This window comes from Hakea prostrata, chromosome 6 (assembly GCF_041222555.1).
Source record: "Hakea prostrata isolate BN-2017 chromosome 6, UWA_Hpros_2, whole genome shotgun sequence".
NCBI classification, from domain to species: Eukaryota; Viridiplantae; Streptophyta; class Magnoliopsida; order Proteales; family Proteaceae; genus Hakea; species Hakea prostrata.
Window position 1 is genome coordinate 15188421 of NC_142605.1, and position 72089 is coordinate 15260509.

The 72089-nt window shown below is 41.9% G+C and overlaps 2 protein-coding genes across 2 annotated transcripts; both read left to right on the top strand.

Annotated features, from left to right (window-relative positions):
* The first annotated feature begins 30167 nt into the window (after nucleotides 1-30167).
* LOC149012333 (uncharacterized) lies at nucleotides 30168-30734 on the top strand. Its single transcript, XM_089157578.1, has one exon. It carries the CDS (start codon nucleotides 30168-30170, stop codon nucleotides 30732-30734), a length of 567 nt encoding a protein of 188 aa, XP_089013704.1.
* Nucleotides 30735-40044: 9310 nt separating this feature from the next.
* Nucleotides 40045-41517, top strand: LOC149012334 (uncharacterized). Its single transcript, XM_089157579.1, has one exon. It carries the CDS (start codon nucleotides 40045-40047, stop codon nucleotides 41515-41517), a length of 1473 nt encoding a protein of 490 aa, XP_089013705.1.
* The last annotated feature ends 30572 nt before the right edge of the window (nucleotides 41518-72089 follow it).

The window sequence follows — 72089 nt, forward strand, 5'->3', positions numbered from 1 at the left end:
GAGGACATAAATTGCATTACGGTTACCCGAAAGGGGCCATGTATTGGTAGGGTTGCAAATGGCTAGACTTGGGCTCACGGGCACTCAAGACCAGTGAAATGATCCGTGAAAGGGACATGAGAGCTTCCCGTTTACCATTTGTGGATGACCAATAGGGTTGATGAGTCCGGTGAGTAATATCCGTGACTCTAGTGTGAAGGATACCGGAAAGGATCCCGAGAGGGGAGGAATGGACGTATCTGGAATTGACATGATATGATTAAGTAGATGACTTGCATTGGGCTAGGCTATACCTTGACATGCGCCAATACTTAGACCAAACGGTGATGTGAGAGAGTGGTGACCGAAACCCCCAACCATGGATTTGTCCGAGAGGGATGCAAGACCCAATTTCCCCCGGTGATGAGTGACTGAGACTACCTAAAGAAGTATGGTGCTATGACTTAAAGCATGTCTACCATAGATGACCAGCATACTTAGAATAAAATCATATTGCATTATATGCTTCATATCATCTGCATCATGTTATGATTATCTTGTGGTTTATGTGTGATGGAATAACTTCCTTGCTGAGTTCTTTTGAACTCATTCCTTTTCTGTTGCAATATTTTGTTAGGCTATTCTTTAGGTGATTACTCTGATGGCACCCTCCCTGAGGCAGAGCTGGATACCTCATACTACTATCAGGAGGCTAGCTATATTGAAGACTTCGGTGACCATACCGAAGAAGATCACCCGGCGTACGAGGGTTAGCCCTGGAGTTGTATGGGAGCAGTCATGTTGGATCTCCATGGTCCTCACCTTTGAAGAGGACATATCCATTTTGGAGGAGACTTATGAGTAGTTACCCCTTCTTTTTGTGACAGTTAAACTTAGAAGAATTGTAATAACTTTAACTTATCTTCATAACTTGAGACTTGTACTTAACTAGATTTTTGACCTCACTTCCGCATGGTGAAGGAGTGGATTCCGCCCACTGCCTTCTTAAATTATCTGATTTGATATTTATTTTCGCGTTCACTCCTGAGATGCTTAGGTCCCGAAGGATCGAGAACTGCCTTGGCAGATGTTCATGAAGGGATTTGTGGGGCACACATGGGCAAGCGGGCCCTAGCTCACAAAATCCTCAGGCTTAGGCTATATTGGCCAAAGTTACAAGAAGCTGCAATAGATTATGTTCGCGCTTGCAACAATTTTGAAATTCATGCAACAATATCGAAGAGGCTAGCAGAAACCCTAACGTCAATTCTTGATCCTATTCCATTTGAAATGTGGGGAATTGACATTATGGGAAAATTCACCAAGGCCTCTAGCGGACGGGAATATCTTATCGTGGCAATTGATTATTTTACAAAGTGGGTAGAGGCAAGCGCTCTGGCAATAATCACTGAGAAGAAGGTAGAAAAGTTCGTTCTGGAATCTATAATCTATAGATTCAGGATGCCAAAAGTTATTGTTACCGATCACGGAACGCAATTTGACAGTCCCCAATTCGAGCAATTTTGCAACACCTATCAGATCGAGCACCGAATGTCGTCGGTGGCATACCCACAGAGCAACGGTCAGGTGGAAGTCACGAACCGAACATTGCTAGACGGAATAAAGAAAAGACTCGAGTCGGACAAAGCTTTGTGGGTCAAAGAGCTACAAAATGTTCTTTGGGCATATCGAACCACGGTTCAAACCCCAACCGGAGAAACTCCATTCAAACTGGCATACGGATCTGAAGCACTAACACCGGTGGAGGTCATGGTAGAAACACTACGGGAAAGAGAGTTCGAGGAAAAAGAAAATGAACAATGTCTACTAGACAGTCTCGACTTATTGGATGAAGTTCGAACAAAAGCAGTCGCCCGAACTCAGCAATACCAGCGAAGAATAACATCGCACTATAACTCTCGAGTTCAACGTCACCAATACCGATCAGGAGATTTAGTTCTAAGGAACACGTTGGCTTCAGATCCTTGTAATCAAAAGAAGTTGGATCCCTCTTGGGAAGGGTCATACATGATAGTCAAGCCGCTCGGTTTAGGAGCATACAAGCTAAAGAATATTCCCACAAGAACTGGACCGATCGTGGAATGCAAGGCACTTGAAGAAGTACTATCCTTATGGATTCACCATGTTCGTTTCTGATGTAGTCTTTCACTCATTCAATGCAATTTCAAGTTTCAAACAACAAATCTTTTGATTGGGGGCTGCTACATATCAATACTTGAACGATGATGATGATGAATGAAGAGGCATTGGTTTAAAACCTGAGTGGGTCCTCCGAACACTTAGTGGAATTCTTAGGAATCCCTAAGTAAAGGCATCGGTTTAAAACCCGAGTGGACCTTTGAAAGCTTAGAAGAATTTTCAGGATTCTCTAAGTAGAGGCATCGGTTTAAAATCCGAGTGGCACCTCTGAATGCTTAGTGGAATTCTTAGGAATCCCTAAGTAAAGGCATTGGCTTACAACCCGAGTGGGACCTTCGAAAGCTTAGAAGAATTTTTAGGATTCTCTAAGTAGAGGCTTCGGTTTAAAAACTCGAGTGGAACCTCCGAACGCTTAGTGGAATTCTTAGGAATCCTTAAGTAAAGGCATCGGCTTACAACCCGAGTGGGACCTTAGAAAGCTTAGAAGAATTTTCAGGATTCTCTAAGTAAACGCATCGGTTTAAAAACCCGAGTGGGACCTCCGAACGCTTAGTGGAATTCTTAGGAATCCCTAAGTAAAGGCATCGGCTTACAACCCGACTAAGACCTTCCAAAGAAAAGGCTTCGGTTCCAACCGACTAAGACCTTCTAAAAGCAGAGGCTTCGGTTTCGACCAACTAAGAAAAATTCTAAAGAAAGCTTCGATGAGAAACTTGAACGGGAGCATAAGGATAAAGTTAATTCTTTATTTCTTTAATGACCAGAAGGGGTCAACCTTTACAACAACAAAAGACATCCTTAGAAAGGATACATATGAGACAATAGTTGTCAAGGTCAAATTCTTCATTCGGCTGAAAATCGACAAATTCCAAATATCATCATCGGTGATTGCGAAGAGTTCTGTAAGCTTCCATTTGTCGAAGAAGGATCGGGAAGAGAAACCGTAGTAGCTTCCTCTTGTCAACACAGATTCAAGAAGAAAATTTGAAGAAGCTCTCATGCGCCAAAATAGAGTCGGGAAGACATACCCAAGCAAAGCCCCTCACCCTCGGCGATTGCGAAGAGTTTTGTAAGCTCCCATCTACAAAAGCTTGAGGAAAACTCCACAAATCCATACCCTTCATTTAGCTTTTCCAGGGATGATTGCGAAGAATTCCGTAAGCTTCCTCCAAATAAAAGCAAGAGGAGCGAAGAACGGGAAGAACGACGAACTCTAGGCTTCTCCCTCTTTGCCCTTTTCGACCAATACCGAAGCTTGATCGGTGGCAGGGTTGACGTTCGGGGCAACTTCTCCATACACCACATCCCTAAAAGGAGTCAAAGGAGGAGAATCATCAAGATATAACAATATATCCAGATTTGTAGTAGGCAGATCCTATAAATCCTCAACCCAATCAAGAAGCGGGAGTCGCAGTTCTTCAAATACTTCGGGATTGCAATGCATCTGGTAAGGATCCATGTCAAAGCTCAGATCCCTCTTCAGGATCGACTTCCAGACTTCATTTTGCCCTTCTCGGTAAGCCTGCAGATGATAGATATCCAATAGATCATCAAAAGGCTTAATATGCAAGTATTTGAAGATACAGGCTCTCCGGACTTCATCAGGGACATTTTTGGGTTTAGAAGGGGATGCCTGCCTTTGGAGTTTGGTAACTTTCTCTCCCGATTCCTTCAGTGCTCCCAAGAGCCTTTCAACTTCTTGCTCTAATATGCGGATGCTCTCGTTAGCAACGTCCAGGGAAGAGGAAAGCTGCCCAATCTTGGTGTTCTTCACTCGGGCTACCTCCCAAAGCCTGTCCCGAAGGCGTTCATTCTCAGCGTTTTTGGATTTGACTTCCTCACGAAGCTTAAAAAGATCGGACTGCAGTCACCCGATCCGGCAAGCCGACTCCACTTGTTTGTGGAAGTTATCAGCAGTACTCCTACAACAATATCAGAGTTATTCAGAGACTAAAAAGACTCCAAAAAGAAGATAGGAGGAAAAGCAATACTCACATTACTAATGAGTTTAAGAAGGCCTCATCAGGAACAATATTGAAGGCTCTGCTCTCGGCGGGCATCTGGGCGAAGGTGCACCATTCCAACACCTTGTCAAAATTTCCCGTCACAAAGTCAGACCTCTTCAATGACCAGGCTATATATTTCATCATCAGAACGAGGACGCTTTTTCTTAGATGCAATGCCCTCGGCTTCCTCAAAAACAACCCGATCCTCCACCATCAAGGTAGGGACCTCCATGCCCATGGGAGCCTTGGAGGAAGATGCCAACGAGGCAATAGCTGTGATCTACGGGATCAGGACGACTGGCGATGGAACTTTCCTCCTCAGACTGAATGGCCATTTTCTCTGAGGAAGATGCTAACGAGGTGAAGGCTGGTTCCTTCGGAATCCGAACTTCAGAGGAAGGGGTAGCTTCTACCTTTTCAGACTTGACAACATTTTTCTCTACTGAGGTAGTCTTTTTAGCAGCCCTTGCCTGAACGACATTCAGATTAAACCTTGGAGGCACTGCAAAGAATGAACAAGCACACCTGTCAGAATGCAGGGCCTAAAACCCTAGAAGTATCCAGGGCGAACAAGAGGGAAACCTAGACCAAAGTGATTGGTCTTTCTCCCAAATATGATCGAGAATACTTTTTGACGTCAAAGACAAAGATTCCAATGCAGATGACTCTGAAGCAACGGTCCAAAGTGTTTACTCCGAAGTTCATCAGGGAGAAAAGAACAGAAAACCAGAAAGAAAAGGACGAGCGAAGGAAGAACTGACTCGTTCAAAGCCTTGCTACAAATCTTCAGACGACGAATCTTCGGACAAGAGGAACGAGTGTTATGAGCGTAAGGAAGAAGTTTGCACGGTTCTAGTGTTACAACATTCGTAAAGGACGCAAATAAGGTGTTGAAGCACATCGAAGGGGTTTAAATAGCCCATTGAGATGATGCGAAGAGAAAAATCAAGGGCCAAAAAAGAGTGACGGTTCGAGTACCGATTGCCGGATCCCAGATCAACGACTACAAACTAATGACCTTTTGCATTTGAAATAAATGAGGCAGAGTTGTCGCAAGCTTCCACGTGGCCAGATAAACATCAGTTATGAAGGAGTGCAGCTCGAGAAACAAACCGTCACTCATTTGCAATAAATGCGACGAAACGGAAATAATTTCTTGGGAAGGTAAACCCAGAAATAATTACGAGAAAAACGTTTGGTAAGGAATGTGCCGAATGCAGCATTCACAATTGACAAAGGATAGGAATTGATTGTGATAGTGAGGAAAACTTCAAGTTTTCTACAGCAAGGCCTCGGGAGACCGAATGATACCCTCGAACGAAGCATCGGTTCTACACCGAGTGAGACTCCCAAATGACGAGGCCAAAGCTTATCCAGAATGTGGCTAGTCGTCGAGTGTAACAAGGCTCTCGAGGGAGGCGCGAACTATATCCGATGGAGATGGGTCATCATATTCTGGACATTTCCAAAAGGGAAATCCCACAAATCAATCATGGTAGTAAGTACAAAATTCTTACGACAAACAATTATGGTCAATTCATATATTTATGAAATGGCCATAGGGGGCCAACCCTTACATTACAAAAAAAAAAAAAGAGAGAGAGATTTCTCATTCTAGTGCTGGTTGATGAACCGGAGTGGTTGAAGGATCTGCAGCTGAGGTCTGCTCTTGAGGGTCCTGATTCTCGCCAACTGCCTCAATTTCGAGAAGGGGTAGAGAGTCACTAAGGTAGGCATCAAGAACAGGATCGGACGGATAGGGATCATCATCTTCTTGGGCCCACTAGGGAAGAGGTATCTTCAGCCTATCAAAAATTTCAGAGTGACAAACTTTCCTGAAAGAAGAAGTGTCAAACGAAGGATCAGCCGAAAGAATGGCCTCCCACACATCATTTTGTCCCTCCCAGTAGGCCTGAGTGTTGTAGGGGAGCATCAGTTTGCTGAAGGGAACATTGTTCAAGTATTTACGAATACATGCCTTCCAAAGATCATGGGAAAGGTGTTCGGGCTTGGAGGGAAGAACCATTTGCTAAAGATCTTCTTTTTCCTTTGTCAGGGTTTCGACCCTCCTGCCAAGATCAGCAACAATCCCTTCAATTTCTTTGACTCACGAGTTAAGGCTCCAATGCGACTGTTGGCCAGATCGAGATCTTTCTTAAGACGCCCGATCGAGGAGTTTTCTTCTTCAAGTGCGGCCACTTCTTTCTTCAATCGGGCAAAATCTGAGTCCGCCAACCTCATCTGCTCCTCATAATATTGAAGTCGGGAGAAGATGTGGCCTATTTGGTTCAAGGCCTCAATTTGTTGATAGAAGTTCTCCACAGCAGTCCTGATAAGATGGAGAATTGTCAAAAAACTCTGAAGGATACTGTAACGAAGAAGTCAGCAAACCAGAAAAGACAGTTACCTGGTAGAAGTACTAACAAAGGCATCGTCACTAAGAGACTTGAAGGCTTGACGGTCGGCGGGCATCAGACAAAGTGAACTCCACTCGGAGGCTTTCTCAGGATCTATCGTAACCCGATCGGACGCACTCAAAGTCCATTGGGGAACAAAGACCTCCTTCGATCCCTGAGTCTTCTTTTGCTTCTTCGGGACAGTGGTGTCAATAGGGCCATGCCTGCTCTTGGTTCGGACAAGAGGAGGGACGACCTCATCCTCCTCAGCAGGTTTCTTTCCTTTCCCCGAGCCTTCACCCACGGGTCTTGGAATCCTTAAGCTCCGAGTGGGCTGCTTCGGGGTGGGGGAGGCAGTTTTCTCAGCAACAGCTCTCTGAGCCTTTGTTACTATACGAGAAGACCTTTTCTCTACGGCCTCAACTCCCTTAGCCACATTGGCCAGGATGGCGTCTGGGTTAACTCTGGGAGGCACTACAAAAAAGATGGAGTTAGAGATCTCAAGGAAATGATATAATGATAGGGAAAAACATGAAGATCAGAAAGTTCACACTTATCCAGCCCCCAGTACTAAAGGACAGCTGTGTATTCCATCTCCAAACCATGAATCTCTTGGAACCATGGAATTGACTTGATTTTTTTGGCAGCAACTTGTTTGGCGTCGTTCAACGGAAGAACGCGATTAGCCTCGGTGTAGGAATCAAGCCGTTTCCAACCGATCGGGAAGTTCAAATCTTTTTGGGGCACTCGGCTGAAAAAGTACTGATGGTGCCACCCTTTATGGTTAGAGGACAAGTGCCCTTGGCTAAGATACTGCCCGACCATCCAAGCTGAATCTTGTTATGCTTGGACAGAAAAACCCAACCTGGAGGGTGGGATGGAGAAACAGCATAGAAATGTACTAAAAGAGCAAGGGAGGGTTTAATGCTAAGTTCGAAGCACAAACCAAGGAAGCCGACAATATGATGCCATCTATTGGGGAGAAACATTCCTGGACAAATCTCCCAATGATTCAAAATGGTAGAAAACAAAGGATTGAAAAAGGGAAACTGGACTCCACTCTCTGGAGTGTCCAGATACAACAAAAATTTCTCAAAAAGATTCGAGTTGGCTCTCTCATCAGGATTGGGGAGTCGAAGAAAATTCAAAATGTTGAAATGTCAAAGTGAACTCGGCATCGGTATATTAGAGACATAAGAACTTGGATCTTCTTTGGATCTCTTAGATTGCCGAGGGGCCTTGGCAAGCGCCTTCGAAGGTTTAGAGGTCTTGGAATAGAGAGGAAGGGTCGGAACCTCAATCTCTTTCCTTTGGCTTACTTCATCAAACTCGCACCAAACCTTAGTTAGTCTCTGTTCTTCATTATATGATTGTTCGCCGAAGCCAGAAACATTGGTCTCGCCACCGGAATCGCCCCGATCGACATAACGTTCAGGGGAGCCCTTGTCAAAGGTTTTACCGCTTCCCATTGCAAAGAGAAGTCTGACTGTGGTTTTTAAATCAGAAAAGAAACAAATGCGAAAGTAAAATGAGTAACTAAAGCAAGCAAAGAGAGCAAGAAAGTTAATAAACTTACTTGTTTGCTGGAGTAAGAGGCTTGGAGCAGAAAGGCAGTTAGGGCACAGAGAAGATGACGACGAGTTTTCAAGTTGCAAACGAGAATGAAATTTAAAAAGTAACAGGCAGTTTTAAATAAGCCAGTCAGCGGACACGACACGTGTATGATCAAGATCAATCCAGATTGATGATCGCGATTGGGCGACGATTCGAAAAGGCAAAAGTGAATCGAATCGAAGTTGACATTTTGAGGAACCGTCGTTTGGAGTTAAAAGCAATGATGGTTTTGGCTGTGGCAGACACGTGGCAAATCCCGCATAAAAGCTGAAGATGTTCACGTAACTCGAGGAGAGTGATGACACAACAGCATTAAATGCGACTTGACATTTATGAGGACAAGCAATCGTTCAGGTTCCTTGTTCGGTTTTCACATTCGGTATAATCATACCAAGCCCTCGGCGTTCCCGAATGCTTGGTCTGCGGGGCTCGTGATAAGTGAAAAATATCGCTGAACCAGGTCCGTCCTTGGTATAGCCATCAACCTCGGTGGGAGACGAACCAACCGAGTTAGGTTCGGGCGAACTGGGTTCGAAGATGGTGTTTTTCAGGAAGAAACCAAGTATGGTCAACAAGCAAGCACGACTCCGAAATTCTCAAGATGAATAACCCGTCAAAGAGACGGTTATCAACACTCGCGGGAGTGGACGATCGTGCCAACTCGGATAGCCACCATGCCCTAATTTCAAAATCGTGCAACCAGGGGAGGTTATCCATTATCCCACTCACTAACGGACATAACCGTCAAGATCTTACGGTCATTAAAAGAAAGCACGTACGAGTTCAACGGAAACCCACGTGCAAAGAAGGTATCTGAATCTTATTCTCAATTATCGTATTATTACTTTAGCTCTGCAATTAGTCAGAGCCTTTGTGATCAGTTCATTAACTGATTTAGCCATCGGAGGTTGACTCCCGACCCCCACGGTCGGGCCACATCTAACGATTGTTTTACAGGTCATTATCAGGTGATCTAAGGGCTAAGCAGATTTTGGACGCATCAATATGAAAAGGAAAATTCTTTCTAGACAGTGGATACCATTACTAGATAAGGTGTTTTTTTTTCTTAATTTTTTAAAGCAATTGGTTATTTATTATCTTCCAAAAATAGAAGGAATGAAATATGAACAATGAATAAGAAAACGCACTTCAAAGTTTAGGATTTAGACAATCCGGTAGGCCCCTTAGGCTATTACCTTTGCAATCATTCAATTTCATTCCTAATATCAAAAAAGAACATCAATGTGGATCCCATACGGAACCTTCTTTCCAACAGTAATCGGGATGGGTTTTTTTTTTTTTTTTTTTTTTTTTTTTTTGTCGAAATCAGCATAGGTATAAATTCAATAGTATAGCTTCTTACAGATAGGCAGAGATACATCATTAAGCAGCATTAATAAATAGAGAGCTAGTTTCGGCTTTTTCGGGAAATACTAATAGTGTCACTGTTGTGTCATGTGTGAATACAGAATTAGGGAAACTGAATCTATAATCTAAATTATAAAATTCAAGCATCTCTAAACAGAGGCGGAGCAAGAATTTAACATTTGGAATGCCTGAATAATAATTATAAAATTTCTACCATTAATATTGTTGCTCCAAAATCCTGCTCAGCAACGCAAGTGAACTAACTTGCATAAACGTGCTCGACCGGCTTGGTCAAGTATCGCCTCCAACAATCAAGTTAGTGAAGCATATAGCTTTAGAGGAAGAAATAAAATTGTAGATCTCGATTCTAGTGGGAATAACTCAAGAATACATACCTTTTAATGGTGAAAGTATAGATATTTATTAATTAAGAACGACTACCATGACCTGGGCGGTGATGGAGTTTGACTTGAACACTATGATTGTTCTTAACACCCCCCAAATACGGATTCACATCCTCTGTAATTCCTTTCCCTACAATTCCCTGTAATTCCCTCATAAGATTGTGCCATGTGGCATTCAAGTAATCCAACGGTTATCTAATTTAAAATAAATTTGAATTTTATTTAAACCCACCCATAAATTTGAATTTTATTTAAACTCTAGTTTATTGGGTAACCTTTGGATTACTTAAATGCCACATGGCACAATCCTATGAGGGAATTGCAGGGAATTGTAGGGAAGGGAATTACAGAGGATGTGAATCCCCCAAATACAGCCAAACTATCATCCACTGAGAGAGTATTACTTGTACTTTTGTGGTGGAGTCTGATCCAGGCTCTAATTCGTTTGTGGTCAGACCAAGGTTCTGATCAATCTGGTTCACCATAGTTCCACCCGAACTGGTCTATTATGAATCACCCATATCATAAGCCCCCAGCCATTTGGTACCAGCTTGATGCTCAACCAAAAGACTAGTTGAACTCGCTCTACTTTGGTCGAATAGGACTTGTACTGGTTCTGCTCGATCAACATTGTGGATTGCACAGGCAGCACATTGAAGAGCGACATGACCATTCGTAGAGCACGTTCTTTAAGAGCCCTTCCTCTATGGCCACATGGCCATGTCCCTGATCACGTCATTATGACAGTTTTAAAATCAAATAGTCATTAAATCCCTATCGTTCAAGTGTGCCCTACTATTGCCATTGATTGAGAATCTGATGGAATGTCAAGGTCGATCATCACCGAATTAGTTCCATAGGATCATAATCTTTTTTGAGAGAATTTCAACCGTTGGATTGAATCCTTTTTTGAATTGCATGATGGGGATATCCTAGAATTTATAAAGGCATTAGATCTTAGTTGTTAGATCTAATTTTTCTTATGCCCTAGGATTGGAATATTGTTAACGGTATAAAAAACCTCAAATGCTTTCGTTTTTGTTGGGAAATGTCATGTCAACATTGCCACATCAGCCTCCATTAATTTTGATGATAACAAACACAAATTACTATTGTCTGCATTAAGTTGTGATTGTCCAATACTATAATTTCTATCCATTAGGAGATTGAGCTAAGCAATTGAGTGCCATATTTATAAGCCCAACTACCCCCATTTGAGAGGCTCTATCTTGCCTATTGAGTATTTACTATCTCACAACTCTCAAAACTCTCAAATTGGTGAATAAGCCTTGATCATTTGGCTTCTAACTTCACCTAACTTTGAAGGACATTCCAAAGTTGCCAAACAAGCTTATTGGAGTAAAGCTTGGAGTGATTGAAGGTTATTGGCACTCCATTAGTTCTGTATCTCTTCCATTGAGCATTTATTTCATTGTATCATACTCACAAGGGATAAAGTGTCACACCCCTTATTAGGTAATATCTTCTAATTCTTCAACTTGTATTGTTGTTCAATTTTAGTCTAGGTTGATTAGAATTGATAGAGGATGCTCTTGCCTTATTGAACATAGATTGTAAAGGGTTTGATCTCTACCCATTATATTGAAAGAGAACCACTAGTGAAATACTCTCTTGAGGCCAAGAGACGAGTGGACGTACACTTACAAAGTCAAACCACTATAAAATACTTGTCTTGTGGATTGACTGCATAACTTTATTATCATTAAAATTTACAATTTACTTTGTGATACGGGAAAAAATATCGTTGAACCCGGTCCGTCCTTGGTTCAACTCTCAACCCCGATCGGAGGCGAACCAACTAATTCTGGTTCGAGCGAACCGGGTTTGGAGATGGCGTGTTAAGGAAGAAACCTTACACGATCAACAGACAAACAGGAGTTCGAGATTCTCAAGATGAATAACCTGTCAAAGAGACGATTATCAACACTCACGTGAGCGGACGATCATGCCAACTCGGATAACTACCACACCCTAGCATCAAGGGAAGTTGTCCATTACCCCACTAACGCGTCTAACCGTCAAGATCCGACGGTCACCAGAAGAAGGCACGTACGAGTTCAACGGACAGGATAAAGAGGTAAACTCTATATAAGAAAGAACATACATACAAAGAAGGTATCTGAATCGTATTCCAAGTTATCGTATTCATACTTTAGCTCTGCAACTAGTCAGAGACTTTGTGATCAGTTCATTAACTGACTTAGCCATCGGAGGTGGACTCCCGACCCCCACGGTCGGGCCACATCTAACGATTGTTTTGCAGGTCATTCTCAAGTGATCTAAAGGCTGAGTAGATTCTGGACGCATCATTTGGCGCCGTCTGTGGGAAACACTTCAGAAAGTCATGGTTATCAGGTCAGCAGCAACAGCAATAGCTGCGGCGGCTCAGTGAGAGACTGACATTCAATTTCCTGGTGGGAACGATCCAGAAGATATCCCAGAAGGATGTCGTGCTTGTGAAGTACGAGAAGACGGAGGACAAGGGGGTAATGATCAATTAAACCCTCCGAATCCTCTCCAACAATAGTTGGATCAAATGCAACTCTAGTTCTTGGAGATGAACCAGACGCTTCGTACGTTGGTCAGACAGTTGGTGGCTCCCCAGGCTCCTAACCATCAAGAGACTAGAAGGCGTGCAAGAGAAGCAGAGATGTTTGTACCACCGTTGCGAGGGCATTCCCCATAAGGGGATAGGCAACCGACGGGTGGCCAGAATTTTGGTCCAAACCTACAAGGGAATTCCCTAGAGCAAGATAGAGAACGAAGAACCGGAGAACTACCCAGAAGGAACGGTCGACATGAACTGTAACAACCCCCATATTTCTAACCCGAGATCCGTATTCCAGGTCCGAGAACCCGAAGGTCTAGTCGGGTGAACTTGTGGAGTATCCGGATTGAAGCCCATGATCCATACCCAGGACCCATGGATCTGGATCCTTTATCTGAAGAGCCTGCCTTGGCTGGAGCCGGGAATTCTGGAAGTCAAGTGTTGTTCAGATTTGTCCGGAATGAAGGTAAGATCTCCCCTATCTCTTATTTAGGGCTAGGTTGGCCTTGGGTATCAAGCCCCTAGTAAAAGCACCCTTGTATGGCAAATTACATGGGATCGGTTACTAGTGGTGGTCGCTTAACCTAAGCGACCGGCCCAAGCAACCGCCCGGTCTGTTTTTGGGGATTTTGCCCTATTTTGCCCACTGACTTCTATAAAAGGTAACCTCTGTCTAATTAACGAATACTTTATTCGTGGTTGCTTATTTGGGAGGTTAGACGGCTGCGGGGAAGATCCGAAAGAGTCTCTAGAGTACTGACAGTGACTTGGAAGATCAGTTCTTTCCTTCTTTGACTCACTGGCGTGAGGTATTGAACTAACCCTTCGTTCTTTACTCTCTTTGTCCGTTAAATTAGTATTACCTTTTTCCCTCGTCTTTGTGACTACCCCCTTGGATATTTTAACTCTCTTTTTAATCTACTTGAGATGGAATAACCATTAACGGAACCCTGTTTCCGTGAGATGGTTAATCCAATCAAGGGGAGGGTTATGGGCAATCTATTGATGGTAATGGTTAATTTTCTCTCACCCTTTTGTCTTAGGGAGTGTTTAATTCGAGACTTAGGTCAAGATTACTCGAAATCCGGATTGAAATTGAGTAATCAGAATCCTGAGTTTCGGATTGAAACTCATTGTTTTTGGGGCGGTCACTAGTGGCGGTCGCTTAACCTAAGCGACCGGCACAAGCGACCGGCTGGTAAATAGTGACCAATTGGATTTTGGTTATGATTCAAATTGATTCATGTGACTTATATATTCTAATAACCCTGTGTTTAGGTGATTACTGTTTAAAAGAAAAGTCTACTAATAGTTATTGGATTCCATTTTACGGACGTTTCAATTATATGCAAGTAAGGACAGTCTATCTTATCTATCTACATATACTTGAACATGTTAATTTGATAGTTGTTAGTCTTAATTTCTATTGTTATATGCTGCTGTAGTTGTATTTAATTCTAATATACTACTACTGTTTGCCTTGATTTCATAATTACCTGGTGAATTGTGAATGTTATATGATTATGGTAATTGGTATATGGTTATGATAGTTGGGGTGTTCCTTTTGGGATATCTTGGCTGATGATATCAGAAGGCTGTGGAATGGGACACATGCCTGCTGATACCTTCAGCACTATCATGATTAATTGATGACATTATTAGGATGAGTCTAGATTGCATGGTTAGGTACCCCACATGCTACTACCCTTTCGGTAGGGGGATTGAAACCGAGTGACCTGTGATGACAGTGATGTGACTTGGTGGTCCACTGTTAATCATATAAATGGTAGGGTTGCATATGTTAGGGTTGGGCTCATGGATGTCCAAGGACCCGACCGGGTGTCATGAGGAATCATGAGAGCATCCGCCCCAATAATATGTGGATGACCATAGGGCTAAGGAGTGGAGTCCAACAGAGGTAGTCAGTCCGTGAGGATTCTTACTCTTAGGTTGCAAAGGATACTGAACCAAGTTGGTTGGTGCCATAGGGGATGCATCTGGACTTCATGTAGACAGGTAACCATTATGACCTTGCATTGGATTAGAAACCCCGACATGCGCCAGTACTCATTACTAATGGTCGAGGTGAGAGAGTGTGGACTTAACCCCTAACCATGGTTTGTGAGCCAGGTGTGGACTTTCCCTTTTTACCTGGATCCCTACAGAGGTAACCAGTCCTTGCCGGATCAGAGTGATGAGACTTACCCAGAGGAGGGCTGGTGTTTATTCTTAAAGCATGTCAACTGTTAGAGACTTGCATAGTTAGACATCATAGCATCATTCATATTTTGCATTCATTCATATTACTATTGTATCATGGCATTATTGGATGATGGATAAGATATATGATTGTTTCTTAATGAGTTCTTTAGAACTCATTCCTTTATTCTTTGTATGTTTATAGCCTGCACAGAAGAGGGATTATATCTGGAGATGGGCTGGTTTCCTATGAAAGAACCATCCCGTTTGAAGAAGATGTGGAACCGCCAATGGGAGATGGAAATAGCATGTGCGGGAGTTCCTGCGGGTGCATGGAGTGCGCTTATCGCACCGGTTGATGGTCATAGGTGAAAGGTGGTCAGGCAGTTCGCACAGAGACTAGAGAAGAATTGGAGGACCCCTTACCTTATTAAACTGGAGTCTAAGTTCATTGACTTAGAAAAACAAACTGGAAAGAAACTGATATAAACACTTTTGAATTATTCCGCTGCCCTCATTTTTGTTTTATTCCTTTATTCTTTATTTCTTTCCTTTGATATTGGAGTATTTTGGACTCCTGTAATTCATTTAATTCAGTTATTGAATATTCTTTGCTCTTGATTATCTGTATTTGTCTTAATTATTGTTGATAGACTAAAACCTTGGATCTTGTGACGGATCGCACACACGGGTTGTCGGGCGGGTAACCGAGACCGACGGGTGGGGTGTGACAGAGTGGTATCAGAGCCATGGTTTTACGAAGTCAACAATAATTAATACAAGTGTTAGATGAGCAATCTGAGTCATAGATCCAGAAGTGACTCAAAAGAATTAGAGTGAATAATAGAACATCTTTCGTTAGAAACAAACTGAGAAAATAAGTGGATCTTACTTTGAATAACTTACAATAAGTCAAGAGAAATACATTCTCCCATTGTAATTATCCAGAAAATGCATAAGAGACAATAATACAAGTGCAATAAACATAACTGTATTTCATTAATAAGATAAAGCTTTAGATAACTTGGAGCTTACTCTACGCTTTACAAAATGTTAGGGAATGAATATGTGCTGAATAAAAACTACAATAAACATATCTAAACCCTAAGGTCAGTACTGAATCAAAGTGAATGAAAACCTAAACCTATCTACTGCTGTGGTGGTGGTGGTGGAGCTAGTCTCATCTGGCGGAGTATGTCAAGGCACTCTGCTATCTGGCCCCTCATCTCTACCTGCCCCTGCTCGAACTGGTCTATCCAAGTGAACAGACCCCTAGCCCAAGGTGGTGCGACCTCCGAAGTATCCTGAGTCCCGGATGTGCCTCCTGTCTCGAAATGGGAAGGTGGTGGCAAGTCTGCATGATCCTCATCATCAGCCTCTACATCCATGTCCTCCTGCTCGGCTGGCATCTCTGGTGAGTTTTGTCCGCCCGTTAAGTGCATCTGAGCTACCAATCTGTGCCCTATCGTACCGCCATGCCCAACTGGGATAGCCTCCTCTCCCTTGAAGTCGACCCTGAAGTGCTCAAAGATCCATGTCAGACGTCGTCCGTATCCAAGGTTTGCTCCCCCTGGATGTGTCACTCGATAAATCATGGCATTTTGGATTATGTAAGCCAAGTCTATCTGGTAGCGGGTGTACACTGAAAAGGTCATCATAGCCTGCATGAGTGAAATCTCACTCTGATGACCTGCCTTAGGCAGCAAGTTCCGTGCTATGATCCTGGAGATGATCCTGCATGAGGGATACAGCTCGGCCCCGAATGGGTACTCTCCTAGCTCCGCGGGCAGCCATCTAGTGAGAAAATCTGTTTTTAGGCGAAAAAGATGCAAAATGAGAAGCCAAGAGATGTCTAATAATTACCTATTAGCGTAAAAATGCATAGTGAACAGTAGATCTATGCCTAGACATGTTATGTGAAGTAAAAAAACATTTTTGCACAAAAGAAAACCTAAAAATAGTTACACATTGTAGTTCTATCATGCAAACCATAGAAATGAAGGGTTTTCTAGAGAAGATTACCTGTGTAGCGTGTATGCATCGCGTGGGAAGTAGATCCGAAGCCAACGGAGTCTCCAAAATACCTTCCTAACCCTTTGCACGAAATCCCCAGAGCCCAAAATGTGTTTTGAGAAGTGTAGAAATGAAATGAGACCCAAAAACCGTATTTGAAACGTTGCTGTCGCACGTATTTTGGGGCGGTCGCTACTGGCGGTCGATTGATTTTAGCGACCTGCTCAAGCGACCGGTCCAGTTACTGTTGCACAGATTTTTGGATTTTGGCTATGTTTTGTTGATTTTTGGAATTTGTGCTTCTTTCTTCTTCTGTTTGTGAATGTTGGCCATGTTGTGGAGTTATTTTGACTTGTGAAATCTTTTCCGGACTTGATCATTGAGTGTTGCTAATCTCTGGAATTCTTTCGTAGAATGGTTCAATTAAGGAATCGTGCTGTTAATGGTCAAGATGAAGAAGAAGGTGGTTGGAATCAAAACCGTGTTGAGATATCTACAGTAAACACTGGAATTGAGCCTCCCCGAGTTGAAATTCCTTCCACTGGTGGAAATCCTCCGCTGGCACCGCAAGTAGTCTCTATTCAGGATGTGATGAACATTCTGGGAAATATGATGCATCAGCAGCAGAATCAGTTTACTACTATGATGCAAGGTTTTGCGGCTACTCAGCAGAATGCCCAGGCGGCTCTTAATCCTAATGGAGCTGGTACTTCTGCAGCTGGTACTTTTGTGGACGGTTTTGCCCCTGGTCCGCATGCAAGGTTGATGGAGCATTTCTTGAAGCTTCAGATCCCTGCTTTTACTGGTATTTCGTTGGATGCATTGTTCCCTAACAAGTGGATCCGAGAGATGGAGAAAGCTTTTCGCAACCTCCGTTGCAATGAAGCTCAGAAGATTCTTTGTGCAGAGCAGAGACTGCAGCATGAAGTTGATGCGTGGTGGAATGCTACCAGACCTATTTTGGACGCTTCGCACCCGATTCTTACTTGGGAAATTTTACAGGATGCATTTTGCAAGAATTACTTTCCTGAGTGTATGAGAGATGCTAAGGAAGCTGAGTTCATGACACTTACGCAATGACCTATTACTATTCTGGAATACCAGAAGAAGTTTGAAGAATTGTTCTACTTTGCCCCTGATGCTTTCAAAGGTGACCGTGAGAAGGCAAAGAAGTTCTTCAAAGGTTTGAGGCCGTCACTGAAGACTTACCTGGCAATTCATCCTATTGTGGATTATGCTGAGATGGTGCAGAATGCGAAGAAGGTAGAAGATAATGAGAGAGAGAATTATCTGCTCCAGCGTTCTGTTTCGAACAGGAATAATTCGGGTGACCGTAACCAGAGATTCTCTAGGCCTGCTCCTTATACTGCCCCTTCGTTTCAGCCTAGAGGAGCTAGTTCCAGTTTCAGCTCTGCTTCGAGCTATGGTTCTAGTGGTGCACTAGTGCATCCAGTTCCGGGTAGTCAGGGTACTGGACCGATCTATGCTAACCCTCGTCCAGTGGTTAATAACCAGAGGCCTGCATATCCTTCTTCAGCAGCTCCTGTGAGTGGTAGGGATTTGATCTGCTTTAACTATGGGAAGCAAGGTCATTATTCTCGTAACTGCACTCAGAAGCTGAATTCTCAGGTGTCAGCTTTGAAGCCTATTTCGAGTGTTCCCTCTGGTAAAGTGTTCAGTGTTGTTGGTTCTGAATCTGAGACAGATCACGATGTTGTGACAGGTATTATTTCAGTATCATCTACCTCTGCTTTCGTATTATTTGATACTGGTGCATCGCATTCATTCATAGCATCTTCATTTGTGAGTCGTATTCCTATTACACTTGCGAAGTTGGAAAGAGGACTAGTAATTAGTACTCCAACCAGATTTGTTGTTAGATTAGATGAAGTGGTTGAATCTTGTCCAGTGGTTATTGTTGGTAGAACCCTTGAAGCCCGTTTGATCAAGTTAGACATGTCTGATTTTGATGTGATATTTGGAATGGATTGGTTATCTAAGTATGGTGCAGTTATCCTTTGTTTGGAAAGGAAGGTACTGTTTCATCCTTTGAATGATAGTCCGTTTGAGTATCAAAGTAGTCAAGAGAAGTTGAGCAAGAAGATAGTGGCTGCGACTATGAAAGTCAGGCAGTGGACTAAGAATGTTGGACTTCTTTCCTCTTCTGTGGATATCTCAGAAGGTGTGAAACGGTTGTCTGATATCGAAGTTGTCAGGGACTTTCCTGATGTTTTCCCTGATGATTTGTCTGGTTTGCCTCCAGAGAGGGCGTTAGAGTTTTCAATTGATCTAATTCCTGGAGCAACTCCTGTGTCGAAAGCTCGGTATCGGATGGCTCCGACTGAGTTGAAGGAACTTCAGACTCAATTAAATGATTTGTCAAGCAAAGGGTTTATCCAACCCAGTGTTTCGCCGTGAGGAGCCCTGGTGTTGTTTGTGAAGAAGAAGGACGGTAGTATGCGAATGTGCATAGACTATCGGGAATTGAACAAGTTGACGATTAAAAATAAATATCCTCTCCCTAGGATCGACGACTTGTTTGATCAGTTGAAAGGTGCCTCTGTGTTCTCGAATATCGATCTGAGATTTGGGTATCATCATTTAAAAGTAAAGTCCAGTGATGTGTGTAGGACTGCATTTAGGACTAGATGTGGGCATTATGAATTCCGAGTTATGCCTTTTGGTCTTACTAATGCACCAGCAGCGTTCATGGATCTGATGAACCGAGTATTTCAGGATGTCTTAGATAAATTTATCATTGTATTTATTGATGACATTCTGATCTATTCAAAGGGCGAAGAAGAACATGTTGGGCATCTGAGTTTTGCTTTGCAGCGTTTGAGAGAGAAGAAGTTGTTTGCCAAGTTCAGCAAATGTGACTTTTGGTTACCTAAAGTTATGTTCCTTGGTCACATCATTTCTGATGACAGAATTAAAGTTGATCCTGCAAAGGTTCAAGCTGTGACTGATTGGGACCGACCTAAGTAAGTCACGGAGATTCGAAGTTTTCTTGGTATGGCGGGTTATTATAGGTGCTTCATTGAGAATTTCTCCAGAATCTCAGCACCAATGACAAAGCTTACCAGAAAAGGAGTCAAGTTTGAGTGGAAGGAAGCTCCGTGAAGAGAGTTTTCAAGAACTCAAGAAAAGGTTAACTAACACTCCTGTGTTGACGATACCAGATGACTCTGGAGGTTTGACAGTGTATACCGATGCCTCTAAAGTTGGTTTGGATTGCGTTTTGATGCAGCATGGGAAGGTGGTAGCTTATGCTTCTAGGCAGTTGAAGAACTACGAGCATAATTACCCTACTCATGACTTGGAGTTGGCAGCTGTGGTTTTTGCTCTGAAGATTTGGCGTCACTATCTTTATGGTGAAAAGATATCGATTTTCACTGACCACAAGAGTCTCAAGTATTTCCTTACTCAGAAGGAGTTGAATATGAGACAGAGAAGATGGTTAGAACTGGTGAAGGACTATGATTGTGATATTCAGTATCATCCAGGAAAAGCTAATGTGGTTGCTGATGCCTTAAGTAGAAAGAGTAATCGAGGAAGTGTGGTTCTGATGTGTCTCAGTAAGCCCTTATTGTTCTCCATTGTAAGATTTGGACTTGAGATATTGTCAGAAAGTTCTGGTGCTATTTTGGCAGCTGTATCAGTTCGACCGAGTTTGAGGGACCGAATTGTTGCTCTACAGTCGACTGATCCAGAATTGAAGAAGAAGATTGACTTGATCACTTCAAAGACTAATGACGTGAAAGATTTCTCCCTAGCCTTTGATGGTGATCTTGTTTTTAGAGGAAGAGTTTGTGTTCCTGCTGTGGAAGACCTTCGAAGCGAAATCTTGACTGATGCTCATCAGTTCATCTTTACTATTCATCCCGGAAGCGTGAAGATGTACCATGATATGAAAGGGTATTCTTGGTGGTCTGGCATGAAGAATGATGTGGAAGATTTCATTGCTAAGTGTGGGACTTGTCAACGTGTGAAAGCTGTCCAGCAGCCTTCGTCTGGCCTTCTGCAACCTCTTCCAGTACCTAGTTGGAAGTGGGAAGACATTGCTATGGATTTTGTCACTGGTTTGCCCTGATCTGGAAAAGGGAATGACTCGATGTGGGTGGTAGTGGACCGATTAACCAAATCGGCACACTTCATTTCGATGAAGATCACCTATTCTATGGATAAGTTGGCCCGACTCTATGTTGATAATGTGGTGAGACTGCATGGTGTTCCGGTTAGTATTATGTCAGATAGAGACCCGAGGTTTACGTCGCGTTTCTAGAATAGTCTGCAGAAAGCTCTGGGTACTCAGCTGAATTTGAGTATTGCTCATCACCCTCAGACCGATGGCCAATCAGAAAGGACCATACAGATTTTGGAAGATATGCTTAGAGCGTGTGTCATAGATATGAGTGGTAACTGGGATGACCACCTAGCCTTGGTAGAGTTTTCTTATAATAACAGTTATCAATCTACTATTGAAATGGCCCCGTTTAAAGCCCTGTATGGAAAGACTTGTAGAACTCCTCTGTATTGGGATGAAGTTGGAGAAAGGCGTGTTCTTGGCCCTGATCTATTCGAAACCACCGGCACCATGGTGGATATGATTAGAGAAAGGATCAAAACTGCTCAGTCTGGACAAAAGTCCTATGCGGATAAAAGAAGGTCTGACCTTGAGTTTCAAGTTGGTGAGCGTGCATTTTTGAAAGTTTCGCCGATGAAAGGAGTCATGCTTTTTAATGTTAAAGGAAAGCTCAGCCCTAGGTATATTGGTCCCTTTGACATTATTGAAAAGGTTGGATCAGTAGCCTATCAATTGGCTCTGCCCCCGTCTCTTGCTGGTGTGCATGATGTATTCCATGTATCTATGCTAAGGCAATGCTTGACAAGTGCAGAGCAGTTGCTTCAGCATGAACCAGAAGGGTTGAGTGCGGATTTGACGTATGATGAAGAACCGGCTGAGATTATTGATCGGAAGGACAAGCAGTTGAGAAATCGGACTATACCTTTGGTGAAGATTAGAAGGAAGAATCACTCTTTTGAGGAAGCATCTTGGGAGAAAGAAGATGAGATGTGGTCCAAGTATCCTCACCTTTTTGGACCTTCAGGTACGTTGTAATTTCGGGGACAAAATTTCTTTTAAGGAGGGAGGAATGTAACACCCCCCATATTTCTAACCCGAGATCCGTATTCCAGGTCTGAGAACCCGAAGGTCTAGTCGGGTGAACTTGAGGAGTATAGGATTGAAACCCATGATCCATACCTAGGACCCATGGATCTGGATCCTTTATCTGAAGAGCCTGCCTTGGCTGGAGCTGGGAATTCTGGAAGTCAGGTGTTGTTCAGAGATGTCCGGAATGAAAGTAAGATCTCCCCCATCTCTTATTTAGGGCTAGGTTGGCCTTGGGTATCAAGCCTGTAATACCCCCCCGTATTTCTAACCCGAGATCGGTATTCCAGGTCCGAGAACCCGAAGGTCTAGTCGGGTGAACTTGTGGAGTATCCGGATTGAAGCCCATGATCCATACCCAGGACCCATGGATCTGGATCCTTTATCTGAAGAGTCTGTCTTGGCTGGAGCGGGGATTTCCGGAAGTCAGATGTTGTTCAGAGATGTCCAGATGTTGTTCAGTTAGGGCTAGGTTGGCCTTGGGTATCAGCCCCTAGTAAAAGCACCCTTGTATGGCAAATTACATGGGGGCGGTTACTAGTGGCGGTCGCTTAACCTAAGCGACCGGCCCAAGCGACCGCCCGGTCTATTTTCGGAGATTTTACCCTATTTTGCCCCCAGACTTCTATAAAAGGCAACCTCCGTCTCATTAACGATTACTTTATTCGTGGTTGCTTATTTGGGAGTTTAGACGGCTGCGGGGAAGATCCAAAAGAGTCTCTGGAGTACTGACAGTGGCTTGGAAGATAAGTTCTCTTCTTCTCTGGCTTTCTGGTGCGAGGTATTGAACCAACCCTTTGTTCTCTACTCTCTTTTCTCCGTTAGATTGGTTTTACCCTTTTTCCCTCATCTCTGTGATTACCCTTTGGATATTCTTTACCCTCTTTATTAATCTACTTGAGATGGAATAACCGTAAACAGAACCCTACTTCCGTGAGATGGTAAATCCAATCAAGGAGAGGGTTAGGGGTAATCTATTGATGATAGTGGATTATTTTCTCTTACCCTTTTGGCTTAGGGAGTTTTTAATTCGAGACTTAGGATGAGATTACTCGAAAACCGGATTGAAATCGAGTAATCAGAAGCCTGAGTTTCGGATTGAAACTCACTGTTTTTGGGGCGGTCACTAGTGGCGGTCGCTTAACCTAAGCGACCGGCACAAGCGACCGGGCTGGTAAAAAGATGACCAATTGGATTTCGGTTCTGATTCAAATTGATTTATGTGACTTATATATTCTAATAACCCTGTGTTTAGGTGATTACTGTTTAAAAGAAAAGTCTACTAATAGTTATTGGATTCCATTTTACGGACGTTTCAGTTATATGCAAGTAAGGACAGTCTATCTTATCTATCTACATATACTTGAACATGTTAATCTGATAGTTGTTAGTCTTGATTTATATTGTTATATACTGCTGTTTGCTTTGATTTCATAATTACATGATGAATTGTGAATGTTATATGATTATGGTAATTGGTTTATGATTATGATAGTTGAGGTGTTCCTTTTGGGATATCTTGGCTGATGATATCAAAAGGCTGTGGAATGGGACACATGCCTGCTGATACCTTCAGCACTATCATGATTAATTGATGACATTGTTAGGATGAGTCTAGATTGCATGGCTAGGTACCCCACATGCTACTACCCTTTCGGTAGGGGGATTGAAACCGAGTGACCCGTGATGACAGTGATAAGACTTGGTGGTCCACTGTTGGTCATGAAATGGTAGGGTTGGGCTCATGGATGTCCAAGGACCGGACCGGGTGTCGTGAGGAATCATGAGAGCATCCGCCCCAATGATATGTGGATGACCATAGGGTTAAGGAGTAGAGTCCAACAGAGGTAGCCAGTCCGTGAGGATTCTTACTCCTAGGTTGCGAAGGATACTGAACCGAGTTGGTTGGTGCCATAGGGGATGTATCTGGACTTCATGTAGACATGTAACCATTATGACCTTGCATTGGATTAGAAACCCAGACATGCGCCAGTACTCATTACCAATGGTCGTGGTGAGAGAGTGTGGACTTAACCCCCTAACCATGGTTTGTGAGCCAGGTGTGGACTTTCCCTTTTTCCCTGGATCCCTACAGAGGTAAGCAGTCCTTGTCGGATCAGAGTGATGAGACTTACCCAGAGGAGGGCTGGTGTTTATCTTAAAGAATGTCAGCTATTAGAGACTCTCATAGTTAGAAATCATAGTATCATTCATGTTTTGCATTCATTCATATTACTGTTGTATCATGGCATTTTTGGATGATGGATGAGATATATGATTGTTTCTTACTGAGTTCTTTAGAACTCATTCCTTTATTCTTTGTATGTTTTTAGCCTATACAGAAGAAGGATTTGTAGAAGATGGGCTGGTTCCCTATGAAGGAACCATCCCGTTTGAAGAAGATGTGGCACCGCCAGTGGGAGATGGAAATAGCATGTGCGGGAGTTCCTGCGGGTGCATGGAGTGCGCTTATCGCACCGGTTGATGGTCAGAGGCAAAAGGTGGTCAGCCAGTTCGCACTGAGACTGGAAAAGAATTGGAGAACCCCTCACCTTATTAAACTGGAGTCTAAGTTCATTGACTTAGAGAAACAAACTGGAAAGAAACTGATATAAATACTTTTATTTCGCTGCCCTCATTTTTGTTTTATTCTTTATTCTTTATTTCTTTCCTTTGATATTGGAGCATTTTGGGCTTCTGTAATTCATTTAATTCAGTTATTGAATATTCTTTGCTCATGATTATCTGTATTTGTCTTAAATATTGTTGATAGACTAAAACCTTGGATCTTGTGACGGATCGCACCCACGGGTTGTCGGGCGGGTAACCGAGACCGACGGGTGGGGTGTGACTGAGTGGTATCAGAGCCTTGGTTTTACAAAGTCAATAATAATTAATACGAGTGCTAGATGAGCAATCTGAGTCATAGATCCAGAAGTGACTCAAAAGAATTAGAGTGAGTAATAGAACATCTTTTGTTAGAAACAAACTGATAAAGTAAGTGGATCTTATTTTGAATAACTTACAATAAGTCAAGTGAAATACATTCTCACATTGTAATTATCAAGAAAATGCATAAGAGACAATAATACAAGTGCAATAAACATAACTGTGTTTCATTAATAAGATAAAGCTTTACATAACTTGGAGCGTACTCTACGCTTTACAAAATGTTAGGGAATGAACATGTGCTGAATAAAAACTACAATAAACATATCTAAACCCTAAGGTCAATATTGAATCAAAGTGAATCAAAACCTAGTTCTATATCTACTGTTGTGGTGGTGGTGGTGGAGCTAGTCTCATCTGGCGGAGTATGTCAAGGCACTCGCTATCTGGCCCCTCATCTCTACCTCGCCTCGCTCGAACTGGTCCATCCGAGTGAACAGACCCCTAGCCCAAGGTGGTGCGACCTCCGAAGTATCCTGAGTCCCGAATGTGCCTCCTGTCTCGAACTGGGAAGGTGGTGGCGAGTCTGCATGATCCTCATCATCAGTCTCTACATCCATGTCCTCCTGCTCGGCTGGCATCTCTGGTGAGTTTTGTCCGCCTGTTAAGTGCATCTGAGCGACCAATCTGTACCCTATTGTACCGCCATGCCCAACTAGGATAGCCTCCTCTCCCTCGAAGTCGACCCCGAAGTGCTCAAAGATCCGTGTCAGAAGCTGCCCGTATCCAAGGTTTGCTCCCCCCGGATGTGTCACTCGGTAGATCATGGCATTTTGGATTATGTAAGCCAAGTCTACCTGGTAGTGGGTGTACACTGAAAAGGTCATCATAGCCTGCATGAGTGAAATCTCACTCTGATGACCTGCCTTAAGCAGCAAGTTCCGTGCTATGATCCTGGAGATGATCCTGCATGATGGATACAGCTCAGTCACTGACTCTACCCCGCTGCACTCTTGTGGGAAAATGCTCGAGAAGACGAGAGTTCTCTCCTCCCAGTGTATGACATCGTCTGACTCAGCCCCCGGCTCGAACCATCTCCTGTCGCCGTGGATGTATGGCACGTCTAGGATGTGAGCCAGCTCCTCTGTGGTGAAGCGTATGTCTGTGGTCTTCACCCAGCTCTCAATCACTAGCCTAGTGTCGCGCTCTCCATCCATCTCTCTGTGGAAGGTCAGGTTGCTGTAGAATAACCTGACTAGCTTGGGATAGGCATCCTCGTTCAAAAACAAGGTACTTCTCCAACCCACAGCCGCAAATCTACTCTCGATCTGGAACTGTGCTACCTCTGAAGTCACTACTGGTCGACCATACTCGATCGCACGATGACTGAAGTGGCCAAAGTATAGCTCCTGTGCCTCCAGGGATCTAAAGTAGTCTGGATGGACTGGGTCATGTGCGTCACCTCTACCTCGACCACGACCTCGGCCGCGAATGGGTACTCTAGGCTTACTGTGTAAATATTTGAATATGCAAGCCCTACGAACATCTGTTGAAAGGGACTCGGGCAAAGGGATAACAGCTTGCCTTTGGGGTACCGCTTCAGACCCTTTCGCCCTTGGCTTTCCTACTTCCCGCTCCAGCCGATGGATCTTCTTCCTAGCACCATCCAAATCCGAACGAAGACGTTCGATCACGGAATTCTTCTCCCGAGCGATCTCCCAGGCTTGGTTTCCAAGACGAGCAATCTCAACATCCTTGGCTTTGGATTCTTCCCGAAGCCTGTAAACTTCATTACTCAATCTACTGAGTCTAAAGGCTGCTTCCACTTGATTGTGAAAGTTACCAGTGAGACTCCTGCAACAACTTTAGAGTTAGTCAAAAGCAAAAGAAAAATTTTCAAAACGAAAGGTAATGAAAAAAAACTTACATCACTAGTGATTTTGTAAAATCCACATCTGGGATCGTGGAGAGGGCTCTACTCTCTGCAGGCATTTGAACAACAGTGCACCATTTAAGTGCCTTGTCAAAATCGCCTGTCACCAAGTCAGACCTCTTCAACGATTCAGAAGGCTGGAACGCGTCATCAACCAACCGAGGGCGCTTCCTAGTGGCAAAATCCTCCAGCTCCAAGGAAGGAGTGGAGGAGGATGCCAAACAAGCACTAGAGTTGGAAATAGGAGCGGCGCCGGTAGGGACCACATCTTCCTCAGATGTCCGAAGGGTCTTCATCATAGAAGACCGAACGATCTCTTCGGCGAGGATGTCAACAGTACAAGCAATGACGGAGGGAGCCACATCCTCCTTGGAAGACTGAACGGTCTCTTCAGGCAGAGGGAGTGTGGGAGAAACATCTGCAGAAACTGTGGGAATCTGCTCTGAAGATTCACCAACAGCAGTCTCCCCACTTTTAGAAGATTCGCCAACAGCAATCACCTCACAAGGAGCAACCTTCATCGGTACTAGGGCAGTCTTCTTGTAGGAATTCTCCCTAATAAAGTCCAAGTTAATTCTTGGAGGCACTACAAATGCAAAAAGCAGTATTAGTACCAGAATCCAACAACTTATAGGCAGAAAAGGGAAAACCCTAGATTTCAGTTGAACAGATACAGTAACGAGCGCCATTCAGAACTTCCGTAATGAGTAAACCCCAAGTATGAATACTGTGGAGATTTCTTAGGGAGAAGAAGAACTTCGTGACATAAGCAGGGCGGAAGACTTACTTGTTCAAGTTTTGATCGAAGATATTGTTGGAGAACGAGAGTACGAGACAAGCAAAAGAAGACAGGATATTGCTTTGTAAATCTATTAGACAGAGTAACTTGCAGATAGTGAGATAAAGATGAAGTACCCTTGAGGAGCTTAAATAGCCTCAAGGAGCGATGTGACAGTTGAAGGCCCAAGATTAATCAAGGGACAGGATGGAAGAAACGCTTCCAATTCCTGGATATGCAGGATCAACAATCAGGGGATAACGGCGCTTCAAATTCGAAACTTGAACTCTGAACTAGGTTTCCACGTGGAACGATGTGCACCTGATATACGAGGATACTGCCAAATATCAATCATCGCACCAGTATTAAATAAAGTATTTCCAATTCCTTGGGAACACTACAAGAAAACGGGTCTATGGCGGCACTTTGGGTAAGGATACAACGGCATTTTCATAAAACGCCGTTGTATGTTAATTAATAGCGGCATTCGCTAAAAAATGCCATTGTATGCTATTTATCACGGCGTTTCTGCAAAACGCCGTTGTACATAGCTCTATAATGGCATTTTGTGAAAAATGCCTTCATATGTCCCCTACAACCATGGAACTATATTTCGGCGAAGGGGGCGAAACGGCGAAACGAAACCAAGGGGCGAAACGATATTTACATAATATCGTCGAGATATCGGCGATATCTCGGCGATTTCTCCCAATATATTGCGATATTTCATGATATATCGGAAAATATTATTTTTTTATATATTTTTTTCAGATCTTTATATTATTTCTTGCACTTTTTAAGCGATTTCTCTCGCGATTCTATCACAATCTTACCAATTCTATCCCAATGATTCAAGACTCAAAAGTTAATGTGTTAAATGTAATTAGGAAGAGAATCTACATAGAATAATTTATAGCTAGGAAGACATTTTATAGCAAAATCTTCAAGATTAATGAGCAATCTTACCAACTATATTCTAGTGATTTAATCCTCAAAAGTCAACATGCCAAATGTGGTTAGGGAAGAATATATACATGAAATAATTTATGGAAACAATTTAAATTATGAATGGATTTTGTAATAGAATCTTCAGAGTGAATGGATAATCATTCCAATTATGTCCGAATGATGTAGGCCTCAAAAGGTAATATGTTAAATATGACTAGATAGGAGAATTTAAATGAAAGAATTCATAGGAAATAATTTAAATTTATCATATATTTGTATTAAATTACGATATGCATCAAATATACCAAAATTATTGAACAAAAATACTCAAAATGGGGGGGCGAAATATCGCCGAAATCTCGGAGATATTTCGCCATGTCACCCGGTTTGCCATCCAGCCAATCGGGCGAAACGAACGAAAGTTCATTCCCTGCCTACAACTATGAAAAATGATTTAAAACTTCGTTATATTAAACTTTTTAACGGCGTATTAGAGAAACGCCGTCGTATGTAGCCTTATGACGGCATTTATCAAAAACGCCGTCATATGTCCATGGGATGCTTTCATTTATTCACAAGGCTTTGGATGAATATAATATATGGCTTTGTAACGGCGTTTCTAAGATAGAAACGCCGTTGTAAATTGTTTAATATATAACTTTAGAACGGCGTTTCCAGGAAACGCCGTCGTATGATTAGGTCTTACGGCGTTTCCATGAAACGCTGTGGTTGCCTAATACCTCCTGCCTGCGCCCATTTTTCACTTGTGGAGAAGAGGAGCAATCGAATATGAAAAACCACTCGCTCTCTCTCTCTCTCTCTCTCTCGCTCGCTCTCTCCCTTTGTTCTCTGCATTGCTCACTCATTCGAGAGATCGAACTCGAGTTGCAACTTTCGTAAGCCTGATTCTAACCTCACGGCTGCTTCTCGAATCACTCACTCCTGCAAGCATTTTGAGAGATCGAACTTTCGAATAGGAGCTTTCGTCAGAGCTTTCGGCTACTAAATCTCAGGTAAGGAGCTTTGTTCGGAGATTTCGTTAGGTCTGAGACTCCCTCCTCCTGCGTCTAGTAGATCATATTGAGTTGATTTGGAAATTTATGTTTGTTAGAAATTTAGAATCTCACACCCATATTTTCTGTTTCTGTTTTTGAAGTCTCTACTATCTCTGTTTTGTCTTCATAAGATCTTTATCACTAAGTGTGCACTATAAATCATGATAAAGATGAGATTTCATTTCTCATTGTTGTTTTTGATCTTTCGACCAAAAGTAGCTGATGAAATTTCAATACCGATAAATCTCAAGCCCGATCAGATTTCATTTCTCATTTTTGTTTTTAAAGTCATACTTGTATTGATGAATGATTACTATTAGCCATCATATGACCGTTGGAGATCTTTGGAAAATATGACCATTGGAGATCTTTAGAGAATATGACCGTTGGAGATAATATGACTGTTGTAGATCTTTTGAGAATATGACCGTTGGAGATCTTAGATTATACGACCGTTGCAAATAATTTCTTTCCTTATGTATAGCATGTTACATTTATTTTATTCTTTACTTGATTGTATTATATATATACATGAAGAAGTAATACAAAATCACTCCTACACAAAATCATCTTAACATGGTATCAGTTTAGGACAATCCAAACCTTTTCCAGTGACGCTATTTTTTTTCAAGAGCAGTCAACGATCCCTACGTTGTTGTTTTCTTTCCGCTGCCTTTACAATGATGGATCCATCTATCAATGCTCTTGCTACAGCTGTTGTTGCTTCCACTAATGCTTTTTCCATCAACTTTGATGGTTCTTCTCCATATTTTCTACATCATTCGGATAATCCTGGTGCTATACTCGTCACGCAGCTTTTACGCGGCGATAATTATCCCACTTGGAATCGTTTTATGCGGATGGCTCTTGAGGCCAAACATAAGCTTGCATTTATCGATGGCTCCTTACCTAAACCCGCCGCTGATTCTTTGGAACTTCACGCATGGACACGATGCAACAGCATGGTCCTTTCTTGGTTGCTAAATGCTCTCTCACCTGATATTGCTAATAGCAATCTTTACATCTCTACTGCCCACAAGGTTTGGGATGATCTTCGTGATCGTTTTTCTCAAAAAAATGCTCCTCGAATTTTTGAGATCCGACGTAGCATTTCTAATCATCGTCAAGGAACCTCTTCTTTGGCATCTTATTATACTATTCTCAAGGGTTTTTGGGATGAAGTCGACTCATACAACTCTTTCCCACCCTGCACTTGTGGTCTTTTGTCAAAACACACTGATCTTCAATGACAAGATCGCTTACTTGAATTTTTAATGGGCCTTAATGATTCTTATTCTTCTGTTCGAAGTCAACTCCTTTTGATGGAACCCTTGCCTAACATCAATCGTGCTTATTCTCTTCTATTGCAAGAGGAGCGTCATCGCTCCCTCCATGAGTTACCGAATCCATCATTGCATCAATCTGCCCTTGCAGCCACTACTCCTCGTACACATTCTAAAAATGGTAAGAAGCCTATGTATCACTGTGATTTTTGTGGCATGGACGGCCATTCAGATTCCCGTTGTTTTAAGAAACACGGTTATCCTCCCAAAGCAACAATACACTCATTAAATCAACATCACTTGGACTCTCTGCTCGATCCTTTGCTACCATCAACCCAGGAACAAATTCTACCCCCTCCTTTACTTCGGCACAGTATCATCAATTATTGGCATTGATCGAATCGGGTAATCCCACTCCTTTAGCAAATGCTGCAGGTAATTCCCCTTCCCCATGGGTTATTGATTCTGGGGCAAATTTTCATATGGCTTCTAAGTTACAATTCTTTAACACTGATACGGTGGTTCCTTATACATCTCCGATTACATTACCCAATGGTGAAACAACCCTTGTGTCCCATTTAGGGACTTGCACCCCCACCCCTTCCATCTCTCTTAATAATGTCTTATATGTTCCTTCATTCCGTTTTAATTTATTATCTGTTAGTCAAATCACTAAAGCTCTCAATTGTTCGGTAACATTTTTTCCTCATCATTGTGTCTTTCAGGACTTACCAACGAAGAAGATGATTGGATTGGGTAAAGAGCATAATGACTTATATTATTTGGAGTTGCTTCCCTCCATTATTGCAGCCTCATCCACTCATTCCCACTCCTTTGATGTGTGGCATTGGCGCTTAGGCCACCCATCTCGCAACATTATTAATTCTTTATCACGTTTTAATTCTTGCATTTCAGTTTCTAATAAATGTGTTTGCACTATTTGCCTTTGGCAAAACAAACCCGGCTATCTTTCCCATCTAGCTCCATATCCACTTCATCTTCTTTTGATTTAATACATTGCAATGTTTGGGGTCCTTATTATATTCCTTCTATATGTGGTGCTAAATATTTTTTTACTATTGTGGATGACTATTCTCGCTATACTTGGGTTTTTCTAATGAACTTCAAATCTGACACTTGGTCTTATTTGCATGATTTTTTTGCAATGGTTAAAACTCAATTCAATTTTCAAATAAAAAAAAATTCGCACTGATAATGCTCTTGAATTTTTTAATCACTCCACCACCTCATTTTTTTCCAACCATGGAGTTATCCATGAACATAGTTGTGTTGACACCCCACAACAAAATGGTGTTGTTGAACGCAAACACCGGCACTTACTCAATGTTGGTCGGGCCCTTTTATTTCAAGCCAATCTTCCACAAGATTTTTGGGGTGATTGCATTCTTACGGCCACACACATTATTAACAGGTTGCCTACCAAACTTTTAAAAGAGAAAACTCCTTTTGAACTTCTTTTTAATAAAACCCCCCACATATGTTCATCTTCGTACTTTTGGTTGTTTGTGCTTGGACACAACCATTCCACCATCAAGCACAAATTTGACCCCGTGCTTCTCCAGGAATTTTCCTTGGATACCCTTTTGCTCAAAAAGGTTATAAAATTTTTGATCTCACTTCTCACAAGGTTTACACAAGTAAAGACGTTGTGTTAATTGAACATATTTTTCCTTACCACCTAAAGACTTCCCCTTCATCTATTAACCCTACCCTCCCTGTTCCAGTTCCTGATTTTGAATCCTCCTCCATCCCAACCAACCCAGTTTTCCCATCTCCACCATTAGACCCGCCAACCCCACCACACAACCCTTCCCCACCTCCAGTTGTGTTGTCGCCACGTTGCTCCGCCCGGTCGCATAATCCCCCCTCCCATTTGAAGGACTACATATGCTCGGCTACTCACGCCACATCATCTTCTTCGGATGCCGGTAAACTCTTTCCTCTTGATTCTTCTATATCTTATAAAAAGGTCTCACCTTCTCATCTTAAGTTTATCAAGTCTCTTTCCTCTTCTGAAGAACCCACTAGCTTTGCCAAAGCAATGTTGTCACCTGACTGGAAAGATGCCATGCAGTCAGAGATTGGGGCTCTTGAAACCAATAACACTTGGTCACTTGTTCCTTTGCCGCCTCAAAAGAAAGCCATTGGTTGTAAATGGGTTTACAAAATTAAACGACACTCTGATGGTTCTATTGAACGATACAAAGCACGTTTGGTGGCCAAGGGGTACACCCAAACTGAAGGTGTTGATTTTCATGAGACTTTTGCTCCTGTGGCCAAACTTGTTACTGTACGCGTCTTGCTTGCTCTTGCCTCAATTAAAAATTGGTCACTTCATCAACTTGACGTTAATAACGCCTTCTTGCATGGTGATCTTGACGAAGAAGTATATATGACTCTACCTCCTGGTTATCATCGTAAGGGGGAGAACGTTGTTTGCCGCCTCCACAAATCTCTCTATGGTTTAAAGCATGCTTCTCGTAATTGGTTCGCCAAATTTTCTACTGCCTTAATGAGTGTGGGCTTCATTCAATCGACTGCAGATTATTCCCTCTTTTCTAAGGGCTACGAGAATTCAACCATCTTTGTATTAGTATATGTGGATGACATCCTTATTGCTGGTTCTGACGCTTTGGCGATTTCCACCTTAAAGAGTTTCCTTCACCAACAATTTCGTATCAAAGATCTTGGCCCCATGAAATATTTTCTTGGTCTTGAACTGGCTCGCTCACAAAAAGGTATTTTCCTCAATCAACGAAAATAGACTTCGGATATATTATCAGATGTCGGCCTTACCGGTGCTCACCCAACTTCATTTCCAATGGAACAAAATCTCAAGCTTACGGACTCCGATGGTGATATCCTTCCTGAACCTGCATTTTATCGTCGTTTGATTGGACGGTTGATTTATCTCACCATCACTCGTCCAGATATTGTGCACACTGTCAACATTCTTAGCCAGTTTATGCACCAACCTCGCAAACCACATATGGACGCTGCAACTCGCCTTCTTCGATACCTTCACAACTCACCTGGCCAGGGTATTTTACTTCCAGCTAATGGCACCTTATCACTTCATGCTTTTTGCGACTCTGATTGGGCCAGTTGTCCCATGACTCGCCGCTCCACCACCGGTTACTGTGTTTTTCTTGGTTTTAGCCCTATCTCTTGGAAGACTAAGAAACAACATACAGTTTCTCGATCCTCTGCCGATGCGGAATATCGAGCCATGGAAATGGCCACTTGCGAGCTAATTTGGTTAACTTCGCTCCTTCAAGATTTTGGTGTTCATTTGAAGCAGCTAATCCCTCTTTTTTGTGACAATCAAGCGGCCATCCACATTGCCGCCAATCCTGTGTTTCATGAGCGTACCAAACATATTGAAATTGATTGTCATGTCATCCGTGATAAGATACGCTCTGGCCTCATCCGCACCGTTCACACTTCTAGTTCCACCCAAATTGCTGACATTTTCACCAAATCCCTTGGCAAAGATTCTTTTCTATTCCTCAAGGACAAGTTGGGAGTTCTTGATATTCACTCTCCAACTTGAGGGGGAGTATTAGCCATCATATGACCGTTGGAGATCTTTGGAAAATATGACCGTTAGAAATCTTTGGAGAATATGACCGTTGGAAATAATATGACCGTTGTAGATCTTTTGAGAATATGACCGTTGGAGATAATATGACCGTTGGAGATCTTAGATTATATGACCGTTGCAAATAATTTCTTTCCTTATGTATATCATGTTACATTTATTTTATTCTTTACTTGATTGTATTATATATATACATGAAGAAGTAATACAAAATCACTCCTACACAAAATCATCTTAACAATTACTGTGATAAATATGTGTTTGCAGTTATTGAAATGAAACTGAGACAGAAGCCGATATTGAATTTTTCAAAATGTGACTTACAGTTGCAGATATTGAAATGAAATTTAGCTATGGTGTTTATGTTTTAGGAGCTCTAGATATATTTATTTGTCTTACATCTACTCTGTTCTTCCATGGATAACTCCAATGATATATTTATTTGTCTCCATTCATTTGTTCATTTTTTGTTTCTCCTACTATAGCATTTCAGTTTTGCTCAGTATGGAAACCTTGACCTAATGTCTCATAAATCTTGTTGCTCTTTTTGATATTTTCTGGGGTGAATACTCTTGTCCTTGTTTTCCTATTTTTCTATTTTACTTCTTGCTGCTGCTGATTCCCTGTTTAAGTTCCGCTTTGCTGAAGACTATAGCTGTTGTTGCGAAGGAAGGCCACCCTTGAATTGGTTGCTGCTGCTGTTGAACCTGAAGAACCATTTAAACTGAGAGCAACAATTCAATTTGCTATCAAAGCCTACTGCCGATCCCCTACTTGGCTCAAGTGAGTGAGTGAGTGAGTGATAATTCAATGTTTTTTCCAACCCATCTGTCCGAACAATATATATAGCTATTAATAGTGTTTGTCGTTCTTCTTTTATGTATTTATTATCTGTAGATGTTTTACTCTCTCAATTGATTTCAAAAGGATGGAGGAGAAGAAGGGGAAAGGTGGAAGCAGGAGGCTGGAGAAGAAAAACAGAAAATGGTGCAAGGTTGTATGTTGGACTCAGATATACAGTACAATCTAGCAAAACTTGTTCCAGTCTAACATCATGTAAGTACTTCAGTGGCTGATTTGCATGGTCATGAAATTGGGTGTCCTTAGTTGTTAGGCAGGTCCAGTAGTGCAATTGATAATCCCTTGGTGAACATGTGGAAATTTACTAAATTGAAAATTAGGGTAGCCTGAAAACTGGACACCAACAGGTTAAGTAGTTATTGTCCTTAACCACCAGTTGGCTTCTGGCATGCTATTATTGTGGCTGAGTATTGTGTTTGGGATTCCTGTTATTAACTTTCTGCACTATAATCATTTCTGGCTGTCTCACTAATTTCATTTATTGCATCTGATGTGCTAGTTAAGATGAGGTTATCCAGTAATGGTAAACTATTAATGCCTGATTAGTTGGCACAGTTAGATCCTGATTTCAACTAGTCAGAAACCAAGATATGCTGTTTAAAGGCGCTCTAAGAATATTTCATTATACATAAGAACATCTTATGACATTTTTTTTTGGGGCAATGTTTTGCCATATTAAGATTTATGAAATTTTCAGATTTGAGAAAATCCCCAGCATTTAAAAGCTGAGAATTGTAGCCATTGCCATCATCCAGTTTTTTGTTCCTGAATTGGCTGGTTGATTTTTCAAAACTTTTTTCAATGCCATATTTTAACCATTTTTATTGGAATCAAACAGTGGTATATGCTTATTTATAAGCAGTATGTTGAGTGATTAAAGTAACAAATATATAACATTTGGTTAATTGATATTTGGCATAAAAAGTGTCTCCGTTTTGATCCAGGTTTCCTCCAGATTCAATGAGGATAATGGAATATGTGTAGAGGTTTTAGGTTGAAATTTGCAAAACGTGGACTCTTTTGGTCAAAACTAGTCAAGTTGAGTCAAAACAGGGGATACTTTAAATTGCAAGTTACCGCATATGAGATTTAGTTCCAAGTGTATAATACAGAATTGATTGCATATATATAGTGTTACTAACTTCTAACTGTAAATATTATTTAAGTCCATGTCTCCAAGATGCAATCTGCAAATGGCCTATGGAGTAACTTTTGTGATCGGTCCTTATAGGACACCATAGAATTCCAAATCCCAACCCTATATTGCAGTTTGATCATGGTTTCCATGGCAACTAGACAAACCTAACTTTTCGTGTAGTATATGATTAAAGGCAATATAGCAATGGTTCACTAGTTCAGTGCATTATAGTTTTTATGTATTTGTTTGATCAGTTTAGTAACTTTTAAATGCTTCCATGATTTAGAGTTCCCAGTTTAGTTCTAGTGTCCAAGTTGTATTTCAGGTGGGAGTCCTATCCTATATACAAAAGATTCTCGATCCTATTCCAAGGAGGAATCCCATTGTAATACTGATTAGCCAAGAAATCAATAGGATGAACAAGATTACTTACTAATTGTTTATCAACTTTGCTGCTCTTCTATGAGATTTGTCTGATCTAAGATTAGAATCGTACCTTGGTGTGTAATATTCAAGAGGCTTGGTGTCCTTGGTTAGTTATACTTAAAGGTTGCTTTACTAGGTTCTTGGTGGTTCAAGTCCAGATCCAGCTGTGGCTGTGGATTCTGCCTTCATTTATCATCAAATCTGAATCCAAACTTTGTAAACAAGGTCATACAGAAGGGAACGAAACCACCATCCCCCCCCCCATCCTCACCTTTCCCCCTGGTCAAAACACTTTCCCTCCATAATCAAGATACCCGAGATCTCCTGAACCAGCCATCCAAAGTTGGCCTAGTTTCGTACACAATCTCACCCCAACCTGGTTACCTTCAATCCAAACTCCATCCCGTTCTAGCCCTCCTAACCCCAGAAACCCTCAACTTCTTGAATTTGAATGTTTTGAAGCCCTAAAAACCAAGAAACTTAATATCTCCTAATCTTCCCATCAAACTCAGCCTAACTTGAAGGGCAACTCTCTACCATCAACATACTCTCGACCCATGTTTCACCCAGGTTTGACTTCTAGAAACCCCTATTCCCAATTCCAGGATTTCACCCTAGGTACGGCATCTCGAGAAACCCCATAAACCTTCTATATTGATTGTTTTGTAACCTCTTCTCAATCCATTAGGACTCTTTGCTTACCACTACATCGTCCCGTCAAATATTATTATTGTTTCAACATAAAACCTAACACCCCATTTGAGATCACCCCATAGAGGCATCCACTTACACCCTAATTATCCACTGAGCTGGTTCTGTTACAAGATCATGGTGTATTTGGCCCTCGTTGAGGATACATCAACTTATGGCTTTTGTGGTTTACTGGTCCAATATGTGATATGAGTAATTAGGAAGCTGAAGTTGTTTAATCGTTCTTAATGCCTTCATCTTTACGAGAATAGCGCTTCTCGAGATGCCGTACCTGGTCGAGGTCTTCTACCCTTAGTCTAGCCCTGTCCGGCAGTAGGTTGTCCGGGATTCATTCTCTTATACTTTCTGTTCTGTGCTCTAAAACCACACTGCTCACTTACTCAAAAAACAGATAGGGTCGAGAGTAGTGCTCTTTAGGAGTATTGCGCTTCTCGAGAAACCCCTATTCTTAATGCCTTCATTTTTAATCAGCTATCTGTTTTTCGAGTAAGTGAACAATGTGGTTTTAGAGCACAGAACAGAAAGTATAAGAGAATGAATCCCGTACAATCTACTGCCGGACAGGGCTAGACTAAGGGTAGAAGACCCCGACCAGCAAGGAGAAGCTTCTTGCACACAACAGGAACAAATCAACAACAGCCACATCTTTCACTCCTGTACTTTGTATCTTCTGCTAGATTGTACTGTATATCTGAGTCTAGTTTTGAGTACAGTTTTTCATCTCTCATCAGCTTTATCATCTGCTGAACCAAAAACGAAGTATTTAGGGCCACTCATTTCAGGTCACAAAGAGCTTTAGCCATTTTTTGGCAGTTTTGTAACGATCATTGTTGACTCGGATGTGCTTTCTGATTGATATTGGGGTATCTAAATTATTCATCTAGTGTTGTAAATACAAATAGGGAAAGAAAACGAAAGCAGTACGGATTTACAAGGTTGCACAGAATACTAGTAGCCTATGTAATGCTATTTCTTTGAGAAGGCTACCTAACGATGAGTCGTCGAAGGACTTGTTTTAAATTGCAACAAGATTTTACAGGATATCTGCTACCTTGTAAATGGAATTGCTGATAGTTTGGCTGGATGATTCAACTTTTCCATAAACTAGTTCAGTCAAGCAAAACCCAGGTATAGAGATGCACAAATAGGCAGTCCGAACAGGTGCCATGTTTATGAAAGAGAGCCGAAAGTTTGAGGGTGGAATTGAGATAGATTTGGTTCTCAACAAGAAGGAAATGCAGGCCTTTGCTTCAATTTTCACTCATGGACTAAGGGCTTGTCTTTGATTGATCTCAAATCCATTTTCAGATATTTCATATGTATTTCCTATATATATATATATATATATATATATATTATCCTTGCAGATGATAGGTGAAATTTGTGATTTTGATGTGTAATTAGGATAGGAATATTGACTAGTCAGTATTCCCTGTATTTCTCTGTTGTGACATTCTTGTATCTGCAGTTTATTATAGATGAGAATTTCGATCATCAGACACTGAACTATAACATTGTCTCAGTTGCGAGGTCGATCCTCCCTGAATTTAGATGTTTTTCAATATTTTTACGACAGAGCATGTGGAGTTGGACAGCGGCTTTCTTATCCACATATGTCTCAGAAAAATGGAAAGCTTGAGAGGAAACATACATTGATTATAGAAAGTGGATTGTCTTTGGTTGCTCATTTTGGGTTGCCTTTCAATTTTTGAGTGATTTATGCCTTTTCAACTGCCCTATACCCGATTGTCGACTTTTCAACTTCTGCTTTGGCTTTACTCTATAATTGTCATCCTACTGATTGTTTCTAAAAGCATTTGGTTGTCAATGTTTTCTACTTTTGAGGCCATAAATTCTCATAAGCTTGAGTTAGGGGTGTCAACGGTGCGGTTTGGGGCGGTTTTGAGCTGAAAAACACCTAGCCAAAACACGGTCCATTTACAAAATAATGGTTTCTAAAGCGATATCTGAAATTACCGACAAACACTTAGTAAAGATAGAAACAAAAACATCAAATTTCTGCTGGTTTGCTTCCTGATTTCTCCACAGAATCTGCAACTAACTGTTTCATTGGTATGATTGGTTTGAGCAGGGTTGTAAAATTGGTTTTCCATGTATGTTTCATATATTCCCTTCATGGTTATAGTGTATTAGAACGAAGTTTAATTGATCTTTTGATAGGTTATTCAGCTGAGTTGATCTACCATTTAATGGATAGAAGTTGGATTCGAAAATCACGGGATCGTGGATTCCGTGCAGGCGATACATATGAAGGTGGTGTAAATGGATTTCTTGATTTTGCATTTTCTAAAGTAACCTTAGGAGAGAAGATTCCATGCCCATGTGTAAACTACACCAACCACCGACTAGGGACACGAGATGAAGTGTTTGAGCACTTGATTGTTGATGGAATTATGGCTGGTTACATGTTTTGGAGTTCCCATGGGGAAGTTAGATCTTCATTTACCACAACAATAGAGAATAATGTGATTAGTGAAGAAGATTAAGGCATTGTTAACATGAATGACATACTTCATGATGCATTTCCTAGTCAGACTTTTACAGAACATGGTGTTTATACCACAAGCGAACACATGGATAGAGTAAGACATGAATCAGAAAAATGGGAGAGATTGATAGAAGCAGTAGAGATGGCATTGTATTCAGATTGCAAGGAGTTCACAAGATTGTCATTCACTGTTGCACTATACCACATAAAGTGCTTATGCGGTTGGAGTGACAAGTCTTTCTCTATGTTGTTGGATTTATTGAAAAAAGCATTACCTCAACACAATACTTTGCCAAAATCTTTATATGAAGCAAAGAAGATGGTTAAGGACTTGGGACTCAGTTACAATAAGATTGATGCATGTCCGAATGATTGCATGTTATATTGGAAAAATGCATCTACTGGAACAATCTGTCTTAAGTGTGGTACATCTAGGTATGAAGGTAAGAAGAATGCTCCAGCAAAAGTATTACGTCACTTTCCTTTGATACCAAGACTTCAAAGGTTGTATAGATCATCTATAACTTCATCTGAAATGAGATGGCATAAAGATGGACGCATAGATGATGGAAAACTACGTCATCCTGCAGATGGGGAAGCGTGGAAGAATTTTGATGGATTACATCGATCTTTTAGTGTTGATCCACGAAATATAAGGTTAGGGCTTGAAAGTGATGGATTTAATCCAAATGATATGAATCATTCACATAGCACTTGGCCGGTTGTTGTGGTGTCTTATAATCTACCACCATGGAAGTGTATGAAACAACCTTCATTCATATTGACATTATTGATTCCAGGGCCAAATCAACCTGGAAACAATATAGATGTTTATTTACAGCCTTTGATAGATGAATTGAAGTTATTGTGGGATGGTGTTGACACATATGATTCGTTGAAGAAAAAATCATTTAACTTGTGTGCATGCCTCTTATGGACAATCAATGACTTTCCAGCGTATGCTAATCTTTATAGTTGGAGCACAAAGGGAGCATTGGCATGCCCTTGTTGCAACAAGGACACTAGTTCAACATGGCTAAAACATAGTCGCAAGCATTGTTACTTAGGACATCGTCGATTCCTCAAGGAAAATCATAAATTTCGATGGGATAAGAGAGGTTTTAATGGTCATGTTGAGTTTGGGCAAGCACCACAGCTCCTTTCAGGCACTACTTCACTTGCTCAAATGGAAGGTGTGGAATTCCCGCCATTTGGGAAAAAACTTGAAAAGAATAGTGGTAGTAAACGGAAGAAAATTGCTACAAAAGAACTACCATTTAATTGGAAAAAGAAAAGTATATTCTTTGAGTTACCCTATTGGAAGGATATTCTACTACGTCATAATCTAGATGTTATGCATGTAGAAAAAAATGTATGTGACAACATCATTGGTACGTTGCTGGAATTGAAAGATAAATCGAAGGACAAGTTGGAGGCTCGACTGGATTTGCAAGAGAGCCATCCTTGCATCCACATAAATTAGAGGGAAGCACCAAGTTGAATATCCCTCCAGCAAGCCATACAATGTTTAAGGCTGAAAAAGAACAATTTTGTAGAGCTTTGGATGGTTTAAAGGTCCCTGATGGTTATTCTGGAAATATATCACGTTGTGTGCAAGTAAATGAAAGGAATATTTCTGGATTGAAGAGCCATGATTGTCATGTTTTAATGCAGCAACTCCTTCCTGTGGCAATACGTGTACATCCAATAAAGAATGTGAAGTTGGTGTTATCATCACTGTTTGGGTTCTTTCAATGCCTCTGTGCTAAGGTTGGTACAAAAGAAAATCTTAACCATCTTGAAGCAAGTATTGTAGAAATTTTATGCAATCTTGAAAGAATCTTTCCTCCTACATTCTTTGACGTTATGGTTCATCTGTTGGTTCATTTACCATGAGAGGTATTACTTGGTGGACCAGTCCATTACAGGTGGATGTATCCATTTGAAAGGTTAGTAATTGATACTTTTGTAACTTTCAGGATACGTTTAGGATCTTTTGGATATTTGTTTTCATAAAATTATTTTGTATGTTATTAAATTCAACAAGACCCTGAAGGACTACAAGCGTAATAATAGATACTCAAAAGGATCTATTGCAGAAGGGTACATTGCAAATGAATGCCTAACATTTTGTTCTCAACATATTAATGGACTTGAGACTCGTTATTCCCGTCCAAAAAGGAATCTTGATAATGGAAATCTACAGTCAGAGCAGCAACATTGGATTTTTTCAACCAATGGGAGACCTTTAGGGAGGGCTGTGATGATACAGTTAGATTGGAAAAAGATGCAACAGGCTCATCGATATGTTCTATTGCATTATGATTCCATTGATAAATATCGGAAGTAAGTATCAACACTAATGTTACTTTAGCTCTAATATTTGTCTTCCCTAATGTGACTTCTTTAAATATAGACTCCATTTGGAAGAGCTTAAAGCAGAATTGAACTATAAAGTACAGCAACAACAAAGAGAAAAACTGCATGCAGAGCAATTCATCGAATGGTTCAGAATTCATGTAAGTAACATTAAGTGTTTAGATATCAAAACATCTATCTTTGATTTCCTTTTTCTAAAATAATGTTGATTTGATTAGGTGGACAAGCAAAGGGAATCAGGGGAAGAGGTACCTCATATTATCCAAAGGCTAGCCAAAGGTCCCAATCGGGAAGTAAAAAAGTATAAGGGGTACATTTTGAATGGTGGACGTGTAAAACCCAGCCCTAACCTTGACCCGGAAACCTTGTTATTTGTAGGTCCAGTGACCCGAAGTAAAGTAAGAAGTCAGCTTTGGGCCATCCCAGTGGAGGACTTGGTGTCTGGCTTTGAATCCATGAGAGTTGATGATGAAGTTCTATTTATGGAAACTGAATCTTGATGAAGATCGGATTAGTTGATGGACTTGGAGTGCTCTCTATCATGGTTTGAAGGCATTTCTACCTATTAGGTAAGTCATTTGTTATGTGTGCAAAACCCCTTTAGGATTGGATTTGATCTGGGTCTTCAATTCCCTGTTTTGGAATTGCTGTCAGCATTGGTCGACTGGACCAGTCGACCAATCCACTCGACCAATGAGTGTTGTCTTTGGCAATTAGGTCTTGCTTGCTCTATTTAAGTCCAATCTCGAGTCTACTTCGTATTTGCTGCCTCCAAACTCTTTGGAACGAACCAAAGACCTCTGCAAGTCATCTCCCTTGCATCCTTGGTGATTTTCTTGACGGATCTTCGTCGAAACTCTTCCTTTTGCATCAAAAGGTATGTCTACACTCTCTTCTTCTTCTCCATCTCTGTTTTCTTTCCTTTTTGAGTTAAGACAGTAGAGGAGATGCTGCATTCTCTGTTGCAAACATCTCTGGACTTGTCTCTCATGATCATCCTAAGGATTAATGGCTAGAACAATGATCTTAACCATGATCATTGCAAGCTTTTGAAGGAATCATGATCAAACCATGATCTAGTCTTTGTTTAACCTCTGATTTGAATTCTGATCTCCTTGGATCTTCTATATTGATCATGTTAGTAGCCAATTGCTGTGTTTTCTTTTCATGATCCATGATCTATCAATCTCTAGTTGTTTCTCTTCTACCATACCATGTTCTCTTCATGAATCATGATGGTTACATATATGGTAGGTTTTGTTTCCTTATTTAGATTTATGCTTTTAAGCCTATTTCCTTGAAGATCTAAGTATGCTTTTCATGATACCTTTACCTGAAGCAATGATCCATCCTCCTATTGTTCTTGTCTTTGATTTCTATCTTGAATTCTTCAAGATCCATGGTTGATCTAATTATGGTAACTTTTTGTTTCCTAATTTGGATCTTGATGGCTTGATTGGATTAGTGTTTTGAGGTCCCCTACATGTTAGGATACTACTGATGTAGTTTACCCCTTGATTAGTACCCTTTTGAACCACCAAATTCGGATTTTATATCTTAAAACTCTGTTTTTTTTAGGCTACTGTCTGCATTGGTCGACTGATTGGTCGACTGGACCAGTCGACCAATCCACTCGACCAATGAGTACAGCAACTCCGGAATTGGTCTGTTTTGGATGTTTTGGTATCTTTTCTGTTAAGGATCTTTCCTAATATGTTGTATACACTTGTTTAGGACCTTCTTCTCAAGTTTGCCAAGATCTTACTTGATTTCTTAGGATTCCTTTGCGAGTTATAAAAGGTAAGGATGGTTATTTCCTTAATTACATAGATAGCATGAATCTAGTTTCTATATTTGAATATCATTGAGTTGTTTCCTAAATCAGATTCTTACAATGATATACTACTGTTGCATAACTTTGATTACAGTAGCATTACTTATTCATATTGAATTGACTCATGTATGATTTACTTACCAATTATATACAAAGTGATTGTAATTATTGATTTCTTTCCATATATGAAGTTACCATATATGTGATGATATGAATTGATGCATGTGTATGCTTAAGTATGGTTTGGAAAGGAGAGGTGTCCTTTTGACACTTCTGTCCTTGGACTACTACGGGAATATTATAGGATGTTTTCGGAGATGCCCTATGGACACCTTCCTAAACTGTTGGATGACATATCTAGGATTGTCTAGTAGTGTTTGGCTAGGATGTCCTGTTATGTCAGACCCTAATCGGAGGGGTATTGAGACCGAACGACCCGTGGTAGCAATGGGGATTCATGGGCGCTCAAGACCGGTAACCAACCCGTGAGAGGACAGGAATCACATTGTGGGGGCCATTTATTGGTAGGGTTGCATATTGTTAGACTTGGGCTCACGGGCGCTCAAGACCGGTAACCAACCCGTGAGAGGACGTGAGAGCTTCCCGTTTACCATATGTGGATGATCAATAGGGTTGATGAGTCCGTAGTCAGGGACTATGAGGACTCTAGTGTGAAGGATACCGGAAAGGATCGTCAGGGACGAGGAATGGACGTATCTGGATCTGACTTGATGTAACTAAGTAGAAGACTTGCATTTGGCTAGGCTTAACCCTGACATGCGCCGGTACTTAGACCAATGGTGATGTGAGAGAGTGGTGACTTAACCCCCAGCCATGGAATGTCCCGAGGGATGCCGGACCCATTACCAACTGATGATGAGTGATTGAGACCTTCCTAAAGAAGTACGGTGCTTTGACTTAAAGCATGTCTGCCAATAGAGACCAGCATATGTAGAGTTAGAATCATTCATTCATTGCTTGTCTCATACCATATTGCATTTATGTTTGTTCTGAAATCTTGCCATTTATATTATTATGGATTTAACTGCCTTACTGAGTTTCTTTGAAACTCATTCCTTTATTGTACAATGTTTGTTAGACTATTCTGCAGGTACTGAATACTATGACGGTCCCTATGAAGAAGCGCAAGGCGAAGAGGCATATCTCCAGGAAGGTGATTGCGGTTACAACAATTACACTGAAGATCCCGCGAGTGGTTATGCTCCGTACGATGCTTAGTCCGACCATTGAGTGGAAGCGCCCTTGTGCTGTTTATGAGATTTACACTTATAGGGATGTTGTCTATAAAGTGGAGAATAATTTAGTTACCCATTGTACTTGCTACTGGGATTAGATTTTGTCTAGCTTATTCTCTTTTAGAACTACTTTTCCGCTGGTTGTAGAGTGGGATTTTGCCTCACTTTATTTATCTGTTTTTGACACTCTGATTATATCTAGTACTCTGATTTATATATGATTCATTCTTTCCTTATTGGATCTATGATTTATCTTCCGCACTTTTATTATTATTGTTCATGATTATGTTATTGTTTATGTGGGAGGTTGATTACTCGATACCTGATCTTCGGGCTGTGGATCACACTCTCGGGTATGCCAGATAGGGTACCGGCTGGGAGGATGTGACAGATTGGTATCAGAGCCCAAGGTTCGAGGAAATCCTAACCACAAAAGACAATAATCTGAACATTCCCGAGTCATTGATCCGAAATGACTCTTCTACTCTTAGAAGTGAATAATAGAACACTTGGATTAGAAACTTAGCCTTTGATGCATAACAGAACATTTCCGAATAACATACCATAATTATACTTAAACAAATGTCACTAATGCAAAGAAAAGAAAGGTGCATAATATACAATAATTAAGTGAAACAAAATGAACTTCATTAATTTCAAAAGTTTTTACAACGATTACATCTGAAATGCATAAATGGAAATCCTAGGGTACAGTCTATCTAGGTGATCTTCTCCGATCTCTCGTATGCTCCGAACTCCTCCGCTAGCTGAGTCACCCGATGCTCTATCCTATTCCGTCGTGACTCCATCCTCTCGTACATCTGCTCTGTCCGACCTCCATCCTCTCTAGCATGGAAGTCATCGATCTCATCTGTGCCCCAAGATCTGAAGTCTCCGGAACCGCATGTGAAGGGCCACCCGCCTCGAAGTGTGATGAAGGAAACTCGTGATGCACCGGCTCAGCCTCTTGCATATCTGCATCATCTCCGGCCTGATCATCACTATCAGGACCGATATCCTCTCCTCCATCCTCTGACTCCTGATCCTCATCCTCTCACTCCTCATCATCCTCACCCTCCGGACCAGGAGATCTCTCAGACTGCTGCAGTCTCATCTGACGAATGGTCCGAGTCCCGATTGAGTATCCCTGTGAACCAGTGTCCACTGGTGTATCCTCGAAGCTCACCCCGAAATGCCTGAAGATCAAGGTCAGTAGCCTCCCATAGCAAAGGTTCCTCATGCTAGGCCGCAGAACTAAGTCCAGCATGACATGCTGAATGATGTAGGAGAGATCGATCTCGAAGCCCATGTAGATGCGGTAGATGACTAAGGCCTCCATCACTGTGACCCGATGGTGTTGTCCAGCCTTCGACATAATGTTTCGGCCGACTATGCGACCGATAATCCGTGCAGAATCCGTCATCCGTCCGCTGGTCCACGGAGTGAAGCATCGACGACTATCCCATAGAGTAGAGCATATCTCGCGAAGCTCGTACGGCATCAGATGGCTGTCCAGATCTGCTCCTGCAGGTATCCACACACACTGCTGTGGATAGTAAGGAACCCGCAAGATCTCAACCAAGTGCTCGGGTGGAGAAGCGAATCCGAGTCCGGAAGACCCCTGCTCCTTAGGACAAGTCTAAGTGGATGTCCTTGGCCTCGAGCCTCCTCCGTGTAGGTAAGGTTGCTTTGAAGAACAACCTCACTAGCTCCGGGTATACCGGCAGATCCTCGGTGAAGAGATGAGTCCACCGCAACGTGTCGAATCTCTCGCCGAATCCTAAAGACTCGAGCTGGCGTAAGTGAAGTAGACGTCCCATCTCGATATTGCAAGAATCGAAGTAGGCCTCGTACAGGAACTCGGCCCGAGGTGTGTCGAACATGTCTGGTCTACTAACCTCCTGTCTAGGCTCTGAAGGAACCTGACCTCTGCCCCTAAGTGCCCCTACAATGCGACCACGACCTCTACCTCGTCCTCGCCCTCCCCTCTGCATAGTATACCTGTGAAAGAGACCAGAGACATTTCCAGTTAGTGCTACCTTAAGATTTGAGCCAAAAGGGTATTTTCGTAATTTTTCGGAAAATTTCAAATTTGGGGGAAATTTGATTTGAACATACTAGCATGTGCGCAATACTTGGAATTTCATGTCTATGAAGTTTGTTTGATGAAAATCGATCGAAAACTTGGATTAAAGCGAAAAATTCAGCAAGAAGGAAATTTGGGGATTTTGCAATTTAGGTCAAAATTGGATTTTTGAAAAGTTGAAATTAGTTTAATCAAATTGTATGGACCTATCTGCAATATCATCTTGAGCATGTAGCATTTGATCTCGTGCGAAAATTTCAAGCGGTTTGAGAGAAAACAAAATTTTTCTAAAGATAACGATTTCGGTATGAAAACGTTGCGAGATGAACACCAATATGTTAGAACTTGTTGTCTATGCATGGCATTTTGTTTAAAGCCTAGGGAATATGTTTCTAAGCATTCCTAAGCATGATTTCTAGCATTGGATACAAGCAAAGCATGGTTTTGTTTGAAATGCAAGCATGAGAAGATGAAAATGGAAGAAAGAATGGGAGATTTACCTTGTTTGTGATGATTGTGTGTTGTTGTGTTGTTGTTGAAGCACCAAAACACCTCAAGAACACTTGTGAGAACCTTTGGAGACTTTCCCTAGAGCTCTCTCACCTTTGGAAGAAGTTAGAATGAAGTTGGAATGTGGAAATGAGGCTTATAATGCGAATTTTCGCATTACATCTGCGCATTGGTCGACTCATTGGTCGACTGGGTCAGTCGACCAATCACTCGACCAATGGTCACAGAGACCTCTTTTGCTGTTGAATTTTTGGAAAATGTGATTTTTGCCTTATGGATTATTGTTTGATGACTATATGGATATATTTGAGCATGATTTAAGTTTTCAAATCATTTGGACTTGTGGTTTATGTTGAAACTTCGAAATTCGGTATTTTGATGTTCTCAGTTTTGCAGAATGGTTACTCTGAGAAGTGGGCATGGTGAATCCAGTGGTCATGGAGGTGGTGAAATACCTCAAGGAGGTGGTGAAATACCTCATGGAGGTGGTGAGATACCTAATGTTGATCAGGGTACCCATGAGATACCTGGTGCCTCGAATGTTGGAAGTTTCCGAGATATTGCCAATATTATGGGCAATATGATGCAACAAAGCAGCAGCTCGGTTCAACCAGATGTTGGTGGGTTTCATGACTCGCATAATGAGACTCGAGCTGGTGCTAATGTGAATCCTCATGCCGCAGATCCCGAATGCGGGAGGTTTAGCTGGAACTCCTCATACTCGCCTTGATGGAGAGTTTTCGAAGATGCAAGTACCCACTTTCACCGGAGTTACCAAGGACCCCTTGTTTCCTAACAAGTGGCTTCGTGAGTTGGAGAAGGCTTTCCGACATCTGCAATGCTCGGAAGCTCGAGAAGATTTTGTTTGCTGAACGTGGTTGCAACAAGAAGCCGATGCATGGTGGATCTCCACTCGGCTGTTTTTGGAAGGTTTGCATGCGGGAGTTGTAACTTGGGAGTTGTTCAAAGAGGCTTTTTGTATGAATTACTTTCCCGAGGCGGTGAAAGATGCGAAGGAAGCTGAGTTCATGGTTCTTACGCAAGGATCTCTGTCTGTGTTGGAGTACCAACGAAGTTCGAGGAGCTTCATTTCTTTGCTCCGATTCTCCGAAGGATGACCTCGCCAAAGCAAAGAAGTTCTTCAAAGGATTGCGCCCTGCCATTAAAGCTTACCTCATAGTCCGGACTATAGTGAGCTATGCTCAAGTGGTGCGAACTCGAAGAAGTTGGAAGAAACAGAGAAGGAAAGTGCTCGTGTGCAAAAGCCCCTGGCAGATCAAGGAATTCTGGTTTGGTGGATCGTAATGATCAGCGTTTTGTGAGACCTACACCCTACCCCACTCCTACCTTTCAGCCTAAGAGTGTAGGTCGAACTCGGGTTTTCAGCAGCCCGGCCAGCAGTTTAGACGATATGGCGGAAACCGACCACCGGAAAGTGCAAGTGCAAGTGCTAGGCCTTTTGTTCGAAGCCCTCTGTTGCAGCCACCCCTGTTGGACCCAGCAATCCTATTTGCTTCTACTGCAAGCAAGCTGGTCATTTCGCTCGTGCCTGTCCGAAGCGGCCTGCCCAACAGCCTGCTCCAGTGGTGAAGAGTGCTCCTGCTCCTCCCTCTGGTAGAGTTTTCAGTATTTCCAGTGCTGAGCAGGATCCAAGCCATGATGTGATTACAGGTACATTGTTAGTTGCTTCTATTTCTGCATTTGTCTTATTTGATACGGGTGCATCTCATTCGTTCATGTCATCTACATTCATCAAGAAGACTAACCTAATCCCTGAGAAGTTGTCTAGTTGTTTATTGATTAGTACACCTACTGGTCCTGTTGTGAAACTAGATAAGGGGTTATCTAAATGTCCTGTGTTGATTGGTGAGAAGAACTTGGAAGCCAATGTTGTAATTCTTGACATGAAAGACTTCGATGTTATTTTGGGGATTGATTGGTTAACAGCCCACAAAGCTGTGTTCCTTTGTTCCTCAAAGAAGATTCAGTTCCATATTTGTGGAAGTCCGGTCTTAGAATTTCAGGGGGAAAAGAGAAGGGTTTGTAAGAAGGTGCTGTCCGCACTGATGCAAGTCTATGCCCTAGTGGATGATGCTTCATCTGAAGGCAAGGGTAAAGTGGAGAAAAGAGTCGATGAAGTCAGGGTTGTCTGCGACTTTGTTGATGTCTTCCCTGATGATCTATCGGGAGTGCCTCCAGACAGGGATGTCGAGTTTTCTATTGATCTCGTCCCTGGTGCCGCTCCGGTATCTAAAGCTCCATATAGGATGGCTCCTACTGAGTTGAAAGAGTTGCAAAATCAGTTGAATGAGCTCATTGATAGAGGTTTCGTACAGCCTAGTGTGTCACCTTGGGGAGCTCTGGTCTTGTTTGTCAAGAAGAAAGATGGTAGTATGCGCTTGTGCATCGACTACCGTGAGTTGAATAAGCTGACTATCAAGAATAGATACCCGCTGCCCAGAATTGATGATCTCTTCGATCAGTTGAAGGGTGCAGTTGTATTCTCAAAGATTGACTTAAGGTCCGGAGATCACCAATTGAAAGTGAAGTCTAGTGATATCTTCAAGACAACTTTCCGAACGCGGTATGGTCACTACGAGTTTAGAGTCATGCCCTTCGGATTGACCAATGCTCCTGCGGTGTTCATGGACCTCATGAACCGAGTATTTCACGATGTGCTTGATAAGTTTGTGATTGTTTTCATTGATGACATCTTGATCTATTCGAAGAGCGAAGAAGAGCATGCGAGTCATCTAAGTTTCACTTTGCAAAGGTTGCGAGAGAAGAAGTTGTTCGCTAAGTTTAGCAAGTGTGATTTCTGGCTTAAGAGAGTAGTATTCCTTGGTCATGTGGTTTCAGCCGAAGGTATTCGTGTCGATCCTGAAAAGGTTCAAGTTGTGGCTGATTGGGAAAGACCGAAGTCGGTAACGGAAATAAGAAGTTTTCTTGGATTGGCGGGTTACTACAGAAGGTTTATTGAGAATTTTTCTCGGTTGGCTGCTCCTATGACTAAGTTGACCAGGAAAGAAGAAAAGTTTGTTTGGTCTGACGCCTGTGAGAAGAATTTCCAAGAGTTGAAAGATAGATTGACAAGTGCCCCGGTTTTGACTATACCTGATAGTTCCGGTGGTATGACAGTTTTTACCGATGCGTCAAAGATTGGATTGGGTTGCGTACTGATGCAACATGGCAAGGTCGTAGCCTATGCTTCTCGGCAATTGAAAGATTATGAGCGGAATTACCCCACTCACGATCTAGAACTTGCCGCTGTTGTCTTTGCTTTGAAGATTTGGAGACATTATCTCTACGGTGAGAAGATTGCCATTTTCACGGATCATAAGAGTTTGAAATACTTCTTCACCCAAAAGGAGTTGAACATGAGACAAAGGAGATGGTTGGAACTAGTCTCCGATTATGATTGTGATATTCAGTATCACCCTGGGAAAGCAAACGTTGTTGCTGATGCTCTTAGTAGGAAGAACCAGAAGAAGACTTTGGATTTGAATGCTTTGAGTTTACCATTGTGGTCTTCTATTGAGAGTCTTGATTTGGAAATTGTCCCTGAGAATTCTGATTTTATTCTTTCTGCCATGACGGCAAGATCTGGTCTTAGAGATAAGATTGTTGCTCTGCAGAGTTCCGATCAAGAGCTTTTGATCAAAGTTGAGAAGATTTCTTCGAATCCTGAGTCGGACCCCGACTTTGGTATATCCATGGATGGTGCTTTGTTGTTTAGAGGAAGACTGTGTGTGCCTGCAAATGAAGAAGTTAAGAAAGAAATATTGAAGGAAGCACACCAGTCAGTCTTTACTATACACCCGGAAGCACCAAGATGTACAAGGACTTGAAGGAACATTTTTGGTGGATTGGTCCGAAGGCTGATGTTGATGATTTTGTTGCCAAGTGTGAGACTTGCCAACGTGTGAAAGCCGTTCGACAACCCCCATCTGGATTACTTCAACCTCTCCCTATTCATAGTTGGAAGTGGGAAGATATCTCTATGGACTTTGTGACTAGCTTGCCTCGGACAAGTAAAGGCAATGACACTGTGTGGGTGATTGTTGATAGGTTGACCAAATCAGCCCACTTCATTCCTATGAAGATCACTCATACTGCGGATAAGCTAGCAAGGCTTTACGTGGATAATGTGGTTTGTCTGCATGGTGTGCCATTGAGTATTGTTTCGGATCGTGATCCTAGGTTCACCTCAAGGTTTTGGAATAGTTTGCGAAGGCCTTGGGAACCCGATTGAACTTGAGTACAGCTCATCATCCACGATCGATGGACAATCGAGCGGACAATTCGGACATTGGAAGACATGCTCGAGATCTTGTGTGGTGGATATGGGTGGTAATTGGGATGAACACCTAGCTTTGGTTGAGTTTGCCTATAACAACGGTTATCAAGCAACAATAGGCATGGCTCCATTCAAGGCTTTGTATGGCGTACTTGTAGGACACCTTTGTCTTGGACTGAGACAGGTGAAAGAAAGGTCTTAGGTCCTGAAATGATTGAAGCTACGAGTGCTATGGTAGATATGATAAGAGAAAGGATTAAGTCTGCCCAGTCAAGACAGAAATCTTATGCTGATAAAAGAAGGACCGATTTGGAATTTCAAGTTGGAGAGAAAGTTTTTCTGAAGGTTTCACCAATGAAGGGTGTGATGAGATTCAATGTTAAGGGAAAGCTTAGCCCTCGTTTCATTGGACCTTTCGAGATTTTGGAAAATGTTGGACCTGTTGCGTATCGATTAGCATTACCTCCGCCTCTTCTTTGGGGTTCACAATGTATTTCATATTTCGATGCTCCGAAAATACATAGAGAATCCGGAACACATTTTGCAGCAAGCACACAAAGGACTTAGTGCTGATTTGACCTACGATGAAGAACCGGCCGAAATCTTGGATAGGAAGGACAAGCGGTGCGGAATCGCACCATCCCTTTGGTGAAGATTCGGTGGAAGAACCATACCCCTGAAGAAGCTTCTTGGGAGAAGGAAGAAGACATGAAGGAGAAGTTTCCTTACCTCTTTGGAAGCACAGGTACGCTTTCAATTTCGAGGACGAAATTTCTTTAAGGGGGGGAGAATGTAAAACCCAGCCCTAACCTTGACCCGGAAACCTTGTTATTTGTAGGTCCAGTGACCCGAAGTAAAGTAAGAAGTCAGCTTTGGGCCATCCCAGTGGAGGACTTGGTGTCTGGCTTTGAATCCATGAGAGTTGATGATGAAGTTCTATTTATGGAAACTGAATCTTGATGAAGATCGGATTAGTTGATGGACTTGGAGTGCTCTCTATTATGGTTTGAAGGCATTTCTACCTATTAGGTAAGTCATTTGTTATGTGTGCAAAACCCCTTTAGGATTGGATTTGATCTGGGTCTTCAATTCCCTGTTTTGGAATTGCTGTCAGCATTGGTCGATTGATTGGTCGACTGGACCAGTCGACCAATCCACTCGACCAATGAGTGTTGTCTTTGGCAATTAGGTCTTGCTTGCTCTATTTAAGTCCAATCTCGAGTCTACTTCGTATTTTCTGCCTCCAAACTCTTTGGAACGAACCAAAGACCTCTGGAAGTCATCTCCCTTGCATCCTTGGTGATTTTCTTGACGGATCTTCGTCGAAACTCTTCCTTTTGCATCAAAAGGTATGTCTACACTCTCTTCTTCTTCTCCATCTCTGTTTTCTTTCCTTTTTGAGTTAAAATAGTAGAGGAGACGCTGCATTCTCTGTTGCAAACATCTCTGGACTTGTCTCTCATGATCATCCTAAGGATTAATGGCTAGAACAATGATCTTAACCATGATCATTGCAAGCTTTTGAAGGAATCATGATCAAACCATGATCTAGTCTTTGTTTAACCTCTGATTTGAATTCTGATCTCCTTGGATCTTCTATATTGATCATGTTAGTAGCCAATTGCTGTGTTTTCTTTTCATGATCCATGATCTATCAATCTCTAGTTGTTTCTCTTCTACCATACCATGTTCTCTTCATGAATCATGATGGTTACATATATGGTAGGTTTTGTTTCCTTATTTAGATTTATGCTTTTAAGCCTATTTCCTTGAAGATCTAAGTATGCTTTTCATGATACCTTTACCTGAAGCAATGATCCATCCTCCTATTGTTCTTGTCTTTGATTTCTATCTTGAATTCTTCAAGATCCATGGTTGATCTAATTATGGTAACTTTTTGTTTCCTAATTTGGATCTTGATGGCTTGATTGGATTAGTGTTTTGAGGTCCCCTATATGTTAGGATACTACTGATGTAGTTTACCCCTTGATTAGTACCCTTTTGAACCACCAAATTCGGATTTTATATCTTAAAACTCTGTTTTTTTAGGCTACTGTCTACATTGGTCGATCGATTGGTCGATGGACCGATCGACCAATCCACTCGACCAATGAGTACAGCAACTCCAGAATTGGTCTGTGTTGGATGTTTTGGTATCTTTTCTGTTAAGGATCTTTCCTAATATGTTGTATGCACTTGTTTAGGACCTTCTTCTCAAGTTTGCCAAGATCTTACTTGATTTCTTAGGATTCCTTTGCGAGTTATAAAAGGTAAGGATGGTTATTTCCTTAGTTACATAGATAGCATGAATCTAGTTTCTATATTTGAATATCATTGAGTTGTTTCCTAAATCAGATTCTTACAATGATATACTACTGTTGCATAACTTTGATTACAGTAGCATTACTTATTCATATTGAATTGACTCATGTATGATTTACTTACCAATTATATACAAAGTGATTGTAATTATTGATTTCTTTCCATATATGAAGTTACCATATATGTGATGATATGAATTGATGCATGTGTATGCTTAAGTATGGTTTGGAAAGGAGAGGTGTCCTTTTGACACTTCTGTCCTTGGACTACTACAGGAATATTATGGGATGTTTCCAGAGATGCCCTATGGACACCTTCCTAAACTGTTGGATGACATATCTAGGATTGTCTAGTAGTGTTTGGCTAGGATGTCCTGTTATGTCAGACCCTAATCGGAGGGGTATTGAGACCGAACGACCCGTGGTAGCAATGGGGATTCATGGGCGCTCAAGACCTGTAACCAACCCGTGAGAGGACAGGGAATCACATTGTGGGGGCCATTTATTGGTAGGGTTGCATATGGTTAGACTTGGGCTCACGGGCGCTCAAGACCGGTAACCAACCCGTGAGAGGACGTGAGAGCTTCCCGTTTACCATATGTGGATGATCAATAGGGTTGATGAGTCCGTAGTCAGGGACTATGAGGACTCTAGTGTGAAGGATACCGGAAAGGATCGTCAGGGACGAGGAATGGACGTATCTGGATCTGACTTGATGTAACTAAGTAGAAGACTTGCATTTGGCTAGGCTTAACCCTGACATGCGCCGGTACTTAGACCAATGGTGATGTGAGAGTGTGGTGACTTAACCCCCAGCCATGGAATGTCCCGAGGGATGCCGGACCCATTACCAACTGATGATGAGTGATTGAGACCTTCCTAAAGAAGTACGGTGCTTTGACTTAAAGCATGTCTGCCAATAGAGACCAGCATATGTAGAGTTAGAATCATTCATTCATTGCTTGTCTCATACCATATTGCATTTATGTTTGTTCTGAAATCTTGCCATTTATGTTATTATGGATTTAACTGCCTTACTGAGTTTCTTTGAAACTCATTCCTTTATTGTACAATGTTTGTTAGACTATTCTGCAGTCTTGAATACTATGACGGTCCCTATGAAGAAGCGCAAGGCGAAGAGGCATATCTCCGGGAAGGTGATTGCGGTTACAACAATTACACTGGAAGATCCCGCGAGTGGTTATGCTCCGTACGATGCTTAGTCCGACCATTGAGTGGAAGCGCCCTTGTGCTGTTTATGAGATTTACACTTATAGGGATGTTGTCTATAAAGTGGAGAATAATTTAGTTACCCATTGTACTTGCTACTGGGATTAGATTTTGTCTAGCTTATTCTCTTTTAGAACTACTTTTCCGCTGGTTGTAGAGTGGGATTTTGCCTCACTTTATTTATCTGTTTTTGACACTCTGATTATATCTAGTACTCTGATTTATATATGATTCATTCTTTCCTTATTGGATCTATGATTTATCTTCCGCACTTTTATTATTATTGTTCATGATTATGTTATTGTTTATGTGGGAGGTTGATTACTCGATACCTGATCTTCGGGCTGTGGATCACACTCTCGGGTATGCCAGATAGGGTACCGGCTGGGAGGATGTGACAGGACGTTTTCACACCAAAGATTGTGAAGCCAATCGTCAAACACAAAGTAACAACAGTAACATCAAGCTATGCTAGTCGTAGAGATACTCAACCCCGTGATGGAAATGTTCAATACTATGGCATGTTACAGGAAGTGGTTGAGTTGGAATATTTAGCAGAATTGAAGACAATATTATTCCGTTGTGATTGGGCTGACACAAGTAGCAGAGCATTGATTAAAGAATCTACAGACTTAACACGTGTAAACTTTAGTCATTTAATGCATACTGGGAAAAAATTATCTGATGATCCATTTGTCTTCCCTAGCCAGGCAAAACAAGTGTTTTATGTGACAAACCCAATAAACCAAGACTGGGTTATTGCTCTAAAGCCAACAATACGTGATGTGTTTGATATGGATGGTGCTCTGGAAAAAGACTTTGCTGAAGAATTCCGACATATGACCACACAAACTATGGAATTAAGGCAATTGAACATTGGTGATGTTGATGTTAGTTTGTCAAAGGTAGATTTAGTGGGAGAAACTGTTGACTTAGAGGAGTTATTTTAGTTTGTATATGTCACGCCCTCCCAGCCGGTACCCTATCTGGCATACCCGAGAGTGTGATCCACAGCCCGAAGATCAGGTATCGAGTGATCAACCTCCCACATAAACAATAACATAATCATGAACAACCATAACAAGAGTGCGGAAGATAAATCATAGATCCAATAATGAAAGAATGAATCATAAACGAAACGGAATAATAGATATAATCAGAGTGTCAAACAGATAAGTAAAGTGAAGCAAAAATCCCACTTTACATCCAGCGGAAAAGTAGCTCGAAAGAATAAACTAGATAAAAGCTAATCCCAGTAGCAAGTACATTGGGTAACTAAATTATTCTCCACTTTGTAGACGACATCCTTGTAGGTGTAGATCTCATAAATAGCACAAGGACGCTTCCACTCAATGGTCGGACTAAGCATCGTACGGAGCATAACCACCCGTGGGATCTTCGAGTAATTGTGGTAACCGCAATCACCTTCCCCGGAGATATGTCTCTTCGCCTTGTGCTTCCTCATAGGGACCGTCATAGTATTCCGTACCTGCAGGATAGTCTAACAACATTGTACAATAAAGGAATGAGTTTCAAAGAAACTCGAGAAGGCGATTAAAATCCATAATAACATAAATGGCGAATTCCGAACAAACATAAATGCAATATGATATGAGACAAACAATGAATGAATGATTCTAACTCTATGTATGCTGGTCTCTATTGGCGGACATGCTTTAAGTCATAGCACCGTACTTCTTTAGGAAAGTCCACTCACATCCTCAACCATTTAAGATATCTTGGATTCTCTCACGGATCATTTCACCGGTCTTGAGCAGCCGATTGGTAATGGGTCCTTCATCCCTCAGGACAAACCTTGGCAGGGGGTTAAGTCAACACACTCTCTCACAACCATCTGGTATAAGTACTGGCGCATGTCAGGGTAATACCTAGCCAAATGCAAGTCTTCTACTTGGTTACATCAAGTCAGATCCGAGATACTTCCATTCCTCGTCCCCGACGATCCTTTCCGGTATCCTTCACACTAGAGTCCTCATAGTCCCTGACTACGGACTCACCAACCCTATTGATCATCCACATATGGTAAACGGGAAGCTCTCACGTCCTCTCACGGATTGGTTACCGGTCTTAAGCGCCCGTGAGCCCAAGTCTAACCATATGCAACCCTACCAATAAATGGCCCCCACAATGTGATTCCTGTCCTCTCACGGGTTGGTTACCGGTCTTGAGCGCCCATGAATCCCCATTGCTACCACGGGTCGTTCGGTCTCAATACCCCTCCGATTAGGGTCTGACATAACAGGACATCCTAGCCAAACACTACTAGACAATCCTATATATGTCATCCAACAGTTTAGGAAGGTGTCCAGAGGGCATCTCCGGAAACATCCCATAATATTCCCGTAGTAGTCCAAGGACAGAAATGTCAAAAGGACACCTCTCCTTTCCAAACCATACGTAAGCATACACATGCATCAATTCATATCATCACATATATGGTAACTCCATATATGGAAAGAAATCAATATTTACAATCATTTGTATAACGTTGGTAAGTAAATCATACATGAATCAATTCAATATGAATAAGTAATGCTACTGTAATCAAGGTTATGCAACAGTAGAATATCATTGTAAGAATCTAATTTAGGAAACATATTAATGATATTCAAATATAGAAACTAGATTCATGCTATCTATGTAATTAAGGAAATAACCATCCTTACCTTTTATAACTCGCAAAGTATCCTAAGAAATCAAGTAAGATCTTGGCAAACTTGAGAAGAAGGTCCTAAACAAGTATATACAACATATTAGGAAAGATCCCTAACAGAAAATATAGCAAAGCATCCGAAAGCAGACCAATTCTGGAGTTGCTTTGTACTCATTGGTCGAGTGGATTGGTCGAGTGGTCCATCGACCAATCAGTCGACCAATGCAGACGATAACTTAGAAAATCAGAGTTTTGAGATATGAAACCCGAATTTGGTGGTTCAAAAGGGTACTAATCAAGGGGTAGACTACATCAGTAGTATTCTAGCATATAGGGGACCTCAAAACACTAATCAAATCAAGGTATCAAGATCCAAATTAGGAAACAAAAAGTTACCATAAATAAATCAAACATGGATCTTGATGAATTTTGAAATAGAAAACAAGGACAAGAACAATAGGAGGATGGATCATTGCTTTCGGTAATGAAAACATGAAAACATGCATAGGTCTTCATAGAATAAGGCTTAGAAGCATAAATCTAAATAAGGAAATAAAACCTACCATATATGTACTATCATGCATCATGAAGAACACATAGTAAGGTAGAAGAGAACAACTAGAATTCTATGGATTATGGATCATAGAAAGAAAACACAACCATTAACCACTAACATGATCAATGAAAGAAGATCCAAAGAGATCAGAATTCAGATTAGGAAATTAACAGAGATTAAATCATGGTTTGATCATGAATCCTTCAAAAGCTTGCAATGATCATGGTTAAGATCATTGTTCTAGCCTTAAATCCTTAGGATGATCATGAGAACATGTTCGAGAGATGTTTGCAACGAGAGGATGCAGCATCTCTTCTACTGTCTCAACTCAAAAAGGAAAGAAAACAAAGATGGAGGAGAAGAAGAGAGAGTAGACATACCTTTTGATGCAAAAAGAAGAGTTCCGACGAAGATCCGCCAAGAAAACTCCAAGGATGCAAGAGAGATGACTTGCAGAGGTCTTTGGTTCGTTCCAGAGGGTTTGGAGGCAGCAAATACGAAGTGGACTCGAGGTTAGACTTAAATAGAGCAAGAATCAACCTAATTGCCAAAGACAACACCCATTGGTCGAGTGGATTGGTCGATCGGCCCGATCGACCAATCAGTCGACCAATGCAGACAACAAGGCCAAAACAGGGAATTGAAAGCCCAGATCAAATCCAAACCTAAAGGGGTTTTGCACACAAGTCAAGTGACTTACCTAGTAGGTAGAAATGCCTTCAAACCAAGATAGAGATCACTCCAAGTCCATCAACTAATTAGATCTTCATCAGGATTCTGTTTCCATAAATAGAACCTCATCATCAACCTTCATGGATTCAAAGCCAGACACCAAGTCCTCTACTGGGATGGCCCAAAGCTGACTTCTTACTTTACTTCGGGTCATCGGACCTACAAATAACAAGGTTTCCGGGTCAAGGTTAGGGCTGGGTTTCACATTCTCCCCCCCTTAAAGAAATTTCGTCCCCGAAATTGAAAGCGTACCTGTGCTTCCAAAGAGGTAAGGAAACTTCTCCTTCATGTCTTCTTCCTTCTCCCAAGAAGCTTCTTCAGGGGTATGGTTCTTCCACCGAATCTTCACCAAAGGAATGGCGCGATTCCGCAGCTGCTTGTCCTTCCTATCCAGGATTTCGGCCGGTTCTTCATCATAGGTCAAATCAGCACTAAGTCCTTCAGTGCTTGCTGCAAAATGTGTTCCGGATTCTCTATGTATTTTCGGAGCATCGAAATATGAAACACATTGTGCACACCAGCAAGAGGCGGAGGTAATGCTAATCGATACTCAACAGGTCCAACCTTTTCCAAAATCTCGAAAGGTCCAATGTAACGAGGGCTAAGCTTTCCCTTAACATTGAATCTCATCACACCCTTCATTGGTGAGACCTTCGGAAAAGACTTTCTCTCCAATTTGAAATTCCAAATCGGTCCTTCTCTTATCAAGCATAAGATTTACTCTCGGATCAGGCGGACTTAATCCTTTCTCTTATCATATCTACCATAGCACTTGTAGCTTCAATCATCTCGGGACCTAAGACTTTTCTTTCACACTGTCTCGATCCAGTACAAAGGTGTCCTACAAGTACTACCATACAAAGCCTTGAATGGAGCCATGCCTATTGTTGCTTGATAACCGTTGTTATAGGCAAACTCAACCAAAGCTAGGTGTTCATCCCAATTACCACCCATATCCACCACGCAAGATCTGAGCATGTCTTCCAATGTCTGAATTGTCCGCTCGGATTGTCCATCGATCTGTGGATGATGAGCTGTACTCAAGTTCAATTGGGTTCCCAAGGCCTTCTGCAAACTGTTCCAAAACCTTGAGGTGAACCTAGGATCACGATCCGAAACAATACTCAATGGCACACCATGCGGAACGAACCACATTATCCACATAAAGCCCGGCTAGCTTATCCGAGTATGAGTGATCTTCATAGGAATGAAATGGGCTGATTTGGTCAACCTATCAACAATCACCCACACAGTGTCATTGCCTTTACTTGTCCGAGGCAAGCTAGTCACAAAGTCCATGGAGATATCTTCCCACTTCCAACTAGGAATAGGAAGGGGTTGAAGTAATCCAGATGGAGGTTGTCGAACGGCTTTCACACGTTGGCAAGTCTCACACTTGGCAACAAAATCATCAACATCCGCCTTTAGACCAATCCACCAAAAATGTTCCTTCAAGTCCTTGTACATCTTGGTGCTTCCCGGGTGTACTGATGAAGACCGACTGGTGTGCTTCCTTCAATATCTCTTTCTTAACTTCATCGTTTGCGAGGCACACACGGTCTTCCTCTAAACAACAAAGCACCATCCATGGATATACCAAAGTCGGGATACGACTCAGGATTCGAAGAAATCTTCTCAACTTTGGTCAAAAACTCCTGATCAAAACTCTGCAGAGCAACAATCTTATCTCTAAGACCAGATCTTGCCGTCATGGCGAAAAGAATAAAATCAGAATTCTCGGGGACGATTTCCAAACCAAAACTCTCAATAGAAGACCACAATGGTAAACTCAAAGCATTTAAATCCAAAGTCTTCTTCGGTTCTTCCTACTAAGAGCATCGGCAACAACATTTGCTTTCCCGGGATGATACTGAATATCACAATCATAATCGGAGACGAGTTCCAACCATCTCCTTTGTCTCATGTTCAACTCCTTTTGGGTAAAGAAGTATTTCAAACTCTTATGATCCGTGAAAATGGCAATCTTCTCACCGTAAAGATAATGTCTCCAAATCTTCAAAGCAAAGACAACGGCGGCAAGTTCGAGATCGTGAGTGGGGTAATTCCGCTCATAATCCTTCAATTGCCGAGAAGCATAGGCTACGACCTTGCCATGTTGCATCAGTACACAACCCAAACCAATCTTTGACGCATCGGTATAAACTGTCATACCACCGGAACTATCGGGTATAGTCAAAACCGGGGCACTTGTCAATCTATCCTTCAACTCTTGGAAATTCTTCTCACAGGGTCGGACCAAACAAACTTCTCTTCTTTCTGGTCAACTTAGTCATAGGAGCAGCCAACCGAGAAAAGTTCTCAATAAACCTTCGGTAGTAACCCGCCAATCCAAGAAAACTTCTTATTTCCGTTCTCGACTTCGGTCTCTCCCAATCAGCCACAGCTTGGACCTTTTCGGGATCGACACGAATACCTTCGGCTGAAACTACATGACCAAGGAAAACCACTCTCTTAAGCCGAGAAATCACACTTGCTAAACTTAGCAAACAACTTCTTTTCCCGCAACCTTTGCAAAGTGAAACTTAGATGACTCGCATGCTCTTCTTCGCTCTTCGAATAGATCAAGATGTCATCAATGAAAACAATCACAAACTTATCAAGCACATCATGAAATACTCGGTTCATGAGGTCCATGAACACCGCAGGAGCATTGGTCAATCCGAAAGGCATGACTCTAAACTCGTAGTGACCATACCGCGTTCGGAAAGCTGTCTTGAAGATATCACTAGACTTCACTTTCAATTGATGATATCCGGACCTTAAGTCAATCTTCGAGAACACAACTGCACCCTTCAACTGATCGAAGAGATCATCGATTACGGGCGGTGGATATCTATTCTTGATAGTCAACTTATTCAACTCACGGTAGTCGATGCACAAGCGCATACTACCGTCTTTCTTCTTGACGAACAAGACCGGAGCTCCCCAAGGTGACACACTAGGCTGTCTGAAACCTCTATCAATGAGCTCATTCAACTGATTTTGCAACTCTTTCAACTCGGTAGGAGCCATCCTATACGGAGCTTTAGATACGGGAGCGGCACCGGGGGACGAGATCAATAGAGAATTCGACATCTCTGTCCGGAGGCACTCTGATAGATCATCCGGGAAGACATCAACAAAGTCGCAGACAACTCGACTTAAATCGACTCTTTTCTCCACTATACCCTTGCCTTCGGATGAAGCATCATCCACTAGGGCATAGACTTGCATCGGTCACGAGACAACACCTTCTTACAAACCCTTCTCTTTTCACCCCCGAAATTCAAAGACCGGACTTCCACAAATATGGAACTGAATCTTCTTTGAGGAACAAAGGAACACGGCTTTGTGGGCTGTCAACCAATCAATTCCCAAAATAACATCGAAGTCCTTCATGTCAAGAATCACAAAATTGGCTTCCAAGTTCTTCTCACCAATCAACACGGGACATTTAGATAACCCCTTATCTAGTTTCTATAGCAGACCAGTGGGTGTACTAATCAATAAACAACTAGACAACTTCTCGGGGATTAGGTTAGTCTTCTTGATGAATGCGAGATGACATGAACGAATGAGATGCACCCGTATCAAATAAGACAAATGCGAAATAGAAGCGACTAACAATGTACACCTTAATCACATCATGGCTTGGATCTGCTCGATCTTGAAATCTTGAAAACTCTACCGGAGGGAGGAGCGGGAGCACTCTTCACCACTGGGCGGAGGCTGCTGGGCGAGCCGCCCGAGACGAGCACGAGCAAAATGACCAGCTTGCTTGCGGTAGAAGCAAACGGGATTCTTTGGATCCAACGGGGGTGGCTGCAACGGAGGACTTCCGAACAAAAGGCCTTGCACTCGCACTTGCACTTGCACTTGCATTTGCTGGTGGTCGGTTTCCGCCATCTTTGTTTAAAGCGGCCGGGCTGCTGAAAACCCGTGTTCGACCTACACTCTTAGCACGAAAGGTAGGAGTGGGGTAGGGTGTAGGTCTCACATAACGACGGTCATTGCGATCCACCAAACCAGAATTCCTTGATCGCCAAGGCTTTTGCACACGAGCACTTTCCTTCTCTGTTTCTTCCAACTTCTTGAGTTCTGCACCACTTGAGCATAGCTCACTATAGGCTGGATTTGTGAGATAAGCTTTAATGGCGAGGCGCGATCCTTTGAAAAACTTCTTTGCTTTGGCGAGGTCTTCCTTCAAAGAATCTGGAGCAAAGAAATGAAGCTCCTCGAACTTCTGTTGGTACTCCAACACGGACAGAGTTCCTTGAGTCGGAATCATAAACTCGGCTTCCTTTGCATCCTTCACCGCCTCGGGAAAGTAGTTCATACAAAAAACCTCTTTGAATAACTCCCAAGTTACAACTCCTGCATGCAAACTTTCCAAAACAGGACGAGTGGAGCCATGCATCGGCTTCTTGTTGCAACTTCGCTCAACAAAACAAAATCTTCGAGCTTCCGAGCATTGCGGATGTCGGAAAGCCTTCTCCAACTCACGAAGCCACTTGTTAGGAAACAAGGGGTCCTTGGTAACTCCGGTAAAAGTGGGTACTTGCATCTTGAGAAAACTCTCCATCGAGGCGAGTATGAGGAGTTCCGGCTAAACCTCCCGCATTCGGGAGGCTGCGGCATGAGGATTCACATTAGCACCAGCTCGGGTCTCATTATGCGAGTCATGAAACCCACCAACATCTGGTTGAATTGAGGCTGCTTGCTTGCTTTGCATCATATTGCCCATAATATTGGCAATATCTCTGAAACTTCCAACATTCGGGGCACCGGGGATCTCATGAGTACCACTGATCAGCATTTGGTATCTCACCACCTCCATGAGGTACTTCACCACCTCCCTGAGGTATTTCACCACCTCCATGACCACTTTGGATTCACCACGCCCACTTCTCGGAGTAACCATTACACAAAAACCGAGAACATCAAAATACCGAATTTGAAGATTCAACATAAACCACAAGTCCAAATGATTTGAAAACTTAAATCATGCTCAAATATATCCATATAGTCATCAAACAATATTCCATAAGGCAAAAATCACATTTTCCAAAAATTCAACAGCAAATGAGGTCAACGTGACCATTGGTCGAGTGGTTGGTCGAGTGACCCAGTCGACCAATCGGTCGACCAATGAAGAACAGAATCTGAAAATTCGCATTATAAGCCTCATTTCCACATTCCAACCTCATTCTAACTTCTTCCAAAGGTGAGAGAGCTCTAGGGAAAATATCCAAGAGTTCCCACAAGTGTTCTTGAGGTGATTTAGTGCTTCAACAACAACAACACAACACACCATCTTCACAAACAAGGTAAATCTCTCATTCTTTCTTCCATTTTCATCTTCTCATGCTTGCATTTCAATAAAACCATGCTTTACTTGTATCCAATGCTAGAAATCATGCTTAGGAATGCTTAGAAACATATTCCCTAGGTTGTAAACACAATGACATGCATAGACAACAAGTTTTAACACATTTGGTGCTCATCTCGCAAAGTTTTATACCGAAATCGATATCTTTAGAAAAATTTCGTTTTCTCTCAAACCGCTTGAAATTTCCGCACGAGATCAAATGCTACATGCTCAAGATGACATTGTAGATAGGTCCATACAATTTGATTTAACCAATTTCAACTTTTCAAAAATCCAATTTTGACCTAAATTGCAAAATCCCCAAATTTCTTCTTGCTGAATTTTGCGCTTTAATCCATGTTTTCGATCGATTTTCATCAAAACAACTTCATAGACATGAAATTCCAAGTATTGTGCACATGCTAGTATGTTCAAATCAAATTTCCCCCAAATTTGAAATTTTCCGAAAAATTACGAAAATACCCTTTTGGCTCAAATCTTGAAATAGCACTAATTGGAAATGTCTCTTGTCTCTTCCACGGATACATCATGCGAGAGGGGAGGACGAGGAGGAGGTAGAGGTAGAGGTCGCATCGTAGGTGCTCTCGGGGGCGGAAGGTCGGGTTCCTTTCGAGCCCGAGAGAGGAGGTTAGGAGACCGGACCTGTTTGACACACCTCGGGCCGAGTTTGCATGCGTGCGAGGCCTACTTCAGCTATTGTAACATCGAGATGGGGCGTCTACTTCACTTACGCCAGCTCGGAGCCTTCGGGGATCCGGCGGAGGTTCGACACTTTACGGTGGACTCACCTCTTCACCGAGGATTTGCCGGTATACCGGAGCTAGTGAGGTTGTTCTTCGGCAACCTTACTTACACGAGAGGAGGCTCGGGGCCGGGGACATCCACTCGGACTTGTCCTCGGGAGCGGGGTCCACCGGACTCGGATTCGCTTCTCTACCCGGACAACGGCCGAGATCTTGCGAGGTTCCTTACTACCCACGGCGGTGTGTGTGGATACCTGCGGAGAGCGGACACGGACAGCCATCCGATGCCGTACGAGCTTCGCGAGATATGCTCTACGCTATGGGATAGCCGCCGATGCTTCACACCGTGGACTAGCGGACGGATGACGGGTTCTGCACGTATTATCGGTCGCATAGTCGGCCGAAACATCATGCCGAAAGCCGGACATCACCATCGGGTCACGGTGATGGAGGCCTTGGTCATTTACCGCATCTACATGGGCTTCGAGATCGATCTTTCTTACATCATTCAGCGGGTCATGCTTGGACTTGGTTCTGCGGCCTAGCATGCGGAACCTTTGCTATGGGAGGCTTCGACTTTGATCTTCGGGCATTTCGGGGTGAGTTTCGAGGATACTCCGATGGACACTAGATCACGGGGATACCCCATTGGGACTCGGACCATTCGACGGATGAGACTACATCGGTTAGAGAGATCTCCTGGTCCGGAGGGTGAGGATGATGATGAATCGAGAGGATGAGGATGAGGGATCGGAGGATGGAGGAGAGGATATCGGTCCCCGATAGTGATGATCGGGCCGGAGATGATCTGAGATATGCGCGAGGCTGAGCCCGTGCATCACGGGTTTCCTTCATCACACTTCGAGGCGGGCGGCCCTTCACATGCGGTTCCGGAGACTTCAGATCTTGGTGCACGAGATGAGATCGATGACTTCCATGCTAGAGAGGATGGAGGTCGGACGGGAGCAGATGTACGAGAGGATGGAGTCTCGACGGAGACGAGATAGAGCGTCGGGTGACTCGGCTAGCGAGAGGGAGTTCGGAGCATATAGAGATCGAGTAGATCACCTAGATAGACCGTACCTTAGGATTTCCCATTTATGCATTTCAGATGTAATCATTGTAAAAACCTTTGAAATTAATGAAGTTCATTTTGTTTCTCTTTAATTATTGTATGTTATGCACTTTTCTTTTCCTTGCATTAGTGTCATTTGTTCAAGTATAATTATGGTATGTTATTCGAAATGTTACTGTATGCCTCAAAGTTCAAGTTTCTAATTCGGTGTTCTATTATTCACTTCTAAGAGTAGAAGAGTCACTTCAGATCAATGACTCGGGAATGTTCAGTTGTTGCCTTTTGTGGTTAGGATCTCCTCGAACCTTGGGCTCCGATACCAATCATCCGCCCTCCCGGCCGGTACCCTATCCGGCATACCCGAGAGTGTGATCCACGGCCCGAAGATCGGTATCGAGTGATCAACCTCCCACATAAACAATAACATAATCATGAACAACCATAACAAGAGTGCGGAAGATAAATCATAGATCCAATAATGAAAGAATGAATCATAAACGAAACGGAATAATAGATATAATCGAGTGTCAAACAGATAAGTAAAGTGAAGCAAAAATCCCACTTTACATCCAGGGAGGAAAAGTAGCTCGAAAGAATAAACTAGATAAAAGCTAATCCCGAGTAGCAAGTACATTGGGTAACTAAATTATTCTCCACTTTGTAGACGACATCCTTGTAGGTGTAGATCTCATAAATAGCACAAGGACGCTTCCACTCAATGGTCGGACTAAGCATCGTACGGAGCATAACCACCCGTGGGATCTTGAGTAATTGTGGTAACCGCAATCACCTTCCTGGAGATATGTCTCTTCGCCTTGTGCTTCCTCATAGGGACCGTCATAGTATTCCGTACCTGCAGGGATAGTCTAACAACATTGTACAATAAAGGAATGAGTTTCAAAGAAACTCGAGAAAGCGATTAAAATCCATAATAACATAAATGGCGAGAATTCCAGAACAAACATAAATGCAATATGATATGAGACAAACAATGAATGAATGATTCTAACTCTATGTATGCTGGTCTCTATTGGCAGACATGCTTTAAGTCATAGCACCGTACTTCTTTAGGAAAGTCCACTCACATCCTCAACCATTTAAGATATCTTGGATTCTCTCACGGATCATTTCACCGGTCTTGAGCAGCCGATTGGTAATGGGTCCTTCATCCCTCGGGACAAACCTTGGCGGGGGGTTAAGTCAACACACTCTCTCACAACCATCCGGTATAAATCTTGGCGCATGTCGGGGTAATACCTAGCCAAATGCAAGTCTTCTACTTGGTTACATCAAGTCGGATCCAGATACTTCCATTCCTCGTCCCCGACGATCCTTTCCGGTATCCTTCACACTAGAGTCCTCATAGTCCCACGACTACGGACTCACCAACCCTATTGATCATCCACATATGGTAAACGGGAAGCTCTCACGTCCTCTCACGGATTGGTTACCGGTCTTAAGCGCCCGTGAGCCCAAGTCTAACCATATGCAACCCTACCAATAAATGGCCCCCACAATGTGATTCCTGTCCTCTCACGGGTTGGTTACCGGTCTTGAGCGCCCATGAATCCCCATTGCTACCACGGGTCGTTCGGTCTCAATACCCCTCCGATTAGGGTCGACATAACAGGACATCCTAGCCAAACACTACTAGACAATCCTATATATGTCATCCAACGGTTTAGGAAGGTGTCCAGAGGGCATCTCCGGAAACATCCCATAATATTCCCGTAGTAGTCCAAGGACAGAAATGTCAAAAGGACACCTCTCCTTTCCAAACCATACGTAAGCATACACATGCATCAATTCATATCATCACATATATGGTAACTCCATATATGGAAAGAAATCAATATTTACAATCATTTGTATAACGTTGGTAAGTAAATCATACATGAATCAATTCAATATGAATAAGTAATGCTACTGTAATCAAGGTTATGCAACAGTAGAATATCATTGTAAGAATCTAATTTAGGAAACATATTAATGATATTCAAATATAGAAACTAGATTCATGCTATCTATGTAATTAAGGAAATAACCATCCTTACCTTTTATAACTCGCAAAGAATCCTAAGAAATCAAGTAAGATCTTGGCAAACTTGAGAAGAAGGTCCTAAACAAGTATATACAACATATTAGGAAAGATCCCTAACAGAAAATATAGCAAAGCATCCGAAACAGACCAATTCGGGAGTTGCTTGTACTCATTGGTCGAGTGGATTGGTCGAGTGGTCCAATCGACCAATCGATCGACCAATGCGACGATAACTTAGAAAATCAGAGTTTTGAGATATGAAACCCGAATTTGGTGGTTCAAAAGGGTACTAATCAAGGGGTAGACTACATCAGTAGTATTCTAGCATATAGGGGACCTCAAAACACTAATCAAATCAAGGTATCAAGATCCAAATTAGGAAACAAAAAGTTACCATAAATAAATCAAACATGGATCTTGATGAATTTTGAAATAGAAAACAAGGACAAGAACAATAGGAGGATGGATCATTGCTTTCGGTAATGAAAACATGAAAACATGCATAGGTCTTCATAGAATAAGGCTTAGAAGCATAAATCTAAATAAGGAAATAAAACCTACCATATATGTACTATCATGCATCATGAAGAACACATAGTAAGGTAGAAGAGAACAACTAGAATTCTATGGATTATGGATCATAGAAAGAAAACACAACCATTAACCACTAACATGATCAATGAAAGAAGATCCAAAGAGATCAGAATTCAGATTAGGAAATTAACAGAGATTAAATCATGGTTTGATCATGAATCCTTCAAAAGCTTGCAATGATCATGGTTAAGATCATTGTTCTAGCCTTAAATCCTTAGGATGATCATGAGAACATGTTCGAGATGTTTGCAACAGAGGGATGCAGCATCTCTTCTACTGTCTCAACTCAAAAAGGAAAGAAAACAAAGATGGAGGAGAAGAAGAGAGAGTAGACATACCTTTTGATGCAAAAAGAAGAGTTCCGACGAAGATCCGCCAAGAAAACTCCAAGGATGCAAGAGAGATGACTTGCAGAGGTCTTTGGTTCGTTCCAGAGGGTTTGGAGGCAGCAAATACGAAGTGGACTCGAGGTTAGACTTAAATAGAGCAAGAATCAACCTAATTGCCAAAGACAACACCCATTGGTCGAGTGGATTGGTCGACTGGCCCAGTCGACCAATCAGTCGACCAATGCAGACAGCAAGGCCAAAACAGGGAATTGAAAGCCCAGATCAAATCCAAACCTAAAGGGGTTTTGCACACAAGTCAAGTGACTTACCTAGTAGGTAGAAATGCCTTCAAACCAAGATAGAGATCACTCCAAGTCCATCAACTAATTAGATCTTCATCAGGATTCTGTTTCCATAAATAGAACCTCATCATCAACCTTCATGGATTCAAAGCCAGACACCAAGTCCTCTACTGGGATGGCCCAAAGCTGACTTCTTACTTTACTTCGGGTCATCGGACCTACAAATAACAAGGTTTCCGGGTCAAGGTTAGGGCTGGGTTTCACAGTATATTAGATTTAGTTGGGGATATGTTAATAATGCTCAGTGTCTTTTATTTTCTTTTCTTGGACCCTTTTCCTATCTTTTTATATATGCATTTTCTTTTCTTTTTTTTTTTTTCCAACAATATAAAAGAATATCAGATTTGTGTTTATCATTGTGGATTGGAATTCAACATCTTATCACCTTTTGTTCTAGCTAGTTTCATTCTTAGTGTAAGGATCTATAATTCTTAACATGTATTATTTTTGTGTTGGATATTGATGGTCTTATAACTGATTATTGTTTGGATACATAGACTCTTGTTAAATGATGACTTATTAATTATTCCTTGTATTGAGATTGTGTTTATATTTTCTATTTTTTAAAATGTTCATGATTATTAATGTTGTTCCAATGTATGTTAATTTAAGTGAGGATGGATGAGAATTATGAAGATTCTGATTATGATAATGCTTTGGACCACGAGGACCAAAGCGACAATGACAATGGTACTATTGCGTCATCTTCAGGTACAATATTTGATTTCTACTTTTCAATTTCAAGCATACTTAAAATGATTGTTGTAACTTATACTAGGATAGACACTAATGTTGTCACATTTTTCAAATGTAGGGCGTAAAAGAGGGCGAGGGCTTACCATAGGGAAAAAAATCAACGAAAGAGTTGAGAAGAAAGATGTGGGTCTCAATGAAGACAACGCTATGGTTGGAAAATATAATAGTGAGGCATCCACGTACATAGGGATACTTGCTAGGGATCCAGTCAAGTTACCATTGAACTATCCAGATTGGAGAAGGGTTCCATTACATCACAAATTAGATGCATGGGCCAGACTTAAGGTACAATGACATCCTTTATTATCTTATTTATGTCATTAATTCATGGGATTTGACATCCACTAATGTATCTTCTTTATTAGGATAAATTTAATGTGCCAGATGAAGATCGACGCATTTTTTTAATGAAGTTAGGCCATGCATGGAGGGATTTTAAGGTAAAATTATTGAGAGAGACGAAAGAAAAATACGCGAACATTTATGATGCTCCTCGTCCTACTAGTCCCATAGAGGTTCCAACAAATCAATGGGAGTACCTCGAAGTCAAGTGGACATTTGAAGAGTGGAAGGTATACAATTTTTTAAGCAGTCCTGTGATTTTGATATTTTTTTTTTTATCATAATAGAATTCTATTTTTACTTTACCTATTTCATCTAATTTGTGATCCAGCAAATATCTGCAAAGAATAAACGCACCAGAGAAAAACAGAATATATCTCATACAACTGGTCGGAAGAGTTTTGCACAATTTGCACATGAGATGGTAAGTTTCTTATTCACATCTTGTGAAAATGGAGAAATTATGAAGTCAATCAGATTTTAGTGACATTAAGGATAAAAAATTAATCTACTTGATAACCAGTCACAATTACCATGAGATGGTAAGTG

Bases quoted from the DNA above. Each gene is read 5' to 3' on its own strand.
- LOC149012333 (XM_089157578.1), top strand. From the start codon at position 30,168: ATGGATCCATCTATCAATGCTCTTGCTACAGCTGTTGTTGCTTCCACT.
- LOC149012334 (XM_089157579.1), top strand. From the start codon at position 40,045: ATGAATGACATACTTCATGATGCATTTCCTAGTCAGACTTTTACAGAA.